At 35.4% G+C, this 72,089-nt stretch overlaps 3 protein-coding genes across 4 annotated transcripts in view; 2 read left to right on the forward strand and 1 right to left on the reverse strand.

Moving 5' to 3' along the window:
- Window positions 1–2,497, reverse strand: part of LOC148068897 (galectin-related protein-like) — an 11,250-nt gene extending 8,753 nt beyond the window's left edge. The window contains exon 1 of the mRNA XM_087802924.1: window positions 2,354–2,497. Within this exon, the coding sequence (XP_087659050.1) occupies window positions 2,354–2,383 (30 nt within the window). The 5' untranslated portion in view covers window positions 2,384–2,497. The remainder of the gene's footprint in view (window positions 1–2,353) is intronic.
- A 7,933-nt stretch (window positions 2,498–10,430) lies between these two features.
- abch1 (ATP-binding cassette, sub-family H, member 1) lies at window positions 10,431–49,245 on the forward strand. Of its 2 annotated transcripts, none has more exons than XM_087802438.1 (20): window positions 10,431–10,506; window positions 13,708–13,850; window positions 14,528–14,687; window positions 16,212–16,366; window positions 18,330–18,437; window positions 19,796–19,889; window positions 23,679–23,753; window positions 23,811–23,976; window positions 24,035–24,131; window positions 24,210–24,378; window positions 25,978–26,078; window positions 27,009–27,079; window positions 27,197–27,246; window positions 27,858–27,914; window positions 27,984–28,054; window positions 28,121–28,209; window positions 28,648–28,751; window positions 32,364–32,523; window positions 37,521–37,625; window positions 48,836–49,245. In XM_087802438.1, the coding sequence occupies exons 1-20, from the start codon at window positions 10,435–10,437 to the stop codon at window positions 48,940–48,942; spliced, it is 2,154 nt and encodes a 717-aa protein (XP_087658564.1). In that variant the 5' UTR covers window positions 10,431–10,434; the 3' UTR covers window positions 48,943–49,245. The 2 variants fall into 2 exon arrangements, with proteins under 2 accessions (XP_087658564.1, XP_087658565.1); XM_087802439.1 differs by lacking the exon at window positions 10,431–10,506 and adding an exon at window positions 10,713–10,900.
- Window positions 49,246–62,357: 13,112 nt separating this feature from the next.
- Window positions 62,358–72,089, forward strand: part of peli1b (pellino E3 ubiquitin protein ligase 1b) — a 41,898-nt gene continuing 32,166 nt past the window's right edge. Inside the window, exon 1 of the mRNA XM_087802066.1 lies at window positions 62,358–62,568. The gene's annotated coding sequence lies outside the window, so the exon portion shown is untranslated. The remainder of the gene's footprint in view (window positions 62,569–72,089) is intronic.

Raw genomic sequence — 72,089 nt, forward strand, 5'->3', positions numbered from 1 at the left:
TGTGGGTTAAAACCGGCGCGTTTGTAAAGGGCGGTTATTGGTCTCGTGACTCTAGTATCTGTGACTCAACCGACACGTCGCAGGATGGTTTGAAGCTGGATTTGCAGTTAGACCAGTAGGACCAGTGCAGCTGATACATTTACATGCCAATGATTCTTGTTGTGTTGCTAATCTTTAAGTTAAGGTGTGACTAAAGAGCTTCAAGACAAAACAAAATAGTTTAAATGACAAAAAAAGGGGATTTTGGAAGACAGTGGTGACGGTGGTGATAGTGGCGCCGGTACAATGGAGACGAATCATGGACAATGGACAACAAACATGACATTTAGTCGACGCTCCAGGAACAAAAATCAAGGATATCTCTGTTCTCTGACGGAGAAGCTGAGTCACTGACCGACAGGAAATGTTCGCTTTAATGGACCACGACGGATGAAAACTAATACAAGTCGAGTCAGAAAAGTCAACAACATTTGACCATTTAGTAGGAAAACGCACGAGTTACAGCGTCTCGACCACATGGACTTAAAGTTCACAGTCTTCGTATAAAACCACGTCTTTAGAACGACTTTTCTGCAAATATGGAGTCACTTTGGAAACAAAGCTAGTTTCCATGACAACACAATACTGGAAGAAAACAATTTGCCAAATGATGTGACTTAATAATTCCTGCATGTTGAGCACAGATGTCCAGAGTCATCGCCAACACTTTCAGTTCCTGTTTCACTTCCAACACAGAGATGGACGAATGTTTGCAGTAGACGACGCACAACAGCAGAGAATATCATCGAGAATATCATCAAGAATATCATCGAGAATATCATCAAGAATATCATCGAGAATATCATCGAGAATATCATCGAGAATATCATCGAGAATATCATCAAGAATATCATCGAGAATATCATCAAGAATATCATCGAGAATATCATCAAGAATATCATCGAGAATATCATCGAGAATATCATCGAGAATATCATCAAGAATATCATCCAGAATATCATCCAGAATATCATCGAGAATATCATCCAGAATATCATCCAGAATATCATCGAGAATATCATCAAGAATATCATCCAGTCCTTCATGATGGGCTCAAGCAAATATAAGCAAATGTGTGATAATTATAACTGTTAGAAAATCTTTCAGTTTCAAGACCATTTAAAGCCAAACTTGTTTCACGCCGTGGAACGTTTTAATGCTAGTATTGACGACCAACAATTTAAATTAACTGAAAATCTACTTTAAAAAAAACACTGAATGCGAAGGAGCGACAAAGATTTTATACAGCTTGTGTTTTACTCATTTGTCGCTTTTTTACTGGTTTATTTTTAAGTAAAAATGAGCCCAAGATGCATCAAGACAAGAGTCACTGGCTTCGGTCACTTCTTTGGTCTTTTTAACCCAAATAAAATCTTCCAGAAAGATATAAACCCAACAACAGAAACTAGATAAAGTATATATGCATAACATTTATAAATCATTTCTGTTCTATTGATATTACTGTCTGAAAATTGAATTGTTATGGAAAGATTTTCTAGTGAAAATGAGTGAAACAAACTCTCTCATTCATTTTGCTTCTTTTATATGAAAGTCCGTTTGCGAACATTAAACATTAAACCAATAACTGTCCAAAAAAGGTGAAATGAAACATAGTTTTGAATTAAAAAGTGATGCTGAGTTAAATAAACATTAACTAACCTGTAAATTGGGAAATATATTGAACAATTAAAAATATATCATATGGTGTTGTTGAGTTGAAACGATTCATAATTATTATTAATTATGATTAATAATTAATTCTGACCTAAATAGAGCCACATAAATACTGTTTTATATACATTGTGGCCCAGGCTTGAATTATAATGAAATAACACATCAATTATCATTTAAACAGTTTAAAAAATGTATAGCTTATTGTCCGTTACACAGGTAAATGGATTTAAATCGATTTAAATGAAAAAAACGTTTGTTAAAACCACAATAAAATGTGTTTTTCATTCTGTTATACAGTCAACATCAGCAATTTTGAATTTTGCGGAAAAACCTGTCGAGTGTGTGTTTGCTTCTTACAGACGTGAACAAAAACACACTTGACGTCAAACAAGGTTCAGATCTTGAAGCTAAAACACATCCTGTGGATCAATATTGTGCGTGTAAGTGTGTGTAGTTGTGTAGTTGTGTAGTTGTGCAGCGGCCCAGGTGAACACGCAGCACAGCCTGCTTTCAGACACGATTCAATGAATGGAAGACAATGGTCCCTGAACGCACCACACCAGGTATTCACCGTAAATAAAAACCTTCAACATTATTATTATAGGATCTTTGATGCGCGTGCGTGAGAAGAAACACTTACGATCGCGTCGTTGTCCGCGTGCACCGCCATCTTGATCCGAGACCAGGTGAGAAGAGAGTCGATGTTCAGCGTCTGAGCCTCAACCAGGTCCAGGGTCTCCAGTCCTGACGGTCCACGACGCGCACGAAACGCACGACACCCCCTCCTCGCACGCGCACAAGTGGGAGGATATCTGATGACGTAGCTTTTCTGAGGCTCGAGCCTTAATCCCGTCTGTCGGTTAATCTCATTACACGCTTTAAATGAATCTGACAAGAACACGTTTATTTCAATAGAAATAAATAATTAATAATAATAATAAATAAATAAAAAGAGGTTCAATCGTGTGTCAGCTGCGCTCGTGCGGCGAGTGTTGAGTCAATATTTCGCAACGATTCTCGCCGAGCTTTTGTTCTAAAAATAGCTTTAATTAGGCCGCCTTCTGCCGCACGAGTCTCCCGGTCATGGACCAGAACCAGGAGGACCAGCAGCCGCGTCACGAACCGAGCCCCTCACTCGAGAGCTGGAGCAGAGCGGTGCTGCCCCCTGCAGGCAGTCGCGGGCATTACAGTTTCCATCAGCTTTTTAAATATCGTTAAATGGAAGTTTATCAAGAATATATGAAATAGTTCAATTAAACATTTAACGAGTCAAAACAACTAAACAAGTATTATTGTTTTTACTCCGCGTACATTCAGTTTATACTATTTTGAAAGAAAAACTTGTAGATTCAAATGTATGTTAATCCAAAATGCAGAAATGTGGGACACTATTATTAAATATATATATCAGTGCCATCAGAATATTGAAAGGTTGAATTTACGTTTAAAATATTGTAACGTTGAATTTGTTTTTATTGAATAATTGAATTCAATTATACAAATATTTTCAAAATGAATGACATAATTTCCCACACATTCAGTTTGATATTTTAATTTTAATATATATTTTCTAGATTCAATAGTTCAAAGCCTTTTAAATTTGAATATAAAAAACGATCACAAGATACAGTATTGACACGCGCATGCGCACTAGCCAACAGCGACCCCTGGTTTTTCACATCCCAGAAGAGCAAAATTGCAGTTTTTCGATGCATGAAGTATTGATTTACTCACTCTAGGTCCTGGACCAGGATCGTCAACACCTTTTAAAAAGCTTTGAACAGCAATTAAATGTGTGACGGTGTTTATTATTATTATTATTATTTCTCTTGTATATTTTGTACATATTGTATCCTTTTTCTAATTTGGTTAAACCAAACCAGAGATGTAAAGTACCACCGAGGATTCCATGTATGTAAACTAATATGTACTGTAATGTAAAGCTGCTCTTGAATGTTGATGAAACAGTATTTTATGGATAGTATATATTTGTGTATTATATTAATACGTCAGTATTTGGGTCAGTAAAACACGGTCAATAATGCAGGTGACGTCAAATCTGAGTGTTTTACGATCAAGGAGAGCTGTCAATCATGTCTGACTAATCCAACACAAAGTGGGTCACATGACGCGTATCCTTTGCTGTTTCTGAGCATTTATCACCAACTTGAACTCTTCAGTACATTTGTGCTGCACACAGAAGGTAATATATAAATATAAATTACTTACATCTCTGTACTTGAATGTGTTTACAGTTAATATAGAAACGTTAGGAGTGATTGACACATTTTTAGATAAACATTTTCACCGTTATTTTGGAATCCAACACCATGAATTGACACAGTGGCGCTTCTACGTCGTCACATGATTGTCAGCGCATCACATGATTGGCTGGAAATTCTAACAGGTAAGTAAGTAAGTAATATTTGTAGAGCGCTTTTCTAGACCAGGGTCACAAAGCGCTTAAACAATCAAAAAGAATACTCAATAAAATATTTACTTTAAAGATCAAGATAACACCGAGACAAACATCATCAAACACAGATGTTTCTTGAAGGAGTCAGTAGATCATCAAACACAGATGTTTCTTGAAGGAGTCAGTAGATCATCAAACACAGATGTTTCTTGAAGGAGTCAGTAGATCATCAAACACAGATGTTTCTTGAAGGAGTCAGTAGATCATCAAACACAGATGTTTCTTGTAGGAGTCAGTAGATCATCAAACACAGATGTTTCTTGAAGGAGTCAGTAGATCATCAAACACAGATGTTTCTTGAAGGAGACAGTAGATCATCAAACACAGATGTTTCTTGAAGGAGTCAGTAGATCATCAAACACAGATGTTTCTTGAAGGAGTCAGTAGATCATCAAACACAGAGATGTTTCTTGAAGGAGTCAGTAGATCATCAAACACAGATGTTTCTTGAAGGAGTCAGTAGATCATCAAACACAGATGTTTCTTGAAGGAGTCAGTAGATCATCAAACACAGATGTTTCTTGAAGGAGTCAATAGATCATCAAACACAGATGTTTCTTGAAGGAGTCAATAGATCATCAAACACAGATGTTTCTTGAAGGAGTCAGTAGATCATCAAACACAGATGTTTCTTGAAGGAGTCAGTAGATCATCAAACACAGATGTTTCTTGAAGGAGTCAGTAGATCATCAAACACAGATGTTTCTTGAAGGAGTCAGTAGATCATCAAACACAGAGATGGTTCCAAAGCTTAGGAGCAACAGTCTGGAAGGATTTCTCTCCTCTGGTCCTGAAGTTCAGGAACCATCAGTAGATTCTGATCCACAGACCTCAGAGCCCGAGCTGGGGTGTAAGTCTGGATCAGATCACTGATGGAAGGTCTGACCATGAATAGATCTGAAAGTAAGAACCAGAATTTTAAAATGATCCTGAAAGAAACTGGCAGCCAGTGAAGAGTTTGAAGGAGAAATGTGAGTTCTTCTACTAGAGCAGCCAGTGAAGAGTTTGAAGGAGAAATGTGAGTTCTTCTACTAGAGCAGCCAGTGAAGAGTTTGAAGGAGAAATGTGAGTTCTTCTACTAGAGCAGCCAGTGAAGAGTTTGAAGGAGAAATGTGAGTTCTTCTACTAGAGCGGCTCAGAATTCTGGCTGCAGAGTTTTGTATGAACTGCAGGCGAGAAGATCCTTCTGGTTTAGACATGAAAACAAACTATTTTAAAGTAGCTTGGTGCTCTGTTGGTATATATATATACATTTGTTAAATTAAAGTCCTGACCCGGGGACAATATCTCACTGACTAAGTCATTCTACATTCTCTCCATCACCTGTTCTCTGCTGTCCTTCTCTTTACTCTCCTCTCACTTCATCCTCCCTCTCCATTCACACCCCAGTAATCAGACACAACATAGAACAGACACATACTGTACACAACAATCACATAACTTCTAAAAGTATCTTCAACAATAAATCAAGATAAAACTCCAGCCATAAAATCAAGATGATTGATTGTATTGTTTATTTTAGTCGAACAGTGTTGAGTTCTACTTCATGTTGCTACGCCCTCTAACCGAGCTTCACCATTGGTTAATCCTCGAGGCCCTGCCTCGTCTCTGAGAAAGCTTATTAATAATGATATTAATATTAATACTACTAGCCTCACTTCCTCCTTTCCATCTGTGCAGCTCCTGCCAGTCTGTGAAAACATGAGGGATCAGCATTTTCACCAGCAGATGCAGCAGCAGCAGAGTTTTATGTGAGCGAGATCTGCACAACCTAAAAATGGTTATCAAAAGCAGAACCAAGGTCAAAAATAACAAGAACTGGAACATGGTCCTGGTCAGAGGCCATTAGCAGGTCATGGAACAGGAGTTGGCTTTTTTAAGCAGATGTTTCATTACTGAATATTTAAAAGTCTAAGGGAAATAACCTGATGTCATTTACAGGTACAGGTGAACTAAGTCAGGTGAACACTTCTTCAAGCAGCCACGTGGGAACAGGATCTAAGACACATGTCGTTCCAGTGACACAGGAAGGTGTTCCTGGTTCCAGGAGTACGAGGGTGAACAGTCAATGCATGGCTGAGGTTTTCCACGTGCAGAAGTTGATCATGTTTAGTATGGTTGGGTTTCTAGTGAAGAGTCCAGCTCAGGTATCTGGTCTGTTGGTTCAAGCGATGGAGATGGAGATGGAGATGGAGATGGAGATGGAGATGGAGATGGAGATGGAGATGGAGATGGAGATGGAGATGGAGATGGAGATGGAGATGGAGATAGCTACCTGCCCCTTTCATGCCCGTGCCTCCACCTCCTCATTGGCTAGGGCAGGGGTGGGCATACATGGTCCTCAGGGGCCACAGTGGCTGCAGGTTTTTGTTCCAACCGACCTGTAACATGAACCGTTTAACCAATGAAGTTTCAGATGAAACAAGCAACACCAGACTGACACTCAACTGATAAGGTAAGGTAAAACTTTATTGATGACACTCCTAAGACACCTGATTGGTCAAAAGGTGTTCTCTTTGAACAAAAACCTGCACCCACTGTAGCCCCTGAGGACAGAGTTTGCCAACCCCTAGGCTAGGGCATACTTCCTCGACATGGCGATGTGGTCAGTAGCCCACATTGTTCTAGGTCAAGTGAAGTAGGTCGTGGCCCGAAGCCTTAGTTGACTCTGACTTGACTTAGCAACTGTTTTTTCTGTTGCGGCGTGTGGCCATGTTTCAGATGTTGGTGTCAGGAGTGGCGTTCAGCTGGAGGTACATAGATCCCGTCGGTCCTAACCTTGGTGTTGACCAACAGCATAGCACGGTTAGAGGGCATAACACCGTGAAGTAGAACCCCGTTTTATCTTTTCATGACGTCAGATTGTACGAATGTCGTGAAACCTTCTAACCACGTCGTCCAGCTGCTCGCTGTTTCTTAGCCGAGTCCCAATAGAAGACAGTGCGGCTGGTTTCCTCCGTCCTATATGGACAAGTGAGCGAGTTCATTCAGCTTCTCAGAGACGAGGCAGGGCTTCGAGGATTAACCAATATCAAAGCTGGGTTGGAGGGCTTCTCACCATTTGTAGAACACGCAGGTTATGAATAGATCCTGCGAAACCTGGGTGTTGTACTTGATAAAGACATGTCTCTAGTTCAACACTGCAGAAAACTGACCAGAAACTGTTTCCTTCAACTGAGAAAAAACTCTGAACTTAAGAAAATGTTGTCACAACATGATCTGGATCTTATAATCCATGTGTTTGTGTCGTTTACACTATTGTAACAGTTTGTTTTCATGTCTAAACCAGAAGGATCTTCTCGCCTGCAGTTCATACAAAACTCTGCAGCCAGAATTCTGAGCCGCTCTAGTAGAAGAACTCACATTTCTCCTTCAAACTCTTCACTGGCTGCTCTAGTAGAAGAACTCACATTTCTCCTTCAAACTCTTCACTGGCTGCTCTAGTAGAAGAACTCACATTTCTCCTTCAAACTCTTCACTGGCTGCTCTAGTAGAAGAACTCACATTTCTCCTTCAAACTCTTCACTGGCTGCCAGTTTCTTTCAGGATCATTTTAAAATTCTGGTTCTTACTTTCAGATCTATTCATGGTCAGACCTTCCATCAGTGATCTGATCCAGACTTACACCCCAGCTCGGGCTCTGAGGTCTATGGATCAGAATCTACTGATGGTTCCTGAACTTCAGGACCAGAGGAGAGAAATCCTTCCAGACTGTTGCTCCTAAGCTTTGGAACCATCTCTGTGTTTGATGATCTACTGACTCCTTCAAGAAACATCTGTGTTTGATGATCTACTGACTCCTTCAAGAAACATCTGTGTTTGATGATCTACTGACTCCTTCAAGAAACATCTGTGTTTGATGATCTACTGACTCCTTCAAGAAACATCTGTGTTTGATGATCTACTGACTCCTTCAAGAAACATCTGTGTTTGATGATCTACTGACTCCTTCAAGAAACATCTGTGTTTGATGATCTACTGACTCCTTCAAGAAACATCTGTGTTTGATGATCTACTGACTCCTTCAAGAAACATCTGTGTTTGATGATCTACTGACTCCTTCAAGAAACATCTTAAGACGTTTTTATTTGTTCAGGCTTTTCCTTGATTTTCTGGAACTCCTGTTGTGTTCTCAGTTTTATCTTGATCTTTAAAATATAGTTTATTGAATATTGTTTTGATTGTTTAAGCGCTTTGTGACCCTGGTCTGGAAAAGCGCTATATAAATACAAATGACTTACTTACTTACTTAGATAACTCAGGGGTTTTTAGTGCAGCACTTGTTATTTTTGAGGTGTGTAGTTTATTCTTTTGACTTCTAACCTGTGGGTATTGCAAGTGGGCTGCAAAATCTTTCCCAAAATGGTATCAATTTTTGTGGGAGGGTGGATGTAATTATATAAAAATAAAAATACACATGATAATGTTTTAAATGTTAAAACTCTTTAAGTTTAAAAGCATATTAAACATTTTCAGATATTATTTTCATTATATTGTTTTTCCTTTCAGTATTTTACACGTGACAAGGAAATGAGAAAAATGGGTTTTTGACACTTAAAAGTGGGCCCTGAGTTGGAAAAGGTTTGGGGATCATTGCTTTACACAATGACCTTGACATTTATATTTCCAAAGAAGGTCTGCAGACCAACACGACCGACATGGATTCATGAAACACGTCGTTGGTGGTGTTTGACTCACTGAACCGTGTTTATACACAAGTTACAGTTGAATTATGAAGCAGAAGACGTGGATAAACACAGCAGCAGGTCTGTCTTGTGTCGTCCATGTTCTCTGGTGTTTCCTGTCAAACATCGTCAGCAGACAAACAAACACATGTGGACACATGTTCTCAACAGTTGGATCGAGAGAAAACCCGGAGAAAGTACCAGATACAGTCTTTTGATTGTGTTTATGCAGCTCCATGAGGTCACAGTAAAACTATAATAATAATTATTACTATATATTATTATTTATTATAATTATATTCATTAAAGACTTCCCACATATTCTTAATTTTATTTGTGGAAATATATACATATACATATACATATACATATACATATACATATACATATACATATACATATACATATAAATATACATATACATATACATATACATATACATATACATATACATATATATACATATAAATATACATATACATATACATATACATATATATACATATAAATATACATATACATATACATATACATATACATATACATATACATATATATACATATACATATTTAGTTAGTTTAGTTTATTTCAAAGGACAATGTGCAGTTACATTATACATATACATATACATATATATAAATATACATATACATATACATATACATATATATACATATACATATTTAGTTAGTTTAGTTTATTTCAAAGGACAATGTGCAGTTACATTATACATATACATATACATATATATACATATAAATATACATATACATATACATATACATATACATATATATACATATACATATACATATACATATACATATACATTTACATATACATATACATATACATATACATAAACATAAACATAAACATATACATATACATATACATATACATATACATATACATATACATATACATATACATATACATATACATATACAGTACATGTACATGTACAGTAAGTTAGTAAGTGTTATCTCCGGGTCAAGATGTCCAGAAGTCTCGAAAAAACAAATGTGTTTGAGGTATCCCTTGCGTTGTCTTTGGGTCAAAGGTCAACGACCTCCCTGGCTTGCATAAATAGTAACATATGCAGTGGCGAAGGCCGTTCACCTTGACCCCACAGAGAACACAAGGGATACCTCAAACACATTCGTTTTCAGGACCCAGAGAGACAACACAAGGGTTAATGGCTCAGTACAGTATATAATGTGAGGAAATATAATCGCACAATCTCTGATCTCATGACTTAATTAAGTTTTTGATCAATTTAGGAATAAAATAATAATATTTATCCGTATTTATCAGTCAGTATAATTATCTAATATATATATATTGTTGCAAATAATAATATTTAGTTCTTAATAATTGTATTCTGTGTCTTTCCTGCACGTCCATCTCCCCTCAGGGTGATGTTGGTTCTGAAGTCTCAGCATCAGCTCCTCCTCTCGCGGGATCTGATGCTCTCTGCCTCCTCCTCCCCCCCTCCCTCCCTGGTCTCCCCCTCCCTCCCTGGTCTCCCCCTCCCTCCCTGGTCTCCCCCTCCTGTCATGGCTGCGGAGGCTGCCGGTCGGGATGAGGCGCTCACCGTCACCCGACCCGCAGACTGCACAGAGATGCAGGTAAGATCACGTTCGTTTGGGGTTTTGTTTTTCCACCTGCTGCAGGTGAGCGCGGCGCGTGCACGGAGGCTCACTGCGCAGGTGCAGCCGATGTTTGCGTGGGATGCGAAGGATGCGGACGAGATGTTAGGAGGAGGAGGAGGAGGAGGAGGAGGAGGAGGAGGAGGAGGTGTTGGGAGCAGGACTGCAGGGAAGTGTCAGTTTATGGCAGCAGAAGTGAAACCAACACACGTTACAAACGCACTCGGACACACTTGCAGTTTCCATCCGAGTGTGTCGTCGTGTGATCATAGAAAAACGAGGATCCACGAGGATTCACGAGGATCCACGAGGATTCACGAGGATTCACGAGGATTCTCGCAGGTTTTCTTCCATCGGTGTGTGATGCGAGCAGGTGAGACATCTCTTCTCTCGGTGGACCATGAGTCGAGATGAAGACACTCACGAGTCTCTTCAACAGACTCTTCTTAAAGTAAAGTATCTTTATTTAGTGTAACGCGTGACTTGATCAAGAGCATCTTTAAATAGTTAAAATCCATGTTGAACTGCAACAATTCTCAATGATTACAACTGGTGTTTGTCGAGGAACCTTCAGGGATATAGTTATATTTATAATAAATATTTTTAATACCGTGATTATTTACCGTGATTGTAGTTTTTATTGCGAACAAGGTCTGTGAAGTTCGACCACAAATACACAACTCCTAGGTTTTTCTACGACAAAATAAACACAATGAAGTAGCAAAGAATTTGAATTGAATTTGAATAAAAACATTGATAATGTATTTGTCACTAAATAAGTACAAATACATGCAGTAATTACACAAAAGTCAAGACATATACTGTAGAACTACATACAGATTTCAGTTGTCGGTGAGTTTTCTCAATTGAATCAACGTTTTTTTGTTGACACACAACAGTAAACACGGCTGGATTGAAAAACAACAACATACAAGAATCAGTCCTTGTCAAGTTCAAGTGTTTTATTTTGTCTTTTTTTTTTACGCTGCCGTCTCAGCAACTGCTCATTCAAGACGAGCGCACGAGTCGCATCATTTTTGTCCTGCTTATTATTGTGTGGTTCAGTGGTTTGACTCACAACCGTTTGAATCCAATTAACTAAGAATTCGATGTAGAATTTGTAGTAAATTGTTGTGTATTAAGTAAGAAATGATATGTTTGCTGGTTCCAGAGAAACAGGAACATGAAGCCACATGACGGAAATGATACAGTATTTTTAACTGTCTTTAGATCCTGACGATAACAGTAATTAAAGACAAAAAAAGTAAAGTATCTTGTTTACGACATGATTGTCTTATTTCAAACTATATAATTCTCATTATAATTATAGTGAAGATCCTGGTTTGATAGACTTTTTGGGGAGTTTCATGGTTTTAATGCTTAAAAAGTTAATTTATTATTCTCAATATAACATTTGTACCTGCAGTATTTCTCACTATAATATTTGTACAATATTTCTCACTTTAATATTTGTACAATATTTCTCACTATAATATTTGTACAATATTTGTACAATATTTGACACTATAATATATATACAATATTTGTCACTATAATATTTGTACAATATTTCTCACTATACTATTTGTACAATATTTGTCACTTTAATATTTGTACAATATTTCTCACTATAATATATATACAATATTTGTCACTATAATATGTGTGCAATACTTCTCACTATAATATATATACAATATTTGTCACTATAATATTTGTACAATATTTCTCACTATAATATTTGTACAATATTTGTACAATATTTCTCACTATAATATTTGTACAATATTTGTCACTTTAATATTTGTACAATATTTCTAACTATAATATATATATACAATATTTGACTCTATAATATTTGTACCTGCAGTATTTCTCACAGTAATATTTGTAGTACAGTATTATAGAATGAATCCACCATCTGTCAGTTTTCATGGTAACCAAAACACATTCTTGGAATTTTTAGTAGTTTTTGAACAAAGACCAAACTCTTGATGAAAAAGTTAGTTTTTGGTAAAAAATCCTCCAGATTGTGTTTCTTGTGAAAGTTTTCACTGATTCTGTTTAGTACCAGTGAGTACAAGTACGTATTTAGACTCGAACCATCTGAGTTTTTCTGGATGATTTTAAATTTCCCTCTCGATCGACTCTGATGTAATTGTTTGCTCGTGAAAGTTTCCTGAATGAACTTCATTGATGCTCGAGCCGCTCGTGAGAAACCAGTTCGTCTGCTTTGAGGTTTGAAAGCGACTGAGATGTTCGTCTCTCATGCTTGATGTTGTTGTTAATGTTGACATCGAACCTTTTACCACAAACTTTCTCTTTCTCTGATTATTAAATATCTTGAATATATATATTTATTTTCCCCCTCAATTTAATTATAATCAAGTTTCCCTTTATACAATATTTGTTGTTAAATACACATGTATAAATGTAGACTCTGGTGAAAAGATACTTTGAACATGAGTCAGATTATGCTGCATCTTTATTTGAGGGATTAAAAGAGTCTGGTGTGGATGGACCTGCAGGAGACCAGACCAGACCAGAGATTATTTCTGCATCACACATGTTTTTCTTCTTCTTGTTTCTTTTACGTTGCAGGTGTGACTTGTTTATTTTACTAATCTCAACATCTGTCTTTAAAATTCACAGATTATTTTCTGATTCGACGTTTGTGTTCATCCTTATAGTATCATTTAAACTTTTGTATATTAATGAGCAAAATACAGTTTAAAACATATAGTTTAATTTAAAAAAAGAATGTAATCATAAGAAATAATGTAGAGAAGCGACAATTATAATAATATTAATAATATTAGCTGTTATTTTATTAACAATATATTATTATTAACCACTTAAATAATAGTTTAAAAGTTTATACTAGTATTTAATATTACCTGCTGTAGTGACGATACAATTTATAGGATGTATAGTCGTTAATAACAATAATTAAAATAACAATAATTACATTGCAATAGTGAAAGTGTTGACTGAAGTGATAAAGTGTTTCAAGTATTTGCTTTTCTAGCATCTTAGTGACAAAAATACACATTTAGTTTGTTTCTATACAAACAAAAAATGGTGTCAATAGTAAAATAACGGCTGTTAAACCACGTCGTTGTTAAATGACCAACATCATGTATCTGATGCTCCTGTTTAAAAAATAAAATCTGTTTCCAGGTGAAGGAGGAGAACATGACGGTCGACGTGGAGGCGGCGGCTCGTTTGCAGGAAAACGCCATTCAGTGCAGAGACGTGTGTCGATCGTACGGTAAACTGAAGGTCCTCAGTAACCTCAACCTCACGGTGCCACAGGGACAGATGTAAGTCACAATAAAACATAAAAAAACCTCATAATATATGTAACTGTGGCTCTAATATTTGTTGTATAAATCATTTGTTTTTTATTTCTTATGTAAATTCTTATATTTATGTTTAATATGTACCATTTGTGATTTTGCTCTAAGTTTATTTAAGTTTCCGTTTCTCGAGATCTCGTGGGTTCTCGCGTGATTAGACGTCGCTAGAAGAAGAAAACTTGACCCATGTTAAAAGTTTATAAGAGCTGAAGTAAATTAAAGAAGAAGAAGAAGAAGAACAACAACAAAGCAACTTAAGAAAGTAAAGAACCCCTCGTTGGCTGCATGCGACTCGAGGGGTTCTTTACTTTCTTAAGTTGCTTTGTTGTTGTTGTTCTTCTTCTTCTTCTTCTTCAATTACATAAGAAATAATAAAACAAAGGATTTATACCAAAAATATTAGAACCACAGTCACAATATATGTCTTTTTTTTATTTATCCAGTAGCATTAAATATGTTTAATTACGTTTAAATGTGTTAAAATCAGAGCATTTATTTAAAAAAGTATAATCTCTCTTATTATGTTCTGTACATTCATAATTTACCATTTATTTCAATACAGTTCTGGAAGTTAATGATCTGTTTATTTGTATTATTGTTGTTGTTTACTTTCGTTAAGCGAGTATTTGATCGTGTCGCAGTTACGGCTTGTTGGGTCCCAGCGGTTGTGGTAAGACCACCCTGCTGAAGTGCATCGTGGGAACCCTCAAAATATCTCGAGGGCAAATCACAGTTCTGGGAAAACCGCCGGCGTTCCCTGGTCACGAGATCCCGGGTCGGATGGTGGGATACATGCCTCAGGTAGACATGTTTTTATCTGACAGTATGAAGATGATTGAATGTATGGATGGTAATATTCACTGATCATCTACGTGAAGTTAATCGATCAATAAACACGTGACAACATCGTCCATAATACCTTTTGTTGTGACCGACATTAAGACGTTGGTGTTAAATATGACACGTCCAACGCTCACTGTTGTCATGACGACAAGCAGCGAGCTGTGACCTGGACACGGAGAAATTTAAAACCAGAATCTACTTATAGCATCTGTATGGTGACCATGAGACGCCCACCGTCCTGATAGTAAGTAAAGTAAAGTAAAGTAAAGTAAAGTAAAGTAAAGTAAAGTAAAGTAAAGTAAAGTAAAGTAAAGTAAAGTAAAGTAAAGTAAAGTAAAGTTTATTTGTAAAGATCTTTCTAGACCAGGGTCAGAAAGAACTTTAACAATACAGAATTTTAAAATGATCCTGAAAGAAACTGGCAGCCAGTGAAGAGTTTGAAGGAGAAATGTGAGTTCTTCTACTAGAGCAGCCAGTGAAGAGTTTGAAGGAGAAATGTGAGTTCTTCTACTAGAGCAGCCAGTGAAGAGTTTGAAGGAGAAATGTGAGTTCTTCTACTAGAGCAGCCAGTGAAGAGTTTGAAGGAGAAATGTGAGTTCTTCTACTAGAGCAGCCAGTGAAGAGTTTGAAGGAGAAATGTGAGTTCTTCTACTAGAGCAGCCAGTGAAGAGTTTGAAGGAGAAATGTGAGTTCTTCTACTAGAGCAGCCAGTGAAGAGTTTGAAGGAGAAATGTGAGTTCTTCTACTAGAGCGGCTCAGAATTCTGGCTGCAGAGTTTAGTATGAACTGCAGGCGAGAAGATCCTTCTGGTTTAGACATGAAAATAAAATAATCTTTTCAAATGACTGTTTTGTAGTTCAATTTAAAGTGATAGTTGACCCTAAATTCCCTCATGTTCTACTCTCATGTCAACTAATGTTGATTATCTTCAGAGTAATGTGTTCTTTTTAGAGTTATAGACAAAAACGTTTGTTCATTTTAATGTAGCGACTGGACAAATACCTTACCTTACCTCGCTCTTGTTTCACACCTCAAGTCTACTTTCTACACAGGAAGTGCTCGCGCTATTAACCAGAGTGTTTCCTGTCTTTGTAGCATGTTAGCATTTTAGCTTCTGCTACAAACATACTTAAAGACTTTTTATAGATTTTTAGTATTATTAAATTCTTCATATTGTGTATTATATTCCTTATATTTTGTATTATATTCTACATATTGTGTATTATATTCCTTATATTTTGTATTATATTCTACATATTGTGTATTATATTCCTTATATTTTGTATTATATTCTACATATTGTGTATTATATTCCTTATATTTTGTATTATATTCTACATATTGTGTATTATATTCCGGTTACCAAAGATTTTTTTAGATTGTATAATTGTTTATCGTGATATAATCCTTCATTCTACTGACGTGAGATCTTAGTTAAAGTCATGAAGAAAAGTGGTGACTATAGTTGTGTTTGTGGTGCAGGATCTTGCGTTGTACACTGAGTTCACCATCAGCGACACACTCAACTTCTACGGCAGAATCCATGGACTCACGTCCAAGGAAACCAAGGCTCGCACAGACTTCCTGGTGGACTTTCTGGACCTGCCACAGAAGAACAAACTGATACGAAACCTGAGGTGTGAGAACAGTTCAACTCGTGCTCCTCCTAAGAAGTTGATATTCATGTGTGTTTTATCGTGTTTAAGTTCTCCGGGTTGATGTCAAAGGTCATCGTGCAAACGTTGTCTCTGAACTTCTCCATGTTTTCTCAGTCGACCTGACGCGGATCTAAAGTGTGTAGTTAGTTGTGTCACCTTTGCACTGTTTTAACACGTACACTAAAAAGATAAGACTACAAAGAGATAAAGATGTAAACAAGTCGTCATAAAACTTTATTATTAAATGTAATAAACAAGGATTGAGCTCAGTCTATTCCAGAACCAGTTTTCTTACGACTGTACTACTGAAATATTAGATGTTCTTTTGCAGTTTCTTTTGCATTTTTACAAAGTTTAACCTTCATTCTTGACTTTTGTATTCTGTGATTATTATTATTATGATTATTGAGCTTCTCTAACATATCACTGTCTTGTATTCATGAGAGATTTACGACTTCATATTAAACCTCACGACCATTTATTTCAAGTAAGAACAAACTTTTCTTCTGATCCAGGAAATTAAAACACAATGTTTTTGATAGTGTTCATTTTCCTGGTTATATATAGAATGTTTCTATTATTATATTATTATTATTATTATTATTATTATTATTATTATTGTTGTTATTATAATTATTATTCTTATTTTTCTTATTCTTATTGTTGTTGTTGTTGTTGTTGTTGTTGTTATTATTATTATTATTATTGTTATTATTATTATTATTATTATTATTATTATTATTATTATTGTTGTTATTATTAGATAGACTTTATTAATCCCTCTGGAGATCTGGGTTTCTAGTCCACATCAGACGATAGTTTCATAAAATATGAAGAAGAACAAAATGCAAATAAAGAACAAAATGCAGATATAATGAACATAGATCAAAGGAAATAACGCAGAGATGATAGAAACATAGAATAACATCCTCCTTTCACTGCGCTCTAGTTTCCAAGCATATAATGACTGAGACGAACAAACAGCTTTGAAATAATCATCTGTGTTTTCTTGTCTGTTTATTCGCCGAGTCGTGACTAAATTGCTCAGAGCTTCTCGGTCCATCAGCATCATTAGTGTGTGTTAGTGTCGTCGTTATAGGTTTGAACTTTTGTACTTTCTCTGGTGTGATGTGTGAGTTTGACACTTACACACTTTATTTACAGCAATAATACTGTGTTGTGGGTTAGTATCTTATGGGTTGTTGTACTTTGTGTTTAAAAATCTCAACGAAATATCTCTTGACAGAAACTTCCACATGACTCAGTGACACAGGTTTTTTTCTGAGGAAAAGACTAAAAATAATATTGTTAACAATTGATATGGTATTTTTAATGCAATATAAACACAATGTCATCCATGATTTTAGGTCTTCAGAGCCTATAATCAAATATGAAACAACATTTCCTTACAGAGAAGCTTGAAACTGAAAAAAGAATGAAAAAAACAACTCTGTCTGCAATAATAACCATAATAACCAAGAAACAAATTAAAAAAACAAAAAACAAACAAGAAATAAAACCCACAATGTCTTTTCTCGCTTGATCTATGAATTAGTTGATTCCTCGTGTTGTAATTGTAACGTTTTAATAATAAAAAAGTGAATATTTTACGACATTTTTAGGTTTAAAAACATGAATTTTGCCTCATGTGTTCCATGAAAACAGAGCTGAAGTGAAACTACTGAAGAATGAAAGCTATTCCTGGTATGAGCAACAAACACACAAACGTCTCGACGGTTTCTCACGACTTTTCACGTCGTCTCGTCATGATTACATTTTGGGAGTTTTTAATTTAACAATATGAAAAAATGTGAGACTTTAAATGATGTATTTGTGACGTGTGTCGTCGGGCCGGTTCTTCATGGTTCTGGCGCTGAAGAAGACTTTTACGAAATGATACCAAAGACACCTGTTAACCCTCGAAACACCTTCTCTGTCGCAGCGGGGGTCAGAAGCGACGGGTGTCTCTCGGCGCCGCTCTGCTCCAGAACCCAGAGCTGCTGATTCTGGACGAGCCCACGGTCGGCGTCGACCCGGTTCTGAGGTCCAAGTGAGTCCAAATAATCACCAGTTGCTACAGTTGGTTTTGATATGAAGCACAATCCTGTATTTCACAAATCTTAACCCTTACGTTATCTCAGGGTCAAAGTGACCCACAGGCCTGAAACCCTCGGGTCACCTTGACCCTGAGATAACACAGTTAACAGGGTTAACCAAATATTTCTTGACAGATCCTGACTTTCAATGCATGTCCTATTATTTTTAAACCTATTTTTTTTTTTTAACAATAACAAAACAGCTTCATTTATTCCAATTTCTGTTTAAATTAATTCTTATACTTTTTTATTTCAAACCAAAGAAACAATGATTTTAATGAAGCAGAAATAAACACAAAAACACCAATTTAATTAGAATGATTGACACAAAAACACTGTATTTTTAAACTCTGAACTATATACTATTTCGACTGAAAAGTATTTGGTCAGTGCTTTGAATGAATGTGGCGTCGAGTAGAGTACATGAGAGTATATAATAACTATGAACATTAAGTAGAGTACATAAGAGTACATAATAACTATGAACAATGAGTAGAGTACATGAGAGTACTTAATAACTATGAGTGATGAGTAGAGTACATGAGAGTACATAATAGAGAACATGAGAGTACATAATAGAGTACATGAGAGTATATAATAACTATGAGTGATGAGTAGAGTACATGAGAGTACATAATAGAGTACAGAATAGAGTACATAATAGAGTACATAATAGAGTATATAATAGAGTACATGAGAGTACATAATAGAGTACATGAGAGTACATAATAGAGTACATGAGAGTACATAATAGAGTACATAATATAATACATAATAGAGTACATAATAGAGTACATACTAGCGTACACAATAGAGTACATGAGAGTACATAATAGAGTACATGAGAGTACATAATAGAGTACATGAGAGTACATAATAGAGCACATGAGTGTACATAATAGAGTACATGAGAGTACATAATAGAGTACATGAGAGTACATAATAGAGTACATGAGTGTACATAATAGAGTACATGAGAGTAAATAATAGAGTACATGAGAGTACATAATAGAGTACATGAGAGTACATAATAGAGTACATGAGAGTACATAATAGAGTACATGAGTGTACATAATAGAGTACATGAGAGTAAATAATAGAGTACATGAGTGTACATAATAGAGTACATGAGAGTACATAATAGAGTACATGAGAGTACATAATAGAGTACATGAGAGTACATAATAGAGTACATGAGTGTACATAATAGAGTACATGAGAGTAAATAATAGAGTACATGAGTGTACATAATAGAGTACATGAGAGTACATACTAGAGTACATCAGGTCCCAGTATAATCGTGTCTCCTCAGGATCTGGCAGCATCTGGTGGACATCGTGAAGACGGGGAAAGTGTCCGTCATCATCACCACTCACTACATCGAAGAGGCGCGACAAGCGAACGTGGTGAGATCAACATTCAAGACACTCTGAAACGAGAATCTTTCTCCAGATCACGGTTCGATGGGAAGAACCGACTCTGACTGAAGCTTTGTGTAGACGCTGTGGTGCGTGGAATGTGTAGTTGTGGACTTACGAGGCTGACCTAAAAACACAGTAATGAGCTTTTGTGCGAAGAATAATCGCACATGTTGATGTGAGGCCCGTCAGTTCCATAGAGACTCTGTGTCCAGAACAACTGAAGAACATGACTGCCTCTCACCCATACTAGCTGGGACAGGCTTCACCCCCGCAGCAGTAGCAAATGAATGTCCAGTGATCCCTTGTTTATCACGGACGTTCTGTTCAGAAATACACACTTTCAACAGAATCCCATGATGCTTTGCCGCCCAGTCTTACAATCAAGGGACATAGATGTTTGATATAAATACAGTGTTAAAGTCACTTATTGTGTGTGGAAAGTATCAAATGCATCATGGGAGCTCACTGGTTTGTTGGCACCAGAAGTGAGGCGAGTGTGTTAATTAGTTCTGTGGTTGTGTTGAAGTTTTTCTGCTCTTTGAATAAAACTCAGTGTAAACAAGGAGTTTTGAGAGACTGTGGAAGAAACTTATTCTTAACATATGCTTCTGTTCAAAGTTTATTCTACTGTGAGGGTTTTGTTCCGATGAACCGACCTCTGCCCAGTCTTGATACCTGGTGGTGATAAAGAAGGACAGACACACGAATGAGTTTAAGAGAAAATGCAAGTTTAGTGAAATATGCAAAACAGAAATCTATCAGAGACGTCTTCAAGTGCCGATTACTGAGTTCTAATGAAATAGCGGATCTTTTAAGTGAGAATATTCAGGTAAACTCTTCTAGTCATTCATGCATGTATGGTTGTTCAGATACTTTAAACACTTGTCTTCTAAGATGGTCGTGCCACATGGTGTTTTTTGGGAAGTTACCGCAGTTTGTTGTCGTCTAGAGAGAATCTGTTTATCAGTTGACTTACGCAGATGTCTGTCCTTGTCCTTGACTAGCTGAGAGATTGTTGTGTATCTCTCAGTGTGAGAGTAGGTTTTTACCTGAAGAACAGCTGAGAACATGGATATTAATGCAAGGCAATGATTATTTAATATGAATTAAATATGAAAGATTATCAGTTAATCAAGTGATTATTTGAAATGTGTGTTAAATGTAGATGATCGATTACAGTAAAATTGTCATATCCTTACAGTACATAATCTTAGTCTCCGTATATTTTGCCTTTTGTACTTATATATATATATATATATATATATATATTGTGTTTATAGTTTATCTTATATATTCACATATGTTTAAATTTGGTATATTTATTATTTTATTGTATTTGTTTCGCACGTGTTTATCTGTAACCGGCGCTGCTAAGAATGCGTAGATCAATAAAGTATCTATTATTATGATTATTATGATTATTATTACATGAAAAACACACTAAAGTCTTCCCTTTACAACACTTTACATTCTGTGTGTGAGTTGTGATGCATTCACTTTATAACTGTGTAGTTTTGGTGACGATATGTGTTTCATATTTTCCTTCACGTCATTTATATATTTATTATTAGTTCAGTGTTCTTGTCTAACATCGCGTCTATATTTAACAATGTTACTCATGGGAACATTTTTCTTTCACGCTCAGCAAAACTCTTTGAATTCACTTCTTTCGGCTTCGATTTTGCCTTTTTTCGCAGTAATTCTTTTTTTGGATAAACTTGATCAAGAAAAAAATGCTTCTTGGTTGAAATCTTGTCATTTGTATTGAGTTCAGTCTAGTTTTGTTCCTGGTCAACGATAGACTTGAATATTTTTGGCATTTAATACCATTTGTTTAAATAATCAAACTTTTAAATACATCAAAACCAATAAAAAAAAAATTATATATATATTTTTCAATCTTTAGATGTTGCAGCAGATCAACAATCACAGAAACAACACAATCACATAAACAACACAATCAAAGCCAAACACAAATAAAAATATCCGTCACTAATGCAGTTCTAAGTGATCGAGAGTCGATGGTTTAACTATTTTAAACTTGTTATTTTCTCCATAAACCTATATTCATCAAACAACAAGTCAATACATTAATCATTGATGGACTTTTACTGAATATAAAACCAGGTTAATGAAGTTGAAGTAAGAGTAATTTTTTTAATCTCCTCTGACTGACTCATGCAGACACAAACATAAACTGTTGGATGATAACGTTCTTGAATCTTATCAGTGGAGCTGAAGTGACTCAGATGTTGTTCAGGAGGTTCCAGGTTCGACTGTGTTGACTCACCTGGATCCTGGCAGTAAAGACGTAGTTAATCATCACCTGCGTGAATCTCATTTATGGAATCATAACAGAAGAAAGTCTCCATAAGAGTTAGTTTTGGATCAGTAACAAAACATGTAGTTCAGTCTTGGTTTGTGTTCGAATAACTTTAACCTTGTTCCAGTCGCACACAACACCTTGTTTCATTTAATAAATGATCCAGATTACACTTGATTACATGTTAGTCAACCCTTGTGTCCCTGACTTACATAAATACACATGCAGTGGTGGAGGTTGTTGGCCTTGACCCAGAGACAACACAAGGGATACCATGAACGCATTTGTTTTTGGGCCTTTGGGTCACCTTGACCCTAAGATAACACAAGGGATACCACAAACCCATTTCTTTTGGGGCCTTTGGGTCACCTTGACCCAGAGAAAACACAAATGCTACCAAAAACACATTTGTTTTCGGACCTTCGGGTCACCTTGACCCAGTGACAACATAAGGCTTAACTAATGTTCAAATATAAATGATGATATTGTTTAATTTAAACAAATGTTTAATTTTGTTCAAACAAACCTTGAGATATTTTATTCCTTCATACGTTTCAAGAGGATCAACTTTCTTTAAGTCTCTGGAATCAACGCTCAGCATCAGTGGTTCGTCGTCTTTAATCTCCTTTAAGAAGGAATTCAAATGTTTCCACGAACAGCGTAATCCCTTCCTGTCGTTCTTTGCTTCTTATCTTCCGTCGAGAATTGTTAACACAACGAGCCTGAAATATCTGAGGCTAATAAATCACTTATTTCTGATAATCCTCCGGAATATTTGCTGCAGAGAAAGAAACGCTGACGTTTAGAGGACAAGGAACAACAAATGAAACACTTTATCTTGCACTGGTCGAGGAAAACTACACAATAAACACAACTTAAAAGTGTTTGTATATTATTATGAATAATGACAACTGTTCATAATAAGTGGAAAAGAACAAAAGTAACACTACGTCTGAGGATGTGATTTTCTTCCATGGATCTTTGGCTTCACTCGTCTAGAGATAGATTGTCTTCTAAAAGTCCACTTTACCATTTGTCTCCAACCCAGTTCTCAGCCGGTCGCACAGAAACAGAACTGAAACCGAACAGAAAAAAAAAAATGTTGGTATAAATTCTCTTCTATTGATCGTTACTGTGTGAAGTTTTCAAAGAGATCATAGAAACATTGGCCTGTGACTCTTGCAGTCTGAGATGAAGAAGACTACAGTTACCTAACGTCACCATGGTTCTACGGATGTGAGGTCGTCTGGAGGGCTTCATGACGTAGAACTGCTTTACGGCAGTGAGTGAGAGAACTCTAGATGTTCATACGACTGAAGGATCTTTGGAAGTTTCCAGGAAGGTCAACAGGAAAAATGACCGACACATGATCTCAACTGAGTCTTTTGTGGATAATTGTATGAACATGTTTAGAAATTTTTGTTATGAAACCACTTGTATATTCCCTCCAGGTGGGTCTCATGCGGAACGGTCACCTGTTGGCCGAGGGTCACCCTGAAGCCGTCATGAAGCAGCACAGCGCCTCGGTGAGTACCTTCGTGGACCCTTTTCTGGTCCAGTCTGACCCGTGTCCCTGCGAGCAGACCCTGGAGTGCGCCTTCCTTCAACTGTGCGAGTCCTCGGACCAGAACAGCCTCCCTCAGGGCTCGAGTCCTGACGGGGTCCTGCAGGCGAGCCAGTCCTTCTGCAGCAGCAGGGACGAGAGTCGACCTATACTCGCCGAATCCAAGGGCGTCCAGAAACATTCAGGTGCAGAAAACAAATCCCTTCCTAGACCATGTGAGATGTAACGCCTCCTTGACTGCAGCGAGCTGGAAGGTGCGAGCCTGTCACATGTTGCCAAAATGGAGGAACATCATCGCCCTGGTGTTGAAGAACCTGGTCCGGATGAAGAGAACACCAGGGTCAGTCACGGTTCTCTCCTCATCTTTACTTTACAGCTTTGAAAATAAAGGTGACGACGACGTTGTGTTCTTGTGCAGAGCGTTGTGTTTCCAGTTCCTGCTGCCGGTCATCCAGATCTCCCTCATCTGTCTGTGCGTGGGCGGAGATCCCAGCGGCGTCAAGGTGGCCGTGGTCAACAACGAGACGTCGGCGTCGGGCTACAGTCACTCTGTGCTCAGTTTCTTCGACAACTCCAGCGTGGAACAGGTGAGATTCCAACTCATGATCTCAAGACTGTTGTTGCTGTTTGCATATTTCCAAAGCAATTAAATGAATATAAAGAAAGAAGCAGAGTACCGTATTTTCTGCAATATAAGGTGCACTTTAAAGCCTGTAATTTTCTCAAAAAACAACAGTGCGCCTTATAATCTAGAGCGCCTTACACATAAACATTACTTGGTGGGTGACTTGTTTACACTTTTATGACTACGACGACTGAGCCCACACGCTGTGGGCGGGATTACATCAGTGAGTCATCACGGAGTGGGATTTACGAGGCACATCACATCATGGCTGACGTCTATGGAGTAAGATTACTGCCATTGGTTTGAGCGAGTGTGTCTTGGTTGTTGTACACTCAAAATCACTCTGCTGCGCGCTCAACCATTCATATACGTGCGTTCAACATGTCATACACATGCGCTCTAGCCGTCATACATGCGCTCAACTTCACTGCTGCTCAACATTTGTCTGCTCACAACAGTCGTCTCGCTCGCTGCTGCTTGAAGCCTTTTAAACATCATTTGAACATCATGAACGGAGTTGTCAGACGCCTAATAGAGTTTGACTTTATCTGACTGTTTTCTTGACGTTTCCTTTAGCACAGCTTTATCTATTGGATGCATAACACAACCACTTATCCCAGTTAGGACTTCGCCAAGAGTGAGCGAAGCCTGACTCAAGTACTTCAGATACAATATTTCAAATATATCCTTGTTCCTAGAGTATTGCAATATATTGATAGATAGATTGACTTCATTAATCCCTCTGGAGATCTCTGTCGGGAAATTGGGTTCCAGTTCACAGCAGATGATATTTTCATGAAATCAAGAACAAAGTGCAAGGGATAGCAAAGTGCAAATATGAAGAACATAGACAAAGGAAATAAAGAAAAGAAAAAGATACAAAGATTAACATAAAATAGAATAATCTTTTCACTTCTGCCCCCAAACAATAATTATACAAACTAATAACATGAGGAATGAATGAGTCCCTGAGTCTATTAGTGTTGCATCATGGGAGGAGCATTCGTGCTGCATCTGTTCACTGATGACAGTGTTCAGAGGATGATGATCATGATGACAGTAGTTTGTCCAGTGATGTCACCAGTGAGTCCAGCTTCAACCACAGATGTTGACACTTGGACACGTTCAACCTCAACACAGCATCAAACCACAACACTCTGGTAGAACATGGACCTGCAGATGTTCAATGATCCTCCTCAGAAAGTACAGTCTACTCTGGACTTTCTTATACACGTGGTATGTGTTGCAGGACCAGGTCCAGACACACAGAGGTACTTATAGTTGTCAACACCTCGTCGCCTCTGATGGACACGTGTATCGTGTGTTGCTCCTACAAAGTTGAACGACTTCTTGTTGTCAATCATCAAGTCTGAGGAACATGACACCGTCAGGTGGTTTTGTTGAGTCAATGTAGCTCGTGGCTAAGCTGTTCCTCGGAGCCCGGCGAGTCATTCTATGCTGGATGGTTCAATTCAAAGTAGATGAAGAATTTGAATCTGAATTTGAATTTGAATCTGAATTTGAATCTGAGCCTCAAGGCTTCTGTCGTGTGTTTGTTCAGCTGCTCATGTCCCACAAAGAAGCTTTTGACGGCGCCTACGATGGAGAGTTCTGGGGGGTCATCGGCTTCGGCGAGAACTTCACCAGCTACATCACCAAGAGGTAGGAGGAGCATCCGTGGAACTTCTTGATTTAGAAGATGAATGGAAGTGACGGAGCCGAGGTCAGGTTTAAAGATCAAGAGTAAATTATTATTTTACTTCTTTTTTTTTTGGAACTAAACTAAACTGAAACTGAGCAACTGATCAATCTTCAGCTGATGAATAAATGATTAAATAAATACAACTTGTCTTCAGGTGCAAAAGTATTCTTAGAGAATATTTCTACTCACTGAAGGAAACTTGAGTCTGGTGTGAGTAACGTGACCCGACAGCCTCAGAGGTCGAGTCACTTCCTGAAGGGCTTCGACCTGATTCTACTGACTCACGTCTGCTTCGTACTCATGGAGTTATTTTTAGTTTGAAACATCTGTGCGTCAATCATCCTCAGTTTACACTTGAAGTGTTGAATTATCATTTTAGGAGATTCAATCTCTCTCTCTCTCTCTCTCTCTCTCTCTCTCTCTCTCTCTCTCTCTCTCTCTCTCTCTCTCTCTCTCTATATAATTTAAACTTAAAATATTTGAACAACTATATACATGTTTTAAGGTCCTGAAGGGAAATAATTGAATAGAATAATAGAATAATAGAATAAATAATATAATAATATAATATAATATAATATAATATAATATAATATAATATAATATAATATAATATAATATAATATAATAATATTATGAATAATATAACATAATAATACAATAATATTATAAATAATATAACATAATAATATTTTAAATAATATAGTATAATAATACAATAATATAATAAATAATTTAATAATACAATAATAATAATATTATATAATAATATTATGAATAATATAATATAATAATACAAATAACATTTTAAATAATATTTGAAGGCAGCAAAGGCTACATTGTGACACAGAATGTTCTATTGTGAGTCAATAAAGTTCTTATTTGTCCAGGATTCTTCAGCGTCAGGTTTCCAGAGACGTGGTCGACGGAGGTTCAGTTCACGTGTGGTTGGATTTCACAAGTGAGAACATGTTGAAACATTGAGTTCAGATCCGTCACTTTGTTTTTAAAACAACGTTTCAATTGAAAATAAATGAAAATATTGAGATTAATTAACATCATCGTTTGTTTCCACCAGATCGTCAAATTGCTCTGATGCTCCAGAAGAAAGTTCACGAAGCCTTTCAGGTGAACATTTAATATTCTATTGATATGATTCAATATTATGTTATTAAAATTAATATATTTATTACAATACACAATGTTTCTGTTTTTTCAATTACTAATATTGTCTTTATTTTATAATTATGTATTTTAAAATGTATATTACTCTTTATAAATGATTTGAACCATTTGATTCTGAACTAAATTAACGTTTTAACGTTATGTTAATATTTTGCATCTTTATTATAAAGTATCAGCTTTTTTTGCTTATAATTAAAAAAAATATTTATTTAATTTATTAAATTTCTAAATGTGTTTTGCTTTTGTGACACATATACAGTAAAGTAAACATCCTACACGTTTATGTTATTTTAAAATCAATAGATTTCTTCAGTATTTTAGACCATTTTGTCAGGATTTAACCAAATATATCTTGAATATTTAAACAAAGATGTTACAGTTTGTTTCCATAGAATGACTCACAGTGTTTAATGTTATGCTTTTAAATGATAAACATTGTAAAAATGATTTATATTTACATTTGTTGAGTAATATTTCTGCTTATTTCTAAAAGAAAAAGTCATGATTTGTTCATATAACGGTTGTTAAATAAATCAACGTTTGTGTTTGTGCAGAGTTTCGTGGATTATAAACTGGGCTCCATGGCTTACCTGGTGGACATGCCCATCAAGGTAATGATAGAGATGAAAACAGAGGGATTTAAAACCTGGATTTTCATTGTCGTCACTTTAATCTCTCAGTTTGAAAAACCCATCTATGGCAGCGAAGACACCGACTTCACCACGTTCGTGACTCCGGGATCTGTTCTCAGGTCAGTTTCAAGCAGTGGATGTTTCCTTAGTTTTTCCAGGTTTTGATCCAGATTTTCTGTTATCAGCATCACCTTCTACCTGGCTCTGGGTCTCACGGCGCTGTCCTTCGTCCTGGACAGAAAAGAAGGTCTTCTGGACCGATGCTGGGTCGCAGGTGAGTCCAGGTGAACCAATGTAAACATACACTAAATGTTTTCATAATATTGGTGGATTATTTCTCCTTACAAGGAACTATTACCTACTAACTTCTAATATGTTATGTTTAATGACTATTTGTACTATTTTAAATACAAGAATTATTTTCTATTTGGGAAATTTACTTGTGCATCTGGTTTCTTCATGTCGGATTAAAGAACTGATTTAATGCGTTAAACAATAATGAATAATCATTTTTAATTGTAATTACATAAGAAAGGACTGAAGAGATTCTCCATTGATTCTTTGTGCAATGACCAGAATGACCAGCAGAGGGAGCGAGAGAATCATAACCAAGTTTTTAAATATTTGCCTGACATGTAGTTTATTTGATGTTTAACTGTATTAACTATAGATATTGTAAAAGATATGTGATGTCAATGTTGTTCTTGTTCAGGTGTCAGTTCCACGGAGACGATGCTGGCTCATCTGTTCTCTCAGCTGCTCATCATCAGCGTCCAGATCGTCCTGCTGCTCATCTTCATCCTCCTCGTGTTCAAGGTCCTTGTTTACAAGTATCTCGTCTAATTAAGATATAAAAACAACAACATATGTGTTTATGTTCATGATAAAAATGATCCAAATTTAATCTTTTACAAAGGAATTCTTTTAAGTTTCAAATAAATGCTTTTTTTTAAAGTTTATATAAATACTTTTATGATTAAATTATTAACTTGTGTGTAAACAAGAGAAAACATTGAAACACAAACTTTAGGATAAATATAAGATGAAATAAAATAAGATAAACTTTCATTTCTCCAACAGTTACAGCAGCTACGATCACGTTATTATCTACAAGTACAGACGACATTTCACTGGTCAGATTCCACGGTTACCATAAATCATTGTTTTTTAAATGTACTTGGTAAGACAAGTGTAATTATAATACTACGACTTTAATAAAAAATACTTTATTGGTGGTGTCTTGACCTTTAAAGTATATACTTTATAAAGTATTGTTTTGATTGTTTAGGTGCTTTGTGACCCTGGTCTAGAAAAGAGTTCTACAAATATTACTTACTACTTATTTACAAGATTAAAGATGTAGGAAAATACTTAATTACGAGATTAAAGTCGTAGGAAAATACTTTATTACGAGATAAAATTCGTAGGAAAATACTTTATTATGAGTTTAAAGTCGTAGGAAAATACTTTATTAAGAGATTAACAATGTAGGAAAATACTTTATTACGAGATAAAAGTTGTAGGAAAATACTTTATTACGAGATAAAAGTCGTAGGAAAATACTTTATCACAAGATAAAAGTCGTTGGAAAATACTTTATTACGAGATTAAAGTTGTAGGAAAATACTATATTACTAGAGAAAAGTCGTAGGAAAATACTTTATTACGAGATAAAAGTCGTAGGAAAATACTTTATTACGAGATAAAAGTCGTAGGAAAATACTTTATTACTAGAGAAAAGTCGTAGGAAAATACTTTTTTTTACAAGATTAAAGTCGTAGTATTATAATTAATACTTAATTATAATTATAATTGATTGAAGTAAATTTAATATTTAGTACTTATTACTTTTATTGAGTTTTGTTTTGATTATTTAAGCGCTTTGTGCCAACAGAACAGTGAACTCCCATGATGCCTTTATACACCATGATATTTAGCGACAGCTGATTGGTCGATACAATACTTGTATTTCAATTCTACAGCTGTGGTTGGTTGACTGGGCGGCAAAGCGTCATGGGAGCCGTTCGTGTCACCGTGACCCAGAGGGATGGAACCTAATAATGAAAGATGAAACGCTCACGACTTCACTGTCATCTCCTCTCGCTATTTCCATTTATTATTAATTAATCGTTTATAATCCTTAACTAATGACGGCACTCAGAGTAAAGCATCACTAGTGACGACCAGTTTAAGCCTCTTTAACCACTGCAGGTTTGTACAAGGTCAAAAGGTCGCTAAGTCTTGCACAAAAATCCAACAAATGTGAGTTTTGTGTCGATGGCGACTATAGTTGTGTGAAGACGACTTCCTGTCGTAGATGCAGCTCCTGCAGTGAAGGAGAAGGTTCGTGCACACACACACACACACATCTAAAGCATGGACACGTGTGTGTGTGTGTGTGTGGATCGACACGACCTCCGCCCCATAAATCACTTCCTGCATGGACCTGTATCCAGGGATCACTGTGTGCGTCTCCACGACAACAATGCTGTGGCAACCGGACGATCATGTTCCCGCTGAGCTTCTATTCCTGCTCGTTGTCGGGGGAGACGGTGGTAACACACACACGGCAGACACACACACGGCAGACACACACACACGGCAGACACACACACGGCAGACACACACACGGCAGACACACACACACGGCAGACACACACACGGCAGACACACACACACGGCAGACACACACACGGCAGACACACACACACGGCAGACACACACACACACGGCAGACACACACACACGGCAGACACACACACACACGGCAGACACACACACGGCAGACACACACACACGGCAGACACACACACGGCAGACACACACACGGCAGACACACACACACGGCAGACACACACACGGCAGACACACACACGGCAGACACACACACACGGCAGACACACACACGGCAGACACACACACGGCAGACACACACACACGGCAGACACACACACACACGGCAGACACACACACGGCAGACACACACACACACGGCAGACACACACACGGCAGACACACACACACGGCAGACACACACACACACGGCAGACACACACACACGGCAGACACACACACGGCAGACACACACACGGCAGACACACACACGGCAGACACACACACACGGCAGACACACACACGGCAGACACACACACACGGCAGACACACACACGGCAGACACACACACACAGCAGACACACACACGGCAGACACACACACGGCAGACACACACACACGGCAGACACACACACGGCAGACACACACACACGGCAGACACACACACGGCAGACACACACACACGGCAGACACACACACGGCAGACACACACACGGCAGACACACACACGGCAGACACACACACGGCAGACACACACACGGCAGACACACACGGCAGACACACACACACACACGGCAGACACACACACACACACGGCAGACACACACAGAGGGTTTACTAAAGTTGACGTTGTGTCTCCTTGAATGACTCGTGAGTTTATAGTTCATGTGTTGAACCCGAGGCCGGAGCGGACGAATGATGGTCGACAACAACGATACAAAGACTCACAACAAGAGTGAAGCTGCTGCTGAAGGAACAGTGTGTGTGTGTGTGTGTGTGTGTGTGTGTGTGTGTGTGTGTGTGTGTGTGTGTGTGTGTGTGTGTAACAATCGTGATACAATCAGTGTCATGAGACGAGGAACGACGTGTATTGATAAATATCTGATGTGTTGGAAATAGAAAGAACACAAATATATTGTGTTTCTTTTAAAGAATGTAACTTGTCGTGGCAGAGGAAACACAATGAACAACAACGAAGAATCTCTTTCACACAATCATCACACAATCATCGCACAATCATCACACAATTATCACACAAGAGGGAAATTTAAGCATTTGGTTTTATTCAGAATTTTTATTTCGATTTTTTTGACCGTCTGTTTATTATTTAATTTGTGTTTCTATGGGTCAAGGTGACCCAGCCGTCAGAAAACAAATGTTTGCAGTATCCCTTGTGTTGTTTCTGCGTCAAGGTGACCCGGATGCATTAAAACAAATGTGTTTGTGGTATCCCTTATGTTGTTGCTGCGTCAAGGTGACCCAGATGCATGAAAACTAATGTGTTTGTGGTATCCCTTGTGTTGTCTCTGGGTCAAGGTCAGCGACCTCTACCACATTAGTTTTCGGCCACTGGGTCACCTTGACCCGGAGACAACACAAGGGTTTAAAGAAAAACAACAACATGACAATAAAAAAATAAAATAAAATTTGAAATATTAAATTAAACTGTTCTTAATACTTCTGATCAACAACTCAATTCCATCTTTTCCTCTCTTGACAAACATCTCATGATCTTTCTTCACCTGGTTTTGAGATATTTTCTCAGCTTCTGATGCGTCCACGTCTCTCCATCAACCTCAACGTTTGTCTCCACAGACGCCGAACGAGGGTTCGCTGGTGCTGGTCGTCGTCCTCATCGTCCTGCAGGGCGTCTGTGGAATCTGCTTCGGGCTCGTCATCTCTGCCGGGATCGACGACGAGCAGAGCGCCAACCAGGCCGCCCTCGGACTCTTCTACCCGAACCTCATCCTCAGCGGTACGTTGTCCACGTGTGCGACTGTGTACGTAGAAATACTTCACTAAGAAGATCTTCAGATGTTTCTTGAAGGAGTCAGTAGATCATCAAACACAGATGTTTCTTGAAGGAGTCAGTAGATCATCAAACACAGATGTTTCTTGAAGGAGTCAGTAGATCATCAAACACAGATGTTTCTTGAAGGAGTCAGTAGATCATCAAACACAGATGTTTCTTGAAGGAGTCAGTAGATCATCAAACACAGATGTTTCTTGAAGGAGTCAGTAGATCATCAAACACAGATGTTTCTTGAAGGAGTCAGTAGATCATCAAACACAGATGTTTCTTGAAGGAGTCAGTAGATCATCAAACACAGATGTTTCTTGAAGGAGTCAGTAGATCATCAAACACAGATGTTTCTTGAAGGAGTCAGTAGATCATCAAACACAGATGTTTCTTGAAGGAGTCAGTAGATCATCAAACACAGATGTTTCTTGAAGGAGTCAGTAGATCATCAAACACAGATGTTTCTTGAAGGAGTCAGTAGATCATCAAACACAGATGTTTCTTGAAGGAGTCAGTAGATCATCAAACACACATGTTTCTTGAAGGAGTCAGTAGATCATCAAACACAGATGTTTCTTGAAGGAGTCAGTAGATCATCAAACACAGATGTTTCTTGAAGGAGTCAGTAGATCATCAAACACAGATGTTTCTTGAAGGAGTCAGTAGATCATCAAACACAGATGTTTCTTGAAGGAGTCAGTAGATCATCAAACACAGATGTTTCTTGAAGGAGTCAGTAGATCATCAAACACAGATGTTTCTTGAAGGAGTCAGTAGATCATCAAACACAGATGTTTCTTGAAGGAGTCAGTAGATCATCAAACACAGATGTTTCTTGAAGGAGTCAGTAGATCATCAAACACACATGTTTCTTGAAGGAGTCAGTAGATCATCAAACACAGATGTTTCTTGAAGGAGTCAGTAGATCATCAAACACAGATGTTTCTTGAAGGAGTCAGTAGATCATCAAACACAGATGTTTCTTGAAGGAGTCAGTAGATCATCAAACACAGATGTTTCTTGAAGGAGTCAGTAGATCATCAAACACAGATGTTTCTTGAAGGAGTCAGTAGATCATCAAACACAGATGTTTCTTGAAGGAGTCAGTAGATCATCAAACACAGATGTTTCTTGAAGGAGTCAGTAGATCATCAAACACAGATGTTTCTTGAAGGAGTCAGTAGATCATCAAACACAGAGATGTTTCTTGAAGGAGTCAGTAGATCATCAAACACAGATGTTTCTTGAAGGAGTCAGTAGATCATCAAACACAGATGTTTCTTGAAGGAGTCAGTAGATCATCAAACACAGATGTTTCTTGAAGGAGTCAGTAGATCATCAAACACAGATGTTTCTTGAAGGAGTCAGTAGATCATCAAGCACAGATGTTTCTTGAAGGAGTCAGTAGATCATCAAACACAGATGTTTCTTGAAGGAGTCAGTAGATCATCAAACACAGATGTTTCTTGAAGGAGTCAGTAGATCATCAAACACAGATGTTTCTTGAAGAAGTCAGTAGATCATCAAACACAGAGATGTTTCTTGAAGGAGTCAGTAGATCATCAAACACAGATGTTTCTTGAAGCAGTCAGTAGATCATCAAACACAGATGTTTCTTGAAGGAGTCAGTAGATCATCAAACACAGATGTTTTTTGAAGGAGCCAGTAGATCATCAAACACAGATGTTTCTTGAAGGAGTCAGTAGATCATCAAACACAGATGTTTCTTGAAGGAGTCAGTAGATCATCAAACACAGATGTTTCTTGAAGGAGTCAGTAGATCATCAAACACAGATGTTTCTTGAAGGAGTCAGTAGATCATCAAACACAGATGTTTCTTGAAGGAGTCAGTAGATCATCAAACACAGATGTTTCTTGAAGGAGTCAGTAGATCATCAAACACAGATGTTTCTTGAAGGAGTCAGTAGATCATCAAACACAGATGTTTCTTGAAGGAGTCAGTAGATCATCAAACACAGATGTTTCTTGAAGGAGTCAGTAGATCATCAAACACAGATGTTTCTTGAAGGAGTCAGTAGATCATCAAACACAGATGTTTCTTGAAGAAGTCAGTAGATCATCAAACACAGAGATGTTTCTTGAAGGAGTCAGTAGATCATCAAACACAGATGTTTCTTGAAGCAGTCAGTAGATCATCAAACACAGATGTTTCTTGAAGGAGTCAGTAGATCATCAAACACAGATGTTTCTTGAAGGAGTCAGTAGATCATCAAACACAGATGTTTCTTGAAGGAGTCAGTAGATCATCAAACACAGATGTTTCTTGAAGGAGTCAGTAGATCATCAAACACAGATGTTTCTTGAAGAAGTCAGTAGATCATCAAACACAGAGATGTTTCTTGAAGGAGTCAGTAGATCATCAAACACAGATGTTTCTTGAAGGAGTCAGTAGATCATCAAACACAGATGTTTCTTGAAGGAGTCAGTAGATCATCAAACACAGATGTTTCTTGAAGGAGTCAGTAGATCATCAAACACAGATGTTTCTTGAAGGAGTCAGTAGATCATCAAACACAGATGTTTCTTGAAGGAGTCAGTAGATCATCAAACACAGATGTTTCTTGAAGGAGTCAGTAGATCATCAAACACAGATGTTTCTTGAAGGAGTCAGTAGATCATCAAACACACATGTTTCTTGAAGGAGTCAGTAGATCATCAAACACAGATGTTTCTTGAAGGAGTCAGTAGATCATCAAACACAGATGTTTCTTGAAGGAGTCAGTAGATCATCAAACACAGATGTTTCTTGAAGGAGTCAGTAGATCATCAAACACAGATGTTTCTTGAAGGAGTCAGTAGATCATCAAACACAGATGTTTCTTGAAGGAGTCAGTAGATCATCAAACACAGATGTTTCTTGAAGGAGTCAGTAGATCATCAAACACAGATGTTTCTTGAAGGAGTCAGTAGATCATCAAACACAGATGTTTCTTGAAGGAGTCAGTAGATCATCAAACACAGATGTTTCTTGAAGGAGTCAGTAGATCATCAAACACAGATGTTTCTTGAAGGAGTCAGTAGATCATCAAACACAGATGTTTCTTGAAGGAGTCAGTAGATCATCAAACACAGATGTTTCTTGAAGGAGTCAGTAGATCATCAAACACAGATGTTTCTTGAAGGAGTCAGTAGATCATCAAACACAGATGTTTCTTGAAGGAGTCAGTAGATCATCAAACACAGATGTTTCTTGAAGAAGTCAGTAGATCATCAAACACAGAGATGTTTCTTGAAGGAGTCAGTAGATCATCAAACACAGATGTTTCTTGAAGCAGTCAGTAGATCATCAAACACAGATGTTTCTTGAAGGAGTCAGTAGATCATCAAACACAGATGTTTCTTGAAGGAGTCAGTAGATCATCAAACACAGATGTTTCTTGAAGGAGTCAGTAGATCATCAAACACAGATGTTTCTTGAAGGAGTCAGTAGATCATCAAACACAGATGTTTCTTGAAGAAGTCAGTAGATCATCAAACACAGAGATGTTTCTTGAAGGAGTCAGTAGATCATCAAACACAGATGTTTCTTGAAGGAGTCAGTAGATCATCAAACACAGATGTTTCTTGAAGGAGTCAGTAGATCATCAAACACAGATGTTTCTTGAAGGAGTCAGTAGATCATCAAACACAGATGTTTCTTGAAGGAGTCAGTAGATCATCAAACACAGATGTTTCTTGAAGGAGTCAGTAGATCATCAAACACAGATGTTTCTTGAAGGAGTCAGTAGATCATCAAACACAGATGTTTCTTGAAGGAGTCAATAGATCATCAAACACAGATGTTTCTTGAAGGAGTCAGTAGATCATCAAACACAGATGTTTCTTGAAGGAGTCAGTAGATCATCAAACACAGATGTTTCTTGAAGGAGTCAGTAGATCATCAAACACAGATGTTTCTTGAAGGAGTCAGTAGATCATCAAACACAGATGTTTCTTGAAGGAGTCAGTAGATCATCAAACACAGATGTTTCTTGAAGGAGTCAGTAGATCATCAAACACAGATGTTTCTTGAAGGAGTCAGTAGATCATCAAACACAGATGTTTCTTGAAGGAGTCAGTAGATCATCAAACACAGATGTTTCTTGAAGGAGTCAGTAGATCATCAAACACAGATGTTTCTTGAAGGAGTCAGTAGATCATCAAACACAGAGATGTTTCTTGAAGGAGTCAGTAGATCATCAAACACAGATGTTTCTTGAAGGAGTCAGTAGATCATCAAACACAGATGTTTCTTGAAGGAGTCAGTAGATCATCAAACACAGATGTTTCTTGAAGGAGTCAGTAGATCATCAAACACAGATGTTTCTTGAAGGAGTCAGTAGATCATCAAGCACAGATGTTTCTTGAAGGAGTCAGTAGATCATCAAACACAGATGTTTCTTGAAGGAGTCAGTAGATCATCAAACACAGATGTTTCTTGAAGGAGTCAGTAGATCATCAAACACAGATGTTTCTTGAAGAAGTCAGTAGATCATCAAACACAGATGTTTCTTGAAGGAGTCAGTAGATCATCAAACACAGATGTTTCTTCAAGGAGTCAGTAGATCATCAAACACAGATGTTTCTTCAAGGAGTCAGTAGATCATCAAACACAGATGTTTCTTCAAGGAGTCAGTAGATCATCAAACACAGATGTTTCTTCAAGGAGTCAGTGAAGAGTTAGAAGGAGAAATGTGAGTTCTTCTACTAAAGCGGCTCAGAATGTTGTCAATCAGAATCGTTAATAAGAGGCTCATACTTCAGGAGCATCTTTGTGAAGGAAGTTAAAATGTACTTTTCACGATTGAGCAGCTGTTAGTCTCAGTTAATTAAATGTCTAAATAAAACTGTGTGTGTGTGTGTGTGTGTGTGTGTGTGTGTGTGTGTGTGTGTGTGTGTGTGTGTGTGTGTGTGTGTGTGTGTGTGTGTGTGTGTGTGTGTGTGTGACTCAGGTATCATCTGGCCGGTGGAGTGTATTCCGTATCCTCTCCGCTACCTCAGCCTGGCTCTCCCTCAGACATACGCCTCTGAAGCTCTTCGCTGTATAATGTACAGAGGTAACTATTGTATAATGTACAGAGGTAACTATTGTATAATGTACAGAGGTAACTATTGTATAATGTACAGAGGTATCTATTGTATAATGTACAGAGGTAAACTATTGTATAATATACAGAGGTAACTATTGTATAATGTACAGAGGTAACTATTGTATAATGTACAGAGGTATCTATTGTATAATGTACAGAGGTAAACTATTGTATAATATACAGATGTAACTATTGTATAATGTACAGAGGTAACTATTGTATAATGTACAGAGGTAACTATTGTATAATGTACAGAGGTAAACTATTGTATAATGTACAGAGGTAACTATTGTATAATGTACAGAGGTAACTATTGTATAATGTACAGAGGTAACTATCGTATAATGTACAGAGGTAACTATTGTATACTGTACAAAGGTATCTATTGTATAATGTACAAAGGTAACTATTGTATAATGTACAGAGGTAACTATTGTATAATGTACAGAGGTAACTATTGTATAATGTACAGAGGTAACTATCGTATAATGTACAGAGGTAACTATCGTATAATGTACAGAGGTAACTATTGTATACTGTACAAAGGTATCTATTGTATAATGTACAGAGGTAACTATTGTATAATGTACAGAGGTAACTATTGTATAATGTACAGAGGTAACTATCGTATAATGTACAGAGGCAACTATTGTATAATATACAGAGGTAACTATTGTATAATGTACAGAGGTAAACTATTGTATAATGTACAGAGGTAAACTATTGTATAATGTACAGAGGTAACTATTGTATAATGTACAGAGGTAACTATTGTATAATGTACAGAGGTAACTATTGTATAATGTACAGAGGTATCTATTGTATAATGTACAGAGGTAAACTATTGTATAATATACAGAGGTAACTATTGTATAATGTACAGAGGTAACTATTGTATAATGTACAGAGGTAACTATTGTATAATGTACAGAGGTAAACTATTGTATAATGTACAGAGGTAACTATTGTATAATGTACAGAGGTAACTATTGTATAATGTACAGAGGTAACTATCGTATAATGTACAGAGGTAACTATTGTATACTGTACAAAGGTATCTATTGTATAATGTACAGAGGTAAACTATTGTATAATGTACAGAGGTAACTATCGTATAATGTACAGAGGTAACTATCGTATAATGTACAGAGGTAACTATTGTATACTGTACAAAGGTATCTATTGTATAATGTACAGAGGTAACTATTGTATAATGTACAGAGGTAACTATTGTATAATGTACAGAGGTAACTATCGTATAATGTACAGAGGCAACTATTGTATAATATACAGAGGTAACTATTGTATAATGTACAGAGGTAAACTATTGTATAATGTACAGAGGTAAACTATTGTATAATGTACAGAGGTAACTATTGTATAATGTACAGAGGTAACTATTGTATAATGTACAGAGGTAAACTATTGTATAATTTACAGAGGTAACTATTGTATAATGTACAGAGGTAACTATCGTATAATGTACAGAGGTAACTATTGTATACTGTACAAAGGTATCTATTGTATAATGTACAGAGGTAACTATTGTATAATGTACAGAGGTAACTATTGTATAATGTACAGAGGTAAACTATTGTATAATGTACAGAGGTAACTATTGTATAATGTACAGAGGTAACTATTGTATAATGTACAGAGGTAACTATCGTATAATGTACAGAGGTAACTATTGTATACTGTACAAAGGTATCTATTGTATAATGTACAAAGGTAACTATTGTATAATGTACAGAGGTAACTATTGTATAATGTACAGAGGTAACTATTGTATAATGTACAGAGGTAACTATCGTATAATGTACAGAGGTAACTATCGTATAATGTACAGAGGTAACTATTGTATACTGTACAAAGGTATCTATTGTATAATGTACAGAGGTAACTATTGTATAATGTACAGAGGTAACTATTGTATAATGTACAGAGGTAACTATCGTATAATGTACAGAGGCAACTATTGTATAATATACAGAGGTAACTATTGTATAATGTACAGAGGTAAACTATTGTATAATGTACAGAGGTAAACTATTGTATAATGTACAGAGGTAACTATTGTATAATGTACAGAGGTAACTATTGTATAATGTACAGAGGTAACTATTGTATAATGTACAGAGGTATCTATTGTATAATGTACAGAGGTAAACTATTGTATAATATACAGAGGTAACTATTGTATAATGTACAGAGGTAACTATTGTATAATGTACAGAGGTAACTATTGTATAATGTACAGAGGTAAACTATTGTATAATGTACAGAGGTAACTATTGTATAATGTACAGAGGTAACTATTGTATAATGTACAGAGGTAACTATCGTATAATGTACAGAGGTAACTATTGTATACTGTACAAAGGTATCTATTGTATAATGTACAGAGGTAACTATTGTATAATGTACAGAGGTAACTATCGTATAATGTACAGAGGTAACTATCGTATAATGTACAGAGGTAACTATTGTATACTGTACAAAGGTATCTATTGTATAATGTACAGAGGTAACTATTGTATAATGTACAGAGGTAACTATTGTATAATGTACAGAGGTAACTATCGTATAATGTACAGAGGCAACTATTGTATAATATACAGAGGTAACTATTGTATAATGTACAGAGGTAAACTATTGTATAATGTACAGAGGTAAACTATTGTATAATGTACAGAGGTAACTATTGTATAATGTACAGAGGTAACTATTGTATAATGTACAGAGGTAAACTATTGTATAATTTACAGAGGTAACTATTGTATAATGTACAGAGGTAACTATCGTATAATGTACAGAGGTATCTATTGTATACTGTACAAAGGTATCTATTGTATAATGTACAGAGGTAACTATTGTATAATGTACAGAGGTAACTATTGTATAATGTACAGAGGTAAACTATTGTATAATGTACAGAGGCAACTATTGTATAATGTACAGAGGTAAACTATTGTATAATGTACAGAGGTAACTATTGTATAATGTACAGAGGTAAACTATTGTATAATGTACAGAGGTAACTATTGTATAATGTACAGAGGTAAACTATTGTATAATTTACAGAGGTAACTATTGTATAATGTACAGAGGTAACTATCGTATAATGTACAGAGGTAACTATTGTATACTGTACAAAGGTATCTATTGTATAATGTACAGAGGTAACTATTGTATAATGTACAGAGGTAACTATCGTATAATGTACAGAGGCAACTATTGTATAATATACAGAGGTAACTATCGTATAATGTACAGAGGCAACTATTGTATAATATACAGAGGTAACTATTGTATAATGTACAGAGGTAAACTATTGTATACTGTACAAAGGTATCTATTGTATAATGTACAGAGGTAACTATTGTATAATGTACAGAGGTTACTATTGTATAATGTACAGAGGTAACTATCGTATAATGTACAGAGGCAACTATTGTATAATATACAGAGGTAACTATTGTATAATGTACAGAGGTAAACTATTGTATAATGTACAGAGGTAAACTATTGTATAATTTACAGAGGTAACTATTGTATAATGTACAGAGGTAACTATCGTATAATGTACAGAGGTAACTATTGTATACTGTACAAAGGTATCTATTGTATAATGTACAGAGGTAACTATTGTATAATGTACAGAGGTAAACTATTGTATAATGTACAGAGGCAACTATTGTATAATGTACAGAGGTAAACTATTGTATAATGTACAGAGGTAACTATTGTATAATGTACAGAGGTAAACTATTGTATAATGTACAGAGGTAACTATTGTATAATGTACAGAGGTAAACTATTGTATAATGTACAGAGGTAACTATTGTATAATGTACAGAGGTAACTATCGTATAATGTACAGAGGTAACTATTGTATACTGTACAAAGGTATCTATTGTATAATGTACAGAGGTAACTATTGTATAATGTACAGAGGTAAACTATTGTATAATGTACAGAGGTAACTATTGTATAATGTACAGAGGTATCTATTGTATAATGTACAGAGGTAACTATTGTATAATGTACAGAGGTATCTATTGTATAATGTACAGAGGTAAACTATTGTATAATATACAGAGGTAACTATTGTATAATGTACAGAGGTAACTATTGTACAATGTACAGAGGTATCTATTGTATAATGTACAGAGGTAAACTATTGTATAATATACAGAGGTAACTATTGTATAATGTACAGAGGTAACTATTGTATAATGTACAGAGGTAACTATTGTATACTGTACAGAGGTATCTATTGTATAATGTACAGAGGTAAACTATTGTATAATGTACAGAGGCAACTATTGTATAATGTACAGAGGTAACTATTGTATACTGTACAGAGGTATCTATTGTATAATGTACAGAGGTAACTATTGTATAATGTACAGAGGTATCTATTATATAATGTACAGAGGTAACTATTGTATAATGTACAGAGGTAACTATTGTATAATGTACAGAGGTAACTATTGTATACTGTACAGAGGTATATATTGTATAATGTACAGAGGTATCTATTGTATAATGTACAGAGGTAACTATTGTATAATGTACAGAGGTAACTATTTTTAATGTACAGAGGTAACTACTGTATAATGTACAGAGGTATATATTGTATAATGTACAGAGGTATCTATTGTATAATGTACAGAGGTAACTATTGTATAATGTACAGAGGTATCTATTGTATAATGTACAGAGGTAACTATTGTATAATGTACAGAGGTAACTATTGTATACTGTACAGAGGTATCTATTGTATACTGTACAGAGGTATCTATTGTATAATGTACAGAGGTAACTATTGTATAATGTACAGAGGTAAACTATTGTTTAATGTACAGAGGTAAACTATTGTATACTGTACAGAGGTATCTTTTGTATAATGTACAGAGGTAAACTATTGTATAATATACAGAGGTAACTATTGTATAATGTACAGAGGTAACTATTGTATAATGTACAGAGGTAAACTATTGTATAATATACAGAGGTAACTATTGTATAATTTACAGAGGTAACTATTGTATAATGTACAGAGGTAACTATTGTATAATGTACAGAGGTAAACTATTGTATAATATACAGAGGTAACTATTGTTTAATGTACGGAGGTAACTATTGTATAATGTACAGAGGTAAACTATTGTTTCATGTACAGAGGTAACTATTATATAATGTACAGAGGTAACGATTGTATAATGTACAGAGGTAAACTATTGTATAATGTACAGAGGTAACTATTGTATAATGTACAGAGGTAACTATTGTATAATGTACAGAGGTAACTATTGTATAATGTACAGAGGTATCTATTGTATAATGTACAGAGGTAAACTATTGTATAATATACAGAGGTAACTATTGTTTAATGTACAGAGGTAACTATTGTATAATGTACAGAGGTATCTATTGTATAATGTACAGCGGTAACTATTTTTTAATGTACAGAGGTAACTATTGTATAATGTACAGAGGTAACTATTGTATAATGTACAGAGGTAAACTATTGTAAAATGTACAGAGGGAACTATTGTATAATGTACAGAGGTAAACTATTGTATAATGTACAGAGGTAACTATTGTATAATGTACAGAGGTAACTATTGTATAATGTACAGAGGTAACTATTGTTTAATGTACAGAGGTAACTATTGTATAATATACAGAGGTAACTATTGTATAATGTACAGAGGTAACTATTGTATAATGTACAGAGGTAAACTATTGTATAATGTACAAAGGTATCTATTGTATAATGTACAGAGGTAACTATTGTATAATGTACAGAGGTAAACTATTGTATAATGTACAGAGGTAACTATTGTATAATGTACAGAGGTAACTATTGTATAATATACAGAGGTAACTATTGTATAATGTACAGAGGTAACTATTGTATAATGTACAGAGGTAACTATTGTATAATGTACAGAGGTATCTATTGTATAATGTACAGAGGTAACTATTGTATAATGTACAGAGGTAACTATTGTATACTGTACAGAGGTATCTATTGTATACTGTACAGAGGTATCTATTGTATAATGTACAGAGGTAACTATTGTATAATGTACAGAGGTAAACTATTGTTTAATGTACAGAGGTAAACTATTGTATACTGTACAGAGGTATCTATTGTATAATGTACAGAGGTAAACTATTGTATAATATACAGAGGTAACTATTGTATAATGTACAGAGGTAAACTATTGTATAATATACAGAGGTAACTATTGTTTAATGTACGGAGGTAACTATTGTATAATGTACAGAGGTAAACTATTGTTTCATGTACAGAGGTAACTATTATATAATGTACAGAGGTAACGATTGTATAATGTACAGAGGTAAACTATTGTATAATATACAGAGGTAACTATTGTATAATGTACAGAGGTAACTATTGTATAATGTACAGAGGTAACTATTGTATAATGTACAGAGGTATCTATTGTATAATGTACAGAGGTAAACTATTGTACAATATACAGAGGTAACTATTGTTTAATGTACAGAGGTAACTATTGTATAATGTACAGAGGTATCTATTGTATAATGTACAGCGGTAACTATTGTATAATGTACAGAGGTAACTATTGTATAATGTACAGAGGTAAACTATTGTATAATGTACAGAGGTAACTATTGTATAATGTAGAGAGGTAAACTATTGTATAATGTACAGAGGTAACTATTGTATAATGTACAGAGGTAAACTATTGTATAATGTACAGAGGTAACTATTGTATAATGTACAGAGGTATCTATTGTATAATGTACAGAGGTAACTATTGTATAATGTAGAGAGGTAAACTATTGTATAATGTACAGAGGTAACTATTGTATAATATACAGAGGTAACTATTGTATAATGTACAGAGGTAAACTATTGTATAATGTACAAAGGTATCTATTGTATAATGTACAGAGGTAACTATTGTATAATATACAGAGGTAACTATTGTATAATGTACAGAGGTAACTATTGTTTAATGTACGGAGGTAACTATTGTATAATGTACAGAGGTAAACTATTGTTTCATGTACAGAGGTAACTATTATATAATGTACAGAGGTAACGATTGTATAATGTACAGAGGTAAACTATTGTATAATATACAGAGGTAACTATTGTATAATGTACAGAGGTAACTATTGTATAATGTACAGAGGTAACTATTGTATAATGTACAGAGGTATCTATTGTATAATGTACAGAGGTAAACTATTGTATAATATACAGAGGTAACTATTGTTTAATGTACAGAGGTAACTATTGTATAATGTACAGAGGTATCTATTGTATAATGTACAGCGGTAACTATTGTATAATGTACAGAGGTAACTATTGTATAATGTACAGAGGTAAACTATTGTATAATGTACAGAGGTAACTATTGTATAATGTACAGAGGTAAACTATTGTATAATGTACAGAGGTAACTATTGTATAATGTACAGAGGTAAACTATTGTATAATGTACAGAGGTAACTATTGTATAATGTACAGAGGTAACTATTGTATAATGTACAGAGGTAACTATTGTTTAATGTACAGAGGTAACTATTGTATAATATACAGAGGTAACTATTGTATAATGTACAGAGGTAACTATTGTATAATGTACAGAGGTAAACTATTGTATAATGTACAAAGGTATCTATTGTATAATGTACAGAGGTAACTATTGTATAATGTACAGAGGTAAACTATTGTATACTGTACAGAGGTAACTATTGTATAATGTACAGAGGTAAACTATTGTATAATGTACAGAGGTATCTATTGTATAATGTACAGAGGTAACTATTGTATAATGTAAAGAGGTAACTATTGTATAATGTAAAGAGGTAACTATTGTATAATGTACAGAGGTAACTATTGTATAATGTAAAGAGGTAACTATTGTATAATGTACAGAGTTAACTATTGTATAATGTACAGAGGTAACTATTGTTTAATGTACAGAGGTAACTATTGTATAATGTACAGAGGTATCTATTGTATAATGTACAGAGGTAACTATTGTATAATGTACAGAGGTAACTAGTGTATAATGTACAGAGTTAACTATTGTATAATGTACAGAGGTAACTATTGTATAATGTACAGAGGTAACTATTGTATAATGTACAGAGGTAACTAGTGTATAATGTACAGAGGTAACTATTGTATAATGTAAAGAGGTAACTATTGTATAATGTACAGAGGTAACTATTGTATAATGTACAGAGGTAACTAGTGTATAATGTACAGAGGTAACTATTGTATAATGTACAGAGGTAAACTATTGTATAATGTACAGAGGTAACTATTGTATAATGTACAGAGGTATCTATTGTATAATGTACAGAGGTGACTATTGTATAATGTACAGAGGTAACTAGTGTATAATGTACAGAGGTAACTATTGTATAATGTACAGAGGTAACTATTGTATAATGTACAGAGGTAACTATTGTATAATGTACAGAGGTAACTAGTGTATAATGTACAGAGGTAACTATTGTATAATGTAAAGAGGTAACTATTGTATAATGTAAAGAGGTAACTATTGTATAATGTACAGAGGTAACTATTGTATAATGTAAAGAGGTAACTATTGTATAATGTAAAGAGGTAACTATTGTATAATGTAAAGAGGTAACTATTGTATAATGTAAAGAGGTAACTATTGTATAATGTAAAGAGGTAACTATTGTATAATGTAAAGAGGTAACTATTGTATAATGTAAAGAGGTAACTAGTGTATAATGTACAGAGGTAACTATTGTATAATGTAAAGAGGTAACTATTGTATAATGTAAAGAGGTAACTATTGTATAATGTACAGAGGTAACTATTGTATAATGTAAAGAGGTAACTATTGTATAATGTACAGAGTTAACTATTGTATAATGTACAGAGGTAACTATTGTTTAATGTACAGAGGTAACTATTGTATAATGTACAGAGGTATCTATTGTATAATGTACAGAGGTAACTAGTGTATAATGTACAGAGGTAACTATTGTATAATGTACAGAGGTAACTATTGTATAATGTACAGAGGTAACTATTGTATAATGTACAGAGGTAACTAGTGTATAATGTACAGAGGTAACTATTGTATAATGTACAGAGGTAACTATTGTATAATGTACAGAGGTAACTATTGTATAATGTACAGAGGTAACTATTGTATAATGTACAGAGGTAACTATTGTATAATGTACAGAGGTAACTATTGTATAATGTACAGAGGTAACTATTGTATAATGTACAGAGGTAACTATTGTATAATGTACAGAGGTAACTATTGTATAATGTACAGAGGTAACTATTGTATAATGTACAGAGGTAACTATTGTATAATGTACAGAGGTAACTATTGTATAATGTACAGAGGTAACTATTGTATAATGTACAGAGGTAACTATTGTATAATGTACAGAGGTAACTATTGTATAATGTACAGAGGTAACTATTGTATAATGTACAGAGGTAACTATTGTATAATGTACAGAGGTAACTATTGTATACTGTACAGAGGTAACTATTGTATAATGTACAGAGGTAACTATTGTATAATGTACAGAGGTAACTATTGTATAATGTAAAGAGGTAACTATTGTATAATGTACAGAGGTAACTATTGTATAATGTACAGAGGTAACTATTGTATAATGTACAGAGGTAACTATTGTATAATGTACAGAGGTAACTATTGTATAATGTAAAGAGGTAACTATTGTATAATGTACAGAGGTAACTATTGTATAATGTACAGAGGTAACTATTGTATAATGTACAGAGGTAACTATTGTATAATGTACAGAGGTAACTATTGTATAATGTACAGAGGTAACTATTGTATAATGTACAGAGGTAACTATTGTATACTGTACAGAGGTAACTATTGTATACTGTACAACTATATCTATACAACACAGCAGTGATGCAAACATGGATCTGACCCGGAACCTCCTCCTGAATCATTGATGACTGTCTAACATGCTTCCTGGAAACTTAGAGCCAGACACTGCTCGGGTCACATGATACGCTCGGAGACAAAGATTAGAACTAATCCCTTAACAACATCGCTAGCATCGTAAGCATCGTTAGCATCGTTAGCATCGTTAGCCAGCACGACGTTAGCTACGACACCTACCACATGCATACATCTGCCAAAGAGAGAGATCCGCATGATTTTAATGAAGATCCATCTATCCTTCCATCCTTCCATCCTTCCATCCTTCCATCCTTCCATCCATCCATCTATCCTTCCATGCTTCCATCCTTCCATCCATCCATTCATCTGTCTATCTATCCTTCCATCCATCCATCTATCCTTCCATCCTTCCATCCATTCATCTAGGCTTCCATCCATCTTTCCATCCATCCATGTATCCTTCTATCCATCCATCCATCATCCATCCTTCCATTCTTCCATCCTTCCATCCTTCCATCCATCCATCTATCCATCCATCCATGTATCCTTCCATCCATCCATCCATCTATCCTTCCATCCATCTATCCATCCATCCATCCATCCATCTATCCATCCATCCATCCATCTATCCTTTCATCCATCCATTCATCCATCCATCTATCCTTCCATCCATCTATCCTTCCATCCATCCATCCATCCATCCATCCATCCATCCATCCATCCATCCATCCAACCATCCAGACCCTAAACGTCCCTTCAAAACCATCTTAAATCCAGATGGATCTTCACATCATCACCTTTTTAAACTTTTCTTCCAAATGTATTTTGTTGTTTAAAAGAAAGTTGCGATGTTGAAAACAGACACAAATGTTTTCACGGAAAAGTTGATTTATTTGTTTTCATTTCTAAAGTGAACTTTTAAACGTGTGACTCATAAGAGAAGCTTCATGAAGAACATCATCGGTTCCTTTATTGACATTTGTTGCTCATTTCATCGTCAAACCTCGACAATAAACCAACACTAGAGGCAGAAGTAACTTCATCCACCACTAGTTTGATTTTGTTTTGACATCCAAACATTATGACCACCTTTAACGAACATTATTTCATGTACACTTTGATATTGTTTTTCCAATAATACAAATGCTTTTTTTTAATGTTTTTTTAATTCTCTTGTAAATGAAATTAAACGTGTGTGTTGTACCTCCGTCTCAGGCTGGGATCTGACCCAGATGCTGGTGTGGCGAGGATTCGCCGTCACTCTGGCCTGGAACGCCTTCTTCCTCATCCTGGCGACGGTCATCTTGAAGCTGAGGACATGAACCTTCTTCGAGGACCTGGACCCGGGCCTCGGGTTCTGAGACGCAGCAGAGGATCAGAAGAGCAGGAGCCATCGTGGATCTTCTGGATCATCTTCACGCACCGGCAGAGGAACGCCTCGGCGTCGCTCGCTCTGTGGCATCACTGCAACAAAAGTGTCAATCACTCATGAACGACTTCAGCTGAGTCGCGAAGCATCGTGACGTTTGTGTTTCGATGTTTAAACTCACGGTCCTTCAAATATGCCTGTTTGCCAACGTTTTCGAGAGTTTAAAGAAAATAAATGTGTATCAGTTGAAATATCATCAGAGACAAGAATCATCTTTGGTGTCGAGAACCTGACGTCGTCTCAGATTCACTGGAATTCACACGTTTACGTCGTGAAGAAGAAACTAGATCTTTCATCATCTGCACATCAACGTGACAAATCTTATATTTATATATTATATATAATATATTTAATCTTATATATAATATATTTAATCTTATATTTATATATTATACTTAATATATTTAATCTTGTGTTTGATATTATATATAATATATTTAATCTTGTATTTATGTATTATATATAATATATTTAATCTTATATTTATATATTATATATAATATATTTAATCTTATATTTATATATTATACTTAATATATTTAATCTTGTGTTTGATATTATATATAATATATTTAATCTTGTATTTATGTATTATATATAATATATTTAATCTTGTATTTATGTATTATATATAATATATTTAATCTTATATTTATATATTATATATAATATATTTAATCTTGTGTTAGATATATATAATATATTTAATCTTATATTTATATATTATATATAATATATTTAATCTTGTGTTAGATATATATAATATATTTAATCTTGTATTTATGTATTATATATAATATATTTAATCTTATATTTATATATTATATATAATATATTTAATCTTATATTTATATATTATATATAATATATTTAATCTTGTATTTATGTATTATATATAATATATTTAATCTTATATTTATATATTATATATAATATATTTAATCTTGTGTTAGATATATATAATATATTTAATCTTATATTTATATATTATATATAATATATTTAATCTTGTGTTAGATATATATAATATATTTAATCTTGTATTTATATATTATATATAATATATTTAATCTTATATTTATATATTATACTTAATATATTTAATCTTGTTTTTTAATATTATATATAATATATTTAATCTTGTATTTATGTATTATATATAATATATTTAATCTTATATTTATATATTATATATAATATATTTAATCTTATATTTATACATTATACGTAATATATTTAATCTTGTGTTAGATATTATATATAATATATTTAATCTTGTATTTATATATTATTTATAATATATTTAATCTTATATTTATATATTATATATAATATATTTAATCTTGTGTTAGATATATATAATATATTTAATCTTGTATTTATATATTATATATAATATATTTAATCTTATATTTATATATTATATATAATATATTTAATCTTGTGTTAGATATATATAATATATTTAATCTTGTATTTATATATTATATATAATATATTTAATCTTATATTTATATATTATACGTAATATATTTAATCTTGTGTTAGATATTATATATAATATATTTAATCTTGTATTTATATATTATATATAATATATTTAATCTTATATTTATATATTATATATAATATATTTAATCTTGTATTTATATATTATTTATAATATATTTAATCTTATATTTATATATTATATATAATATATTTAATCTTGTGTTAGATATATATAATATATTTAATCTTGTATTTATATATTATATATAATATATTTAATCTTATATTTATATATTATACGTAATATATTTAATCTTGTGTTAGATATTATATATAATATATTTAATCTTGTATTTATATATTATATATAATATATTTAATCTTATATTTATATATTATATATAATATATTTAATCTTGTGTTAGATATTATATATAATATATTTAATCTTGTATTTATATATTATATATAATATATTTAATCTTATATTTATATATTATATATAATATATTTAATCTTGTATTTATATATTATATATAATATATTTAATCTTATATTTATATATTATATATAATATATTTAATCTTATATTTATATATTATATATAATATATTATATATAATATATTTAATCTTATATTTATATATTATATATAATATATTTAATCTTGTATTTATATATTATATATAATATATTTAATCTTATATTTATATATTATATATAATATATTTAATCTTGTATTTATATATTATATATAATATATTTAATCTTGTATTTATATATTATATATTATATATTTAATCTTATATTTATATATTATATATTATATATTTAATCTTGTATTTATATATAATATATTTAATCTTGTATTTATATATTATATATAATATATTTAATCTTATATTTATATATTATATATAATATATTTAATCTTGTATTTATATATTATATGTAATATATTTAATCTTATATTTATATATTATATATAATATATTTAATCTTGTATTTGTATTTATATATAATATATTTAATCTTATATTTATATATTATATATAATATATTTAATCTTATATTTATATATTATATATAATATATTTAATCTTGTATTTGTATATTATATATAATATATTTAATCTTATATTTATATATAATATATAATATATTTAATCTTGTATTTGTATATTATATATTTAATCTTGTATTTATATATTATAAATAATATATTTAATCTTATATTTATATATTATATATAATATATTTAATCTTGTATTTATATATTATATATAATATATTTAATCTTATATTTATATATTATATATAATATATTTAATCTTGTATTTATATATTATATTATATATATTTAATATTATATTTATATATTATATATAATATATTTAATCTTGTATTTATATATTATACATAATATATTTAATCTTATATTTATATATTATACATAATATATTTAATCTTATATTTATATATTATATATAATATATTTAATCTTATATTTATATATTATATTTTCTCAGTCTCACCAACAAACATAATAAACAAGAAGAAACGGATGTTAATCTCATTAAATAAATCATTGATGTTTGACATTTACTTGATTTGGTGAAAATTCATCACGAAAAATAAAAATTTCAAAACACATTCGTCCTCATTATAACAGAACAAACAAAGATCAGATGAAATAATGTAACATTTAAACTATGATTTAAACGTAGAATATGGTTTAAAAGTATATCATAAAACAGCTGCAATTAAATGAAATAATGATGGTTTGAAACTTAAAAGCAAAGTAAGAGATTTAATTATTTCTTAAATTCAATCAAAAGTCATAAAAAAGAATTAAACATTTAAATGAAGAGTAAAAACATAAAATATATATCATTATATGTTGTTTTTCTAAATGAATGTATTAAAATACGTGCAATATATATATATATATATATATATATATATATATATATATATATATATATATATATAGATAGATATTACACAAAACAAAGTATAAAAAATGTTAATTTATATAGAGATTAATATTAAAAAAAACAATAAAATGTTGATGTTTAAAATCTGGCAAAAGTTTTCTCTAAAAACAAGTATTTGAATCAATAAAGTTTCAAGTCAATATTTTTGCTATTTATTCTCTTGTTATTTATTTATGATCTCATTTGTTTCTCTTGGTTTGAAAAAACAAGAAAAGTTTTTGTAACAGTTTTTATGATTCAATGGTTTATTTATTTAAGATTGTTCAACTCAAGGTATTTGGATCTCATGAGGACGTGAACCGACAATAAAAGCTTCACCTGAAGAGTCTCTTGTTCCAACAACACACCTGACGACAGATCCACAGGTTTGTGTATTGATGGTTGCCATGGTGACGATAATGATGAAGCGGCAGCTGGATTTAAATCATTTTATGATTGACACTTTCAACTTCCCTGGACCGCGTTTGTGTGTCTGTGTGTTTGTTAGTGTATAAAGGTGTGTATCTGTGTCTTTGTGTTTGTTAGAGTTTATGTTTTTATATAAAGTTGTGTGTGTTTTTTAGTACACATGTGTTTGAGTGTCTGTATATAAGTGTGTTGGGTTTCTTTGTGGGTGTGTTTGTGTATTGAAGTGTGGGTTGTTGGATACCTGTGTGTGTCTTTGTGTTTGTCTATACACATGCATGTTTGTGTTTTGTCTGTGTTTGTGTGTGTCTTGGTGTTTGTGTGTGTATGTGTTTACATCAGTTCAGGGGGCTTGTGTGTTTGTGGGAGTCTTTGTGTGTGTGTGTCTGTTTCTGAGTGTGTTTGTGCATGATTGTGTATACCTGTTATTTTATGTGACACAGTGTGTTTATGTGTGCGTTTGTCTGTTTGTCCTTGTGTATATACTGTATATATTTTTGTTGTATGTTTATGTGTATGTGAGAGTTTGTGTGCTTGTGTGTATGTTTTTATATTCAAGTGAGTATCTGTGTGTGTGTCTGTGTGTGTGTGTGTGTGTGTGTGTGTGTATATGTGTGTGTGTGTGTGTGTGTGTGTGTGTGTGTGTGTGTGTGTGTGTGTGTGTGTGTGTGTGTGTGCATGTGTGTGTGTGTGCGTGTGTGTGTGTGTGGGGGGGGTGTCTGTGTGTGTGTGTGTGTATGTGTGTGCATGTGTGTGTGTGTGTGTGGGGGGGGGGGTGTCTGTGTTTGTGTGCATGTGTGTGTGTGTGTGTGTGTGCGTGTGTGTGTGTGTGTGCATGTGTGTGTGTGTGTGCGTGTGTGTGTGTGTGTGTGTGTGCATGTGTGTGTGTGTGTGCGCGTGTGTGTGGGTGTGTGTGTGGGTGTGTGTGTGTGTGTGCATGTGTGTGTGTGGTACATATTAGTTCATATTAGTTACACATCTATTGTTCACATTGATGAACATGGATAATATATAAATATATAAATAGTGTTTGAACTACTTTGTGTTTTTGAAACTGGCGATAAAACCACAGATTCTCTCCATCATCAGTCATGTGTGTAAACAGTGTTGAGTCCGTGTGACATACGTGTGCAACAGTGAGATCACCGTGGGTGTGTGTGTGTGTGTGTGTGTGTGTGTGTGTGTGTGTGTGTGTGTGTGCGTGGGTGTGTTCACACACTCTAACTATGGGAACATAAAGTTTATTGCTCTTCAAAGTAATTTTGATTTCAGTGTCGAATCCACTCGTCATTTAAGTTTATGATGATCAACAGTTTATTTGATGACATCATATCAACAGCAGCTGCTGAGTTTACTCTTAAGAATCTACATCTGGCTTCGTTTGCTCTCATCGTCATCAAGTTTTCTTTATATTTAGATATACTACTTTAACTTGAGGGTACAACTCACAGTACTCTTGAATAAACATGTTGTTTCTAAAGGATATAAAAAGTAAACTTAAGATATACTACTTTAACTTCAGGGTACAACTCAGAGTACACTTGAATAAACTACTTGTTTCTAAAGGATACCAAAAGTAAACTTTAGATATACTTCTTTAACTTGAAGGTTAAACTCACAGTACACATGAATAAACATGTTTTTTCTAAAGGATATAAAAAGTAAACTTTAGATATACTTCTTTAACTTGAGGGTACACCTCACAGTACACTTGAATAAACATGTTGTTTCTCAAGGATATAAAAAGTAAACTTTAGATATACTTCTTTAACTTGAAGGTTAAACTCACAGTACTCTTGAATAAACTTCTTTCTCAAGGATATAAAAATTAAACTTTAGATATAGTACTTTAACTTGAGGGTACACCTCACAGTACTCTTGAATAAACTTGTTTCTCAAGGATATAAAAAGTAAACTTTAGATATAGTACTTTAACTTGAGGGTACACCTCACAGTACTCTTGAATAAACTTGTTTCTCAAGGATATAAAAATTAAACTTTAGATATACTACTTTGACTTGAAGGTTAAACTCACAGTACTCTTGAATAAACTTGTTTCTCAAGGATACCAAAAGTAAACTTTAGATATACTACTTTGACTTGAAGGTTAAACTCACAGTACTCTTGAATAAACTTGTTTCTCAAGTAAAAGTAAACTTTAGATATACTACTTTGACTTGAAGGTTAAACTCACAGTACTCTTGAATAAACTTGTTTCTCAAGGATATCAAAAGTAAACTTTAGATATACTACTTTGACTTGAGGGTACACCTCACAGTACTCTTGAATAAACTTGTTTCTAAAGGATATCAAAAGTAAACTTTAGATATACTACTTTGACTTGAGGGTACACCTCACAGTACTCTTGAATAAACTTGTTTCTAAAGGATATCAAAAGTAAACTTTAGATATACTACTTTGACTTGAAGGTTAAACTCACAGTACTCTTGAATAAACTTGTTTCTCAAGGATATCAAAAGTAAACTTTAGATATACTACTTTGACTTGAGGGTACACCTCACAGTACTCTTGAATAAACTTGTTTCTAAAGGATATCAAAAGTAAACTTTAGATATACTACTTTAACTTGAGGGTACACCTCACAGTACTCTTGAATAAACTTGTTTCTCAAGGATATCAAAAGTAAACTTTAGATATACTACTTTGACTTGAAGGTTAAACTCACAGTACTCTTGAATAAACTTGTTTCTCAAGGATATCAAAAGTAAACTTTATATATAGTACTTTAACTTGAGGGTACACCTCACAGTACTCTTGAATAAACTTGTTTCTCAAGGATATCAAAAGTAAACTTTAGATATAGTACTTTGACTTGAGGGTACACCTCACAGTACTCTTGAATAAACTTGTTTCTCAAGGATATAAAAAGTAAACTTTAGATGTACTACTTTAACTTGAGGGTACACCTCACAGTACTCTTGAATAAACTTGTTTCTCAAGGATATAAAAAGTAAACTTTAGATGTACTACTTTAACTTGAGGGTACACCTCACAGTACTCTTGAATAAACTTGTTTCTCAAGGATATAAAAAGTAAACTTTACATATAGTACTTTGACTTGAGGGTACACCTCACAGTACTCTTGAATAAACTTGTCTCTGGCCAGGAGCAGCTCCTACAAATACAAAGAGACATTGAAAACTCTGGATTCATCTGCTCTTCCTGCTTGTGATATGCTAAACACTCAGTAAACATTAGCCTGCGCCTGGCAACCGTCGCCATAGCAGCGCGACAACAACGTCAGGCTCTGCCCCTTCAACCCCGACACGCTGGTGTTCTTTCATATCTGAACACGCATGAGCTCAGCATGTTTCTATCACATAATCCTGAGCAGACGCTCCACTGTTGCTATGTTTGGCTCTTATCGCTCCACAACAACAACAACAACAACAACAACGTGCACAGAACACTCCGTGCACGACCTCACACACTCTAACTTGAAGGTAAAACTCAGAGAAGTTCAGAAAGTTCACTTCAAGTTCTAACGTTAACCTTAAAACCTTCTTTGTTTTAAAATAGTTTTGTTCAAACAGTGAGATGATGATTATACGACATAAAGTATCTCCTGTGAATATGTTTAAAAGTTTAATTATTTTTGATGGTTATTTATTTTCTTGAATATCTTTATTAATGTCTGTTTAAGTCTTTAACTGTTTAGTCTTTAATTGTTTTAAGTGTCAGTGAGACCATAATTTAATTTATGCTGTATGTCTTAATACCTGCATATTTGACAATAAAAGAACTTGACTTGACTTTTGTGTAAGTTTCCAAAAATACACATATTTGCTATAAAATGAGTATCTTTCAGATCAAGATCAATGTAGACTTTTATTTATTTATTTCAATTTACTGGGATATTGAGCAAACGTTAGATGTTAAAGTTCTTGAGTCCATGTTAAAGTTGACGCACTCACACACACACACACACACACTCACACACACACACACACACTCACACACACACACACACACACACACACACACACACACACACACACACACACACTCACACACACACACACACACTCACACACACACACACACACACACACACACACACACACACACACACACACACTCACACACACACACACACACACACACACTCACCCACACACACACACACACTCACACACACACACACACACACACACACACACTCACACACACACACACACACACACACACACACACTCACACACACACACACACTCACACACACACACACACACACACACACACACACACACACTCACACACACACACACACTCACTCACACACTCACACACACACACACACTCACACACACACACACACACTCACACACACACACACACACACACACACACACTCACTCACACACTCACACACTCACACACACACACACATTCACACACACTCACACTCACACACACACACACACACACTCTCTGACACACTCATGTAAGACTTGAAGTTCAACCTGTCGGCAACATTTGTCGACCTCACGTCATTGAACTTCTCGTCTCACCTGTATTTCTATTTGTGCGACTCGTCTCTTGAGAAACATCTTCTCCAGACGACGTCACTTTTAAGGTTTATTTACCTGAAGTTTCTTTGAACCAGTTTGTTTTAGGAAAATACCAACAAGTTTTGTTATTTCTGCTGCAATTAAAAGTTGTTAATGCTCAGGAAAAACTACACTCAAGTGCTACACACATGCTGTGTGTACACACAACAACTATCCATAAAACATGTGTATACACAAAAAATCTCCTTACATGTGTACAAAAACACACATGCAAACAAACACACACACTGTATACACAAACATACACAAATACCTGCACACACACCCACACATGTGAATACACAAACAAACCCAAAAAAACAAGACACACACACACACACAAACAAGCACACACATTAAGACATACACACACACATGAGTACAGACACACACACAAGAAAACAAGACACACACAAACAAACACACACATTAAGACATACACACACGTATATAAAAACACACACAAGAAAACAAGATAAGTAAGTAAGTATACAGAAACACAAACAAACATGCAAACTAACACACAGTGTATACACAAACAGCACGCAGGTACAAATACACAATTCTACTACAATCCAAAGCAGAAGTGATGCAGACACGCAGACACAAGAGTGTGTAGACACACACACCTAACACAATTTTAAGCCCATTTTGATCTGTTTGATTCCTACTATTTAGGTTGCCATAGAGACCAGGCCAACACTTCTCGTGGACGTCTGTAACTTTGAGGCGACACACACCCACACCCACACCCACCCACACAAACACACACACACAAACACACCCCCCCCCCCCCCCCACACACACACACACACACACACACACACACCCACACACCCACACACACCCACACACACCCACACACCCACACACACCCACACCCACACCCACACCCACACCCACACACGCACACACACACACACACACACACACACACACACACACACACACACACACACACACACACACACACACACACACACACACACACACACAGACACAAACACACACACGCACACAGACACACACACTACCTTGAAGGTGTATTTTGCTACTACTTGAATTACGGGACTTTTTTTGGGTCGTTAAGAAAGATAGAAACTCATGACCTTTCTGTGTGTAGTTAGTATGTTCTCCCCGTGTTACGTGGGTTTACTCCGGACACTCCGGTTTCCTCCCACAGTCCAGAAACATACAGAGGTTGATTGAGAACTTGGGGAAATTGTCCATAGGTATGATTGTGAGTGTGAATGGTTGTCTTCTTTGTGTGCCCAGCGACAGACTTGATTCCTTTCCAGGGTGTCCCCTGCCTCTCGCCCTTTCTGGTGAATTACACAGAGGACTGGGCTCAAGAATATAAAGAATAAATAGTTGTTTATTGTAAAATGGTTTCTTAATTCAACAAAGATATACTGTAACAAAACATTGACATCTTTATGAAGTGACAGGTGTAGAAGTGACAGGTGTAGACGTGACAGGTGTAGAAGTGACAGGTGTAGAAGTGACAGGTGTAGAAGTGACAGGTGTAGAAGTGACAGGTGTAGAAGTGACAGGTGTAGAAGTGACAGGTGTAGACGTGACAGGTGTAGAAGTGACAGGTGTAGAAGTGACAGGTGTAGAAGTGACAGGTGTAGAAGTGACAGGTGTAGACGTGACAGGTGTAGAAGTGACAGGTGTAGAAGTGACAGGTGTAGAAGTGACAGGTGTAGAAGTGACAGGTGTAGAAGTGACAGGTGTAGAAGTGACAGGTGTAGAAGTGACAGGTGTAGAAGTGACAGGTGTAGACGTGACAGGTGTAGAAGTAACAGGTGTAGAAGTGTCAGGTGTAGAAGTGACAGGTGTAGAAGTGACAGGTGTAGAAGTGACAGGTGTAGAAGTAACAGGTGTAGAAGTGATAGGTGTAGAAGTGTCAGGTGTAGAAGTGATAGGTGTAGAAGTGACAGGTGTAGAAGTGACAGGTGTAGAAGTGACAGGTGTAGAAGTGATAGGTGTAGAAGTGTCAGGTGTAGAAGTGACAGGTGTAGAAGTGACAGGTGTAGAAGTGACAGGTGTAGAAGTGACAGGTGTAGAAGTGATAGGTGTAGAAGTGTCAGGTGTAGAAGTGACAGGTGTAGAAGTGACAGGTGTAGAAGTGACAGGTGTAGAAGTGATAGGTGTAGAAGTGACAGGTGTAGAAGTGATAGGTGTAGAAGTGATAGGTGTAGAAGTGTCAGGTGTAGAAGTGACAGGTAAGTAAGTAAGTAATATATATTTATATAGCGCTTTTCGAGACCAGGTGTAGAAGTAACAGGTGTAGAAGTGTCAGGTGTAGAAGTGACAGGTGTAGAAGTGACAGGTGTAGAAGTGACAGGTGTAGAAGTAACAGGTGTAGAAGTAACAGGTGTAGAAGTGACAGGTGTAGAAGTGACAGGTGTAGAAGTGACAGGTGTAGAAGTGACAGGCGTAGAAGTGACAGGTGTAGAAGTGACAGGTGTAGAAGTGACAGGTGTAGAAGTGACAGGTGTAGAAGTGACAGGTGTAGAAGTGATAGGTGTAGAAGTGATAGGTGTAGAAGTGACAGGCGTAGAAGTGACAGGTGTAGAAGTAACAGGTGTAGAAGTGATAGGTGTAGAAGTGATAGGTGTAGAAGTGACAGGCGTAGAAGTGACAGGTGTAGAAGTGACAGGTGTAGAAGTGACAGGTGTAGAAGTGATAGGTGTAGAAGTGTCAGGTTTAGAAGTGACGGGTGTAGAAGTGACAGGTGTAGAAGTGACAGGTGTAGAAGTAACAGGTGTAGAAGTGACAGGTGTAGAAGTGACAGGTGTAGAAGTGATAGGTGTAGAAGTGACAGGTGTAGAAGTGACAGGTGTAGAAGTGACAGGTGTAGAAGTGACAGGTGTAGAAGTGACAGGTGTAGAAGTGACAGGTGTAGAAGTGACAGGTGTAGAAGTGACAGGTGTAGAGGTGACAGGTGTAGAAGGGACAGGTGTACAAGTGTCAGGTGTAGAAGTGACAGGTGTAGAGGTGACAGGTGTAGAAGTGACAGGTGTAGAAGTGACAGGTGTAGAAGTGACAGGTGTAGAAGTGACAGGTGTAGAAGTAACAGGTGTAGAAGTGACAGGTGTAGAAGGGACAGGTGTAGAAGTGACAGGTGTAGAAGTGACAGGTGTAGAAGTGACAGGTGTAGAAGTGACAGGTGTAGACGTGACAGGTGTAGAAGTGACAGGTGTAGAAGTGACAGGTGTAGAAGTGACAGGTGTAGAAGTGACAGGTGTAGAAGTAACAGGTGTAGAAGTGACAGGTGTAGAAGGGACAGGTGTAGAAGTGACAGGTGTAGAAGTGACAGGTGTAGAAGTAACAGGTATAGAAGTGACAGGTGTAGAAGTGACAGGTGTAGAAGTGACAGGTGTAGAAGTGACAGGTGTAGAAGTGACAGGTGTAGAGGTGACAGGTGTAGAGGTGACAGGTGTAGACGTGACAGGTGTAGAAGTGACAGGTGTAGACGTGACAGGTGTAGAAGTGACAGGTGTAGAAGTAACAGGTGTATAAGTGACAGGTGTATAAGTGACAGGTGTAGAGGTGACAGGTGTAGAAGTGACAGGTGTAGAAGTGACAGGTGTAGAAGTGACAGGTGTAGAAGTAACAGGTGTATAAGTGACAGGTGTAGAGGTGACAGGTGTAGAAGTGACAGGTGTAGAAGTGACAGGTGTAGAAGTGACAGGTGTAGAAGTAACAGGTGTAGAAGTGACAGGTGTAGAAGTGACAGGTGTAGAAGTGACAGGTGTAGAAGTAACAGGTGTAGAAGTGACAGGTGTAGAAGTGACAGGTGTAGAAGTGACAGGTGTAGAAGTAACAGGTGTAGAAGTAACAGGTGTAGAAGTGACAGGTGTAGAAGTAACAGGTGTAGAAGTGACAGGTGTAGAAGTGACAGGTGTAGAAGTGACAGGTGTAGAAGTGACAGGTGTAGAAGTGACAGGTGTAGAAGTGACAGGTGTAGAAGTAACAGGTGTAGAAGTGACAGGTGTAGAAGTAACAGGTGTAGAAGTGACAGGTGTAGAAGTAACAGGTGTAGAAGTGACAGGTGTAGAAGTGACAGGTGTAGAAGTAACAGGTGTAGAAGTGACAGGTGTAGAAGTGACAGGTGTAGAAGTAACAGGTGTAGAAGTAACAGGTGTAGAAGTGACAGGTGTAGAAGTGACAGGTGTAGAAGTAACCGGAGCACAAAGACAATTCCTTCCACTGAGGCTGCAAACACGTCTAAGTGAGCGTGAAACAAATCAGAGACAAAAATCATTGACGATAAAATTAAAAGCAGCGAAGCTGATGATTGTTCAAGGTGAGTTTAATGAAAGTAATTTGACTCATTCTCTCACCACACTTAATATATTGACCCGTTCAATACTTATTTTGTTCATGATAATAAATGTCGGTACTTGTCGCAGGTGACTTCCCCTCGTCTGAAATCTGGACGAACAAAGTTTACGAGAGTAAAACAGATTATGACGTAATAATGGCTTCACTCCTCCTCCAGCCCGCTGTTATTACGCTCCTGCTTTGTTTATACAAGAAGTCCCTTGGAGGTGGAGACGATCGATGATGCGCGGTGACAAACCTCCATGCTCGACCAATTACACCGCCCTATGGACTGAAGAGTACACAGAGTTTTCTAAATACACACAATAATACATTACAAAAAAACATTAATAATAGTAATAATCAGCACAATAATCGTGACTCGACGTTTCATTTTGAAAGATTATTGTTGTTTCAACGACACAAGCCTTCGCTGTGACGTCACCATGTGCTCGCCCTCTGGCCCCGCCCACATCGTGCCTCCTCTCGAGCCGCGTCTGTTTACAACAAAGGACGAGCGAGAGAGTCTGTCACCTCCAGCCAACACTGGATATTATTCTCCTCTCTCTGCAGCGAGGCTGGACCTGTGACAGCCTTCATGTGATTTATCTTCTCCTCTCGCTGCGTCTTCGTCCACTTTGTTCGCTGCGAGGCTTTAACCTGCTTTTGTACCGGTTAGCTTGAGCTAGTGCTGGAGCTGCTTCATCTCTGAGCAACATCACCGTGAGTACACACGAGTACACACGAGTACACACGAGTACACACGAGTATTACAAGAGTACACCCTTTATTTCAAGAACTGTAGCAACAAATACAGCTGTGGGGTGGTAATAATATTGCGATACGATGCAAATAACGATACAGGGACAACAATACGATTTTTTGGGATATATGTTGATATATATTGATAGTGTAGTAACAGTATATATTTGTAGTATTGTGGAGTACTTGACTCTGGTGCTGTGATGGTGTAGTTACAGTATATATTTGTAGTATTGTGGAGTACTTGACTCTGGTGCTGTGATGGTGTAGTAACAAGTATATATGTGTAGTATTGTGGAGTACTTGACTCTGGTGTTGTGATAGTGTAGTAACAAGTATATATGTGTAGTATTGTGGAGTACTTGACTCTGGTGCTGTGATGTGTAGTTACAGTATATATTTATAGTATTTTCCAGTACTTGACTCTGGTGTTGTGATAGTGTAGTAACAAGTATATATGTGTAGTATTGTCAGTACTTGACTCTGGTGTTGTGATAGTGTAGTAACAAGTATATATGTGTAGTATTGTCCAGTACTTGACTCTGGTGTTGTGATAGTGTAGTAACAAGTATATATGTGTAGTATTGTCCAGTACTTGACTCTGGTGTTGTGATAGTGTACTAACACGTATATATGTGTAGTATTATGCAGTACTTGACTCTGGTATTGTAGTATTTACAGACCACATCTTGACGAAGTCGTAACTGCTTTCATTTGTTTTCAAACCAAAATATGAACAAACATCATCTTTAAAAGCTGCTGGACTCACTGTATCCTCTCGTCCTCAGTCGTCGTCGGGATCTTGTTCATTTAGCAGCAGGGCATCACGACTTCTATCATCCGGCAGCAAGTTTGATTGCAACACAAAAATGAACAAATGTTTTGTTATGTTTTGTTACGACAGAAAAATGAAAAGACGCATTGAATGAAATGATACAAAACACTCGATTGACATACAAACTATTGCTAGCATCTACTTTTAGGATCATTATAGGGCAACTTATGTGGGACTTGTTGTATAAACAAAGCGGGGCGTGAACCCTTTATTACGTCATAATGGACTCTTGTAACCTCTAGTTCTTCTTATTACTTTATAAAGTAATATATTACTTTATAAAGTAATACGTATAAAAACATGGTCATGATGAGGAACTTACTGCATCTAGAAGAACATTCACTAGATGTTTCAAATCAGTTTCCATTTTAGACTTTAGACTTAAGACTTTAGACTTTAGACTTAAGACTTTAGACTTAAGACTTTCTTTTATTGTCATTGCACAGAAAACACAGCAGTGACAGTGAAACTGGCAACGAAATTACTTTGCTTGGCAACCGTTAAAAAACACAGCAGAGAGATGTATGTATAAAAAGTATAATATAAATAATTAAAAATAGTGCAATATAGTATTAACAGAAAAAATAATTAACATTATGAATATTGCATGTAATAATTAACGTAAATATTAAGTATAAATACAAATAAGTTAACAACAGTGCTAATATGTTATAAATAGAATAAATACATCATATTTTAAACAGTACATAGCTCAAGTCGTATTTCATTCAGCATTCTTGTCTGAATTCTGATTCTCATTTAACAAAACATTTGTTCTCCCTTTATGTTAAAATTTTTGTATTTTCCATTATTTTTATTAAAATGCATTGTTTTATTTTATTAATTTATTTTTATTTCCTTCATAACATTTTATTTTTGTGTCATTCTGTCAAGCCAGCAAAACAAAATTCTAGTTGAAAAAAGTGTTTCAAAAAAAGTGTAAAATCTTTCTGGTTCTGGTTCCGTGATCGGAGTCTGGCAGTCCTTCCCTGCACCTGCTCCTTTATCTTGTGACCACCATGAAGTCACAGCGAGCATTTTGTCATCCTTTCCAGTGTGTCTGCTGACCTGTCAGTCACAGCGACCAGCAGGAATATTGCCTGATAAGGAAGTGAATATTCTCCATCAGTGGAGTTGCTTTCCAGGTCAGCCTGTGGTGAGATATGATCACTAATGTTGGTCTGTTTTGTTTACTTGTCAGTCGGACGACGGAGACGAAAGATAATGTTTGATTGTTTCACTGTTTTTTTTTGCAACTGGAGGGATTGTATTTGTCTGGAAACCTGTTTGTTTTTGATACTGTTTTAAACATTGATACGTCTATATATTGAGATATTTATAGATTTTTTGAAGGGAAAAAAATTGTTTATATATATATATATATTAGGGCTGCACAATATATCGAAAAATATCGTTATTGCGATATTGGCACGTGTGATTAGCATATCGAAAACATGGGCGATAATTTATAATTTTTTATTGTATAAATCAAGCATTTCTAAAATGCGAACTTCGACCAATCAGTGTCACGTTCTGTAAAGTTGTCAATTTGTACTTCTATGTCTCGTTGTTGTTTACGTCTCCGTCTGTCTGTGAACTGTGCGGCGCAGCTTGTTAGGCTCGGTTGCTATGACAACACGTCTTGCTAGCTCACTGACTTAGCTCAGTATATCCACGGAAGTAATACTTCTGATCTAGTCAAACACTAGTGATCCAGTCACTCGTCTCTTTCAACCTCCTTTGTTAAAGCAACATATTGTAAGAACTTTTCATCTCGTCTCAGTTGTTTTCTTATAAGATCGTGAACTTCCAAACAAACCTGTCCGTCTTCACCGTATGCTAACGAGCTAAGTTGTTAGCGTCATTTATAAAGTGTTATGTGTGCGTCTTCACCGTATGCTAACGAGCTAAGTTGTTAGCGTCATTTATAAAGTGTTATGTGTGCGTCTTCACCGTATGCTAACGAGCTAAGTTGTTAGCGTCATTTATAAAGTGTTATGTGTGCGTCTTCACCGTATGCTAATGAGCTAAGTTGTTAGCGTCATTTACAAAGTGTTATGTGTGCGTCTTCACCGTATGCTAACGAGCTAAGTTGTTAGCGTCATTTATAAAGTGTTATGTGTGCGTCTTCACCGTATACTAACGAGCTAAGTTGTTAGCGTCATTTATAAAGTGTTATGTGTGCGTGTACAAGGAGGTGGATTTATTATTGATTTGGTGATATCACGACGCGCCGGCGGCTCCTCTCTGATGTCACCCAGTTTCACGGGAAACCGATGCAAGTCCCGCGAGACTGAGCGTTATAAGTGATATTTTTATCTGATAGTGTCGACACCAAAGCGTGGAAATAAACGAAAGAGAAAATAATGCATCGTTTTCTTTCTCTAAACCCACAGACCTACACTTCAGTACTCGCTCCAGGGCGCGGCTACATTTTTAGGTGAAAGAAAAAAATATCGCATTAATATCAATATTGCAATTCAAGACAACAATATCGAATATCGAACTTATTTCCAATATCGTGCAGCACTAATATATATACACATACTCCTTAAGGCTCCATAGTAATACTCTTGCAGGGTGATACTGGCATCTGAGAAGATATAATGAATAATAATAGATAATAAAATGTGTAAGAGCTCCACATTTTTCTGAACAATAATGATTTTTTATCCATGTAATCGTTGTTCATTTTTGTGTTGCAAGGGAACTTTCCGGCCACTAGATGGCAGCGGTCCCAAGACCTGTTATAAGTGCTTGTTCCCACAGAATAACAGTATCTGTAATCGTGATTCACACCTAGAAATGTTGACTACAAGTCAATCTATATTGAAAAATTCTGAATCATTTCTTTTAAGATCCACCTGAAATGAATGTATTTGTTTATTGTGCAGTGAGTCGGTGGAAAAGATCTCACTCGTTCTCTCGCCCACTCACTCGCTCTCTCATTAGTTAGTTCAGCAAAAGGTGCGACGCTGTAGTTAATGGTGTGTTTTACTTCCCCTTGGAAGTCAGTTCTCACGTCAGCCTCACAACAGTCACTTGTTCACGTTTCAGCCTCGTCCAGCTGACGTGTTGGAAAGAAAGACGATCTCTAGACTCTCTTCTTGTAGCCTTTGTCACAACAGGGCGAACACTGGCCTTTATACCCTTTACACCCTTTATACCCTTTACATCCTTTACACCCTTTACACCCTTTACACCCTTTATACCCTTTACACCCTTTACACCCTTTACACCCTTTACATCCTTTACACCCTTTATACCCTTTACATCCTTTACACCCTTTACATCCTTTACACCCTTTATACCCTTTACATCCTTTACACCCTTTATACCCTTTACATCCTTTACACCCTTTACACCCTTTACACCCTTTATACCCTTTACACCCTTTAAACCCATTACACCCTTTACACCCTTTACACTTCTTTATTGAAACACAAAGAAATCAAGACATTCTAAGTGTTTTGAAGGCAGATGAATTCAACCAGATACTTAACGTTACATTTTGAATCATTTCAAAGTGTAAAAAGGTAAATGGTACATTTATATATTTGTTTTTTAATTGTTGTGTAATTTAAGAGATTAAAAAAAATAATCTGAGTTTTTTTTAAATGAATATTTATTATTTTGACAGGTAAAAAGATAGTTATATAAACACTAGGGGAGTGTATTGCAAGAATCTGGAGATGTGTATCACGATTAAGGGCCAACAATATGTGTAGTATTGTCGAGAACTTGACTCTGGTGTTGTGATAGTGTAGTAACAAGGATATATGTGTAGTATTGTCCAGTACTTGACTCTGGTGTTGTGATAGTGTAGTAACAAGTATATATGTGTAGTATTGTCCAGTACTTGACTCTGGTGTTGTGATAGTGTAGTAACAAGTATATATGTGTAGTATTGTCAGTACTTGACTCTGGTGTTGTGATAGTGTAGTAACAAGTATATATGTGTAGTATTGTCCAGTACTTGACTCTGGTGTTGTGATAGTGTAGTAACAAGTATATATGTGTAGTATTGTCCAGTACTTGACTCAGGTGTTGTGATGCTGTTGAATATGAATCAGCTTTAAAGGATGCTGATGTCACTGTATCCTCTCGTCCTCAGTCATCGCCGGTATCTTGCAGGATGTCATTGTTCCTTTAACCTCTGAAGATGTAATGACTGCAAAAAATGCAAACAGAGTGAATATTTTCATGTTATTTGTTAAAAAAAAAGAGATTAATTTTATCTCCATTTATGCAGTGATGTCGAAAATAGAGTATTGTGTGAAAAGATTGCGATAGTTCTAGTTATCGATATATTGTAATACAGATGATTTCTGGTTTGGATGCAGTTCTAGTCACTTACATTCTGATGTACAGTATTTGAGCCTAAAAAAAGGGGCCAATAAGTGCTGTTGTGTTCTTTTGACTTAATCCTTAGAAAATAAAAACATTGAACATTATGTCTATTTAAAGTGCTGTAAATTAAAAACAAATATACGATTCTCTAGACCCATTAATGTTCACCCCAACAACTCAAGCATAAAAAGGACCAACACAGGTTTTCACAAAAAAACAAAACAGAAACGATAAAGTTCGAGACTTAAAAATTGGATACATACGAATAAAAAAACGTTTAACCACATCCTGTCGACCTCACGTTCCAATAGTCCAGGTCAAAACCCTCTTAGCAGTCTGACCCGGTCTGACCCTGAACTGTGCCGCCACACGGAAGCTCGACATCAGGAATGTACTTAATCTGTAAATAATCTGTAAATAATCTGTAAATAGCACAGACAGGTTTTTTTTCAGATGGCAGATTTAAAAAAGAACAAAAACGCTTCTGCACAGATCGTTCTCTGACGTGTTTCTCCGGCTGAAGACGAGTCTTTTCTGTTTCCAGGCTGAAAATCTGGAGACTTTTATTTTGATGTCACGTTTGCTTTAGGCTGCCTCGACATAGAAGACGTGTTACTGAGACTTTCACATCAGAAGATAATCCTCACGACGTTTGCACTGTTAATAGATGATTGTATTTGTGATATAATTGTGATATTTAGCTTTAGCTCAGAGAGATGTAAACACTTGAACCTGTTGCTCGATGGAACTGTAATGCTAACATGCTACAATGTCTCGACCTCACGGAAGCATGAACCAGTCGTCACGACCAAACCCTTCGAAAACCTCCGTCTGACCACGAACTAATGAGTCGTGAGTTGATAACACATGGACAACACGTGTGGTTTGATGACGACAGCGTGAGTTATGGCAGCGGTTACCTCCTGACATCAGTACTACATTAGTATTAGAAGTAGTGACATGTGTGCCTGTGTGTGTGTATTTTAGAGTCAAAATATAATGAAAAACGAAGCAAAGCTAAATAAAACCATGAAATAAACCTAAAGATCCAAAGAAATATTTTGTAAAAAGAAACTGATAAAGGAGAACAAAATGAAAAAGAGGACTAGTCGTATTCATTGTTAGTACAAGATATACACATGAATTCAATAATATGCATCTGTCGTACATAAAATGAGGTTAAAGGTTAAACCTGCTCAAAAGTGTGAGAGACTCCTGGAAAGTGCTGCCAAAAATACTAAGACTAATATATTTTCTAACAAATCATGTTCTTTATACTTTCAAACAAAAGTATTAAAACATATAAATTTAGAATTAGGGGTGCACAATATTGGAAAGAAGTGCGTTATTAGATATTGGTGTCTTGTATTGCGATATCGATATTATTGCGATATTTTCTTCTTTCACTTAAAAATGTACACATCTCACAGACGGACGGAGACGTAAACAAACAACGAGACATAGAAGTACAAATTGACAACTTTACAGAACGTGACACCTATTGTTCAAAGTGTGTATTTAAGAAATGTTTGATTCATACAATGAAATAAATTATAAATGATCACATGTTTTCAATATGCATATCGCACGGGCCAATATGGCGATAATATTTAATATTTTTTCGATATATTGTGCAGCTCTATTTAGAATCTTGATGGATCTTAAAAGTGTGTCAGAGAAAAACGTGCATGTACACATATTAGAGGTTATTTATGTGTGTGTGTGTGTGTGTGTGTGTGTGTGTGTGTCTGCAGCATGGGTTAGTGTCTCGGTGTCGGGCAGGAAACTGGAGCTGATGGTCTGAGACAGGAAGACAGTGCAGGCTCTGATGTCTTAATGGAGGCTCAGAGCTGCTGTATCCCTAGTAACGTCGCCTGTGGGGACCTGGCGAGGCCTCGCTGTCTCGACCTGCTCTCTGGACCTGAGACGTCATCGTGTCAGTGATCCAGAACTACATACAAAAATAATCATTTATTTCATCTACAGTTCATCGGCGTCATAGTTTGTGACCCTGGTCTGAAAAAGACACTTTACTAATAATAATAACTTACTTACGTAGTTGATCAAGAAATCGTTTTTATTTATTTCAAAAAATGTTTAAACAAAAAAAAAACAAGAAAAAAGGCAACAATAAGGTTTGATTTTATTTTACATTATTTGTAAAAAATAAAAGCTTGGAAGGTTTGCATGTTTAATTTTGTTTAGTAGTGTTAAATTAAAATAAATGGTAAAAGATGGATTTAAAATAACTGTTTTTAAGGAAAAAAAAAAGAAAGTAGAAAAAGATGAGCTATTTTTGGAAAGGATAATGTTCATGTTAACATTGGATGGAAGTTTAAATTTGCTATTAAGAGGATGACATTGTAAAGAGTCTGATTCTGTCCACAGTGTTTGGATTCTGTCCTACAGTCTGACGCACTTGTACAGATTCTGTAGTAATTGTTGTGTTTTTCCCCACGGTTTCGCATGCGTTTGGCCATTAAACAGGATAACGTTTGTGGTGAGATATGACGTCTGTTTTGGAAAATGGGTCAGACATGCTAAACCTTTTTTATGACCCATTTTTCTGTGAGCGCTAGGAAAGTACGGCTAAGGAAGTTGGAAGACACATAATGCTTTAAATGTAGACGTCGTTATTATAGATGTTGTTGGTCGGTGAACGTTATTCTAATGTATTTGTTACAACATAATGATTTATTGATGTTTTCTCCACCACAGATCCAAGAAGTAGACTGCTTTGTCTGGGTTGTGGAAACGGGTCATTGTGTCGCAGACTTGAAATGCAAACCCTTGTGGGGTTAAGGGTTAAATAAACAATTTTAACTGTTTATATTCCAGTACTGGGAAGAATAATAGGAAGATTTACAGACCACATGACTCTTGATGAAGTCGTAACTGCTTTCATTTGTTTTCAAACCTAAATATGAACAAACATCAGCTATAAAAGCTGCTGGACTCACTGTATCCTCTTGTCCTCAGTCATCGACAAGGTCTTTCGGGATTAGATATTTCCTTTAGCTGTGGAGGATGTAACGACTGTTGCCATCTAGAGGCCGGAATATTAATTGCAACAGAATATATTTTACATGTTAATTGTAAATGTTATTATCAAATGATTTTGTTCAATACACACTTGATTCAAACATAAACCATAAAATAACTATTTAAAAAATAAAATATGATTTGGACAAATGACGTGCAAGAAAGCTAATTTAATAATCCATTAATCCGTCTCCGAGCATTAAAACCATTAATATTCGGTTCCCGTCAGAACCGTCACTTTATCGTGTTGGGAGAAAAGTTCTCTTGGATGATCCTGAGACCCTGGTGCTCCTGGTGCTCCTGGTAGGGTCTCCCATGTCAAAGTGGTCTGGGGTGAGAGGGCGGACAAACAAGGGTTCAGTTTGACTTCACTAACATCGGCAGAACGATGAAGCTCTGGTTCTGCTTCTTTGATATTTTCACCAGACAATGTGGTTATCGGGGGAGACGGCAGCTTTTTTAGAGCCAGTGTTTGTGCAGTTAATTTATTTCATGTTGGTTTGAAATCGAGTTAAAGGACTCGACAGACCAAGTGTACTTGACCTTAAGGCCTTAAAACTGTCAGTGCGGTGACCTGAACTTCTGCTTCACTAGATTATTCTTCTTGTTTGTCTTTTTTGTTACTTGAAAGGTTATCCAACAAATGAACTTGAGACTCTGTCATCTCACACCATTGGTTTCGATGTAGTAGATGTTTGGCTTTTGTAACATTTCCCAAATTGCCTCTTTATACACTGGAAATGTATGGAGTTGCAGAAAGACCAAAAACTTAACAAACCAAAGAAGAAAAAAGCATAAAATTAAGAGAATACATGTATAAGATTTTGTATTTAACTCAAAAATGATTGTAAGTAAGTGTTGGTCTTAAACTGGTTGTGGGTCAACCTTACATCGAGGCTTTACAAGTTAAATCACTGGCCAAAGATGGACAATTCGACTCGTCCAGTATCTCCCATCATGGCCCTCGAGCAACTATGAAAATTTTAATGCAGTTTATACGTGATTGAATTTGTTGTGTCTGGTAAAAAGGCTTTTTCTACAGATGCAGTTAAAGCTTCACTGTCTAGCGTCACTGTGATCGCTTTAACTGATTTTGACAGTTGTGTCTTCATAAACATCTCCTTCGTGTGCAGTCCGGATGATTCCGGGATTTAAGGTCTGTTTTCCATAAACGTGAAGTTCCACCAGTAGCTCTGACTTCATATTGTCCATCGAGTCCAGAGGCTTTATTAGAGTTTAAAACCAGGAGCGAGGA

The sequence above is a fragment of the Callionymus lyra genome, chromosome 11 (assembly GCF_982586985.1).
Source record: "Callionymus lyra chromosome 11, fCalLyr1.hap1.1, whole genome shotgun sequence".
NCBI lineage: Eukaryota > Metazoa > Chordata > Actinopteri > Syngnathiformes > Callionymidae > Callionymus > Callionymus lyra.

Coding starts and splice junctions, on each gene's coding strand:
- abch1 (XM_087802438.1), top strand. CDS start 10,435: ATGGCTGCGGAGGCTGCCGGTCGGGATGAGGCGCTCACCGTCACCCGA. Junction 14,688..16,211: donor TGGTGGGATACATGCCTCAG/GTAGACATGTTT, acceptor TTTGTGGTGCAG/GATCTTGCGTTGTACACTGA. Junction 28,055..28,120: donor ACTCCGGGATCTGTTCTCAG/GTCAGTTTCAAG, acceptor TTCTGTTATCAG/CATCACCTTCTACCTGGCTC.